Source organism: Sinohyriopsis cumingii, chromosome 12 (assembly GCF_028554795.1).
Source record: "Sinohyriopsis cumingii isolate HCF-2022 chromosome 12, ASM2855479v2, whole genome shotgun sequence".
NCBI lineage: Eukaryota > Metazoa > Mollusca > Bivalvia > Unionida > Unionidae > Sinohyriopsis > Sinohyriopsis cumingii.
In genome coordinates this window covers 91,368,552-91,440,640 of record NC_142972.1, presented here as the reverse complement: position 1 = coordinate 91,440,640, position 72,089 = coordinate 91,368,552, and the positions used below count along the sequence as shown (strand labels likewise).

At 36.8% G+C, this 72,089-nt stretch overlaps 1 protein-coding gene across 9 annotated transcripts; it reads left to right on the top strand.

Moving 5' to 3' along the window:
• Positions 1-14,674: 14,674 nt before the first annotated feature.
• Positions 14,675-66,375, top strand: LOC149786973 (uncharacterized). Of its 9 annotated transcripts, none has more exons than XR_016425054.1 (9): positions 14,675-14,786; positions 16,851-17,117; positions 41,954-42,041; positions 45,120-45,241; positions 50,179-50,741; positions 53,347-53,500; positions 60,471-60,501; positions 62,410-62,562; positions 63,870-66,375. XR_016425054.1 is itself a non-coding variant. In XM_089977522.1 (7 exons), the coding sequence occupies exons 5-6, from the start codon at positions 50,479-50,481 to the stop codon at positions 60,493-60,495; spliced, it is 288 nt and encodes a 95-aa protein (XP_089833648.1). In that variant the 5' UTR covers positions 14,675-14,786; positions 16,851-17,117; positions 41,954-42,041; positions 45,120-45,241; positions 50,179-50,478; the 3' UTR covers positions 60,496-60,501; positions 62,410-66,375. The 9 variants fall into 9 exon arrangements, 1 of the variants encoding a protein (XP_089833648.1); XR_016425052.1 differs by having other exon boundaries at positions 62,410-62,653; XR_016425057.1 differs by having other exon boundaries at positions 41,954-42,026; positions 62,410-66,375.
• Positions 66,376-72,089: the final 5,714 nt, after the last annotated feature.

Sequence of the window (72,089 nt, the reverse complement as noted above, 5' to 3'; positions counted from 1 at the left end):
GGAATGCCAAAGTTGGCAAAGATGCTCTAAAAGACTGGGAAGCACATTGTGGACCTTCTTGCAATGAGCTTACCAATGAAAGAGGAATACGGCTGCTCGAGTTCGCAAGCTACAACAACTTGGTACTAGCCAACACCCTGAGACAACATAAAGCTTCACGCTGCTGGACATGGCACTCACCAAATGGAACCCATCACAACCAGATCGACTACATACTGGTTCAAAACCGTTACCGATCTGGCATCAATAGAGCAAAAACAAGGACATTCCCAGGTGTTGATGTTGGGAGTGATCACGACCTCGTGATTATGAACTTCCGAGTAAGGCTGAAGAAAATTAACAAGCCAAAGAACATCAGGCTCAAATTCAACCTTGAACAACTGAAGGACCCTAACATCTGCAAGTCATTCCAAGCCACAATTGGAGGAAAATTTGCTCCACTCCTTGTGATGGATGATGATGTCAATGAGATGACAGACACCTTCAACACAGTCATGACAGCAGCTGCCAAGGACATCATTGGCCTTCATCGTCCGAAGAAAAACCCTGGGTTACAGAAGAGATTCTGAAGTTGTGTGATGCCCGAAGAGAACTAATAAAGCACCAGACACACAACAGGGGCATTGAAGTACCGAGAAATAAACAAGAATATCAGAAAAATCTTGAGCAAAGCAAAAGAAAATTGGATTGGACAAAAGTGCACAGAAATGGAGAACAGTCTGATAAAGAATAGCAGCAAAAAGGAATTCCAAATTGTGAAAGACCTCAACAGACAGAAACAACCAAGAGTCAGTACCATTCAAGACTAAAATGGAAAATGCCTCACAGAAGCGAGTGACATTGCAGAAAGATGGACTGAGTATTGCAAAGAACTCTACAACCATCAGTCTACAGGAGACCCAGAGGTGCTTGAAGTTCCAAACTCCTCAAATGATGATGACTTCCCCATTCTCAAAGAAGAGGTGGAGTCAGCAATAAGAGCACTGAAGAATGGGCAGCTGGAGTAGACAACATCCCAGCTGAACTTATCAAGAATGGGGGAGAATCAGTGAAAGAGCTACTAACAAAAATCTGCAACAAGATCTGGCAGACAGGTGAATGGCCAACACAATGGACCCAGTCACTGATTATAACACTTCCCAAAAAAGGCAATCTCCAGCTGTGCCAAAAGTACAGAACTATCAGTTTGATCACCCATGCTAGTAAAGTAATGCTGAAGATCATCTTGAACAGACTGAAACCACAGACAGAATAAATAATCGCTGAAGAACAGGCCGGGTTCCGGAGTGGAAGAAGCACAACAGAACAAATATTCAATCTCAGGGTTCTGTGCGAAAAGTACTCGCAACACCAACAAGACATCTATCATGTGTTCATAGATTTCAAAAAGGCCTTTGACAGAGTGTGGCATGAGGCATTGTGGGCCACAATGAAGAAGTATAACATGGGTCAAAAGTTAACCAATACCATCAAGCCGCTGTACGCCAAAGCTACCAGTGCAGTAATTGCCCAAGGTGCTGTGGGGGACTGGTTCCAGACAACAGTGGGAGTGCTTCAAGGCTGTCTCCTGTCACCCACGCTTTTCAACATCTACTTAGAGCGCATCATGAGCGAAGCCCTGGAAAACCACTGTGGGACAGTCAGCATTGGAGGGCGTAACATCACCAACTTCCGCTTTGCAGACGACTTTGATGGGCTGGCAGGCAGTGAAGACGTGCTAGCCACCTTAGTGAAGAACCTGGATGAAACATCTTCCAGATTTGACATGGAGATTAGCGCTGAGAAGACAAAACTGATGACAAATAGTGGCAAACAAATTTCAGCCAAGATTAAAGTCAGAGGACATGAACTGGAAACAGTGAGCCAGTTCAAATATCTTGGTTCCATAATCACTGAAGAGGGATCAAGAGCAAACATTTTGTCAAGAGCAGCACAAACAATGGCAGCTATGTCAAAGATAAGACCCATCTGGAGAGACAAGAATATCTATCTGAAAACTAAAATCAGACTATTGCGAGCTCTAGTCATCTCAGTCTTTTTGTACTCATGTGAGGCATGGACCCTGACAGCAGAATTACAACGAAGAATCCAGTCACTTGAAATGAGATGCTACAGAACCATCCTTGGCATCTCTTACATGGACCACATCACAAATGAAGAAGTGCGTAACACCATCAGGCGCGAAGTAGGCCAATATGAGGACCTCCTCACCACCGTCAAAAAGAGAAAACTGAAATGGTATGGCCATGTTACTAGAGCCAACAGTCTATCCACAACAGTCCTGCAGGGCAACGTCCAGGGTGGCAGAAGGAGAGGTAGACAGAGAAAAAGTGGACTGACAACATCACAGAATGGACCAGGAAAAGTTTTGCGGAGACACAGGCATTGGCACATGATCGAGACAAGTGGAGGGAACTGGTCAGATGTTCAGCAGCACAGTGCCTCAACGACCACACTAAGTCATGAGACTGATGATGATGATGATGATGACCGATTTCAAAAACGAGAATGTTTAATGTGATAAAAAGTGCACAGAACTAAGTCAATTGAATCATTGATTTATAATTTCTAACCTGACTGTGACCAGAATGGCACTAATGCAGGCATCCTCTGCACCATTTCATGCTTAACGGACTTTCCATACTAACACGCCGCCATATTGCGTACACTATATCGCAGGGCTCGAATTTAACACAAATTTCTTTGTAGCCAGAAGGATATGCCTTACTAGTATATTGAGAAATTTACTAGTCCTGCCAAATTTTTACTAGTCCTGTTCACAAAACAATGTCACACAGCTTTCATTTACGTTTACCGATTCAATTTTAAATGGATGTTTTCTGTTTGTTTTTGCGAATTGCATCCTTTCCTCGTCATAATTCAGCCATTCCCTGTCTCTTGTCCATTTCTTCTGAAACTTTCCATTACGCTTTTCCCAATCATAAGAATTATTCCTCATCATTCTCATTCAACTTTTGATTTTTTTTCCTAGTGGCTGAACACTTTCTATCAAATGCCACATGTTGCCTGTCTTATAAGGAAGGAATTGTGCCTTGTTTTGAAATACAAGATGTTATTGTATAGCTGACGCGAATTACTTAAAGCAAGAAAAGGAATGGCACAGTGTCCTTTGTATAAGAAAGTCAGAGCAAGAAACACGTTTCAAAACACGTGTTTTTGCCCCCTCCCACAATTAAATGGATTCTCCCTAACAAAGACTTAACTTCAGCGGATGTTCTGCATGATCAAAGCAGCTGATATTGTAAATACTACTATAAAATATTAGCATCAGAAGTAAGTGTTAGTTTCAGTTTGGAAAAGGTGTGTTCCCATCAAGCGAAGCCATCTGACACTCTGGCGCGTTGTATTTAACAGCTCCAATTACGGTATCGTAAGTCGTAAGTTTGGTAATTGTTCCAAATTAATCGAATCTCAGTGTATTGTTGAAATTAATAATAAGGCGGAAAATTCTCAAATCTTAGATGCCCATGCTCAGAGATTTTAATTCCCAACAAATGTGCGGCATTCTGCTTGGATATATCCACGTGTATTCAATTATTTGTTCATTCTTGTAAGGGAAAAAATATAAAAACTATTCTTATCATTATAGAAAAAGTAGCTGTATGGAAAGGATGTGTCAATAACGTAATCGTAATAAACTGATCTAATTTTTATAATTATTTCGATGGAAATGTAAAATATGCAGTTTGCTGTTTGTGACTGTTGGAGCGTCTGGGTATCGAGCAAAAAAAAAAGAACCTTAAACAATAAAACGTGCAAACTAATTTCTTTGAATAGTTTTTGCCGTATTCTTTTGTGTGGTTTACCGCTTTGCAGTTTGTTACTGTGGTCGAGTGAATAAAGTGTGATACCACGTCATTTTTTCATTTAATTCGTTATCAGATTAATTAGGATCAATTACCAAACTTCCGTTTATGACGGGACATAATTTGAGCTGTTAAGTGAAATGCACAAAAATCAGATGGATTCTTGTTATAGAAACGCACCTTTCCGAGGCAGAAATTGACTTCATCTTCTCGTGCTAATATGTTAGGACTGTGTTTACAATGGCCACTGCTTTGATTCTAGAAAACATCTGCTAAGTCAAGTCTTTATTAGGGAATGACGTAAACAAATGCTGACTATTGATAACCGAAAGTTACTAGTCTGACGGGAAATCTGCTAGCCTCGGGCTAGCGGACTACCGCTAATTTCGAGCCCTGCAATAGGCTAATTTATTTCCATCAGACAACATAATGACGTAGTTCATCCTGTTCGGCAAACGCTGAATAATTGCGTAAATTACATAACGTTGATAGTTTGCAATTATATACCTCTGCATACATGAACATAGAAATTAAACCGCTTGCTAAATCCACACGGAAAGCATATTTGTCATTTTCCTTTGCTTGATTCGACATTGTAAATATCGGAAGCAGGCGACTTATGTGTGTACATCTGTAGTTGTGATACACCCCTTTGGTGAAAACTGACATGTCCAGAAACTGGAAATGGATCCGAGCATGTCCGTCTATTGCACTGAAAACTTCCGTTAAGCATGAAACGCTCATAAGACGACGGTGTTAGGGCCACTATACTCTGAGTCAGGTTAGAAACTATAAATCAATGAATGAATTGACTAAGTTCCTTGCACTTTTTATAATATTAAAGGTTTCCATTATTCAAATCGGTAGGGGGCGGGTACAAACAAACGGGTTTGTATTATCAGACTATAGAAAGTTATCTCCAGACTAAAACATGGCGCACTAAGAATCATTAGCCAAGAAGGTGAAAGACGCAGAAGACAAAAGAGTGACTGTGGATCTAACTTTAATGAAAATGGAGAAAATAATTCCCTTGACTGGAATACAGCACATCCATCCATTAGGATTACCGGCGTGACTTCTTATCGCATAATTGCGAAGACTGAAAAAGTTAATAATACTTTTGAGACAATATATAAGAATTTTACAGAATCTGCTCTCGTTCGCCACAAGATGTCTGGAGAACATGTTATAACCCAAGGCATTCTTTCACAACAAAGAAATCCGTAAACATGCTGAGACAAATGCGTTATTTGCATTACAAAGTCAGGGGGTCATTGTAGATTTTATTGGTTTTTAACTTTACTGCAATAAAAGAAAGATCTTAAAGTTCAAGTGTAACTTGTTAGGAAGAAGATGAATCATTAACCTTCTTGATTTTTGGATAAATGTGTTCTAGGACGAAGTACAATGGAACTGATGATAGTACACATTTTATGACAGGCAGTAATAATAATAATAATGAGGACTTTGTATAGCGCCTAATCTTTAGAAGCTCTAAGCGCTTTACAACATTAGACAACACCTATAAGATAAGAAACATAATAATATTATTACAAAAACAAACAACATGAAATTAGAAAAACATTAAAAAATAAAAAACATGCTAGAATCTTTCAGGTAGGAAACATTATTAGGTCTTTAAGTTTGTTCTTGCAGTCGAAATAAGTGAGTTTTGAGAGCTTTCTTGAATGTGATCACTGTGTCTTTGTGTCTAAGTTCAGTGGGCAATTCATTCCACGTTGCTGGGCCCTGGTATGCAAAAGAACGCTGTCCATAGGACTTTGTTTTCATAGTGGGAATAATGAGTATACGATTGTCAGAAGAGGAGCGTAAGTATCTTTCTGGTGTGTACACATGGGTGAGGTCAAATAGGTATGTTGGGCTAGAGTCCAACAGTGAAATGTAGCACAGAGAACAAATTTAAATTAACTGTAAATTAACTGCCATTTGGTTAAAAAGATTTATCTGTTTTTTTTGGTTTTTTTTGTATTGGCTTGTATGTAATGTGTTAGTCTATAGTATTGCTTCAAAAAGATTATAAGGAGACTGTTAAAAGTATGACTTTAAAAGGAAATTGAACTAATAAAATTATTCTTTGAACGGACAATGCATTTGTTTATTAATTATGCATGCTGGTTTATTTGTATGTTTAGAGAGAGAGGGAATGTTGTGCAAGTTGCAATATCCTATTTCAAGCTGAAAAAGTACGAGTCAGATGAAAATTTGTCAGTACATTTTTGACCCCCACATTGTTTATTTGACCCCCAGTTCTGACACCAAGGGGTTTTCTATACCCTCAATGTTACACCCCTGGGGGATACACTGTCATGACAGGAGGGAAATTCAAATATTTTTCTTGCGACAGATGTGAAAATCTATTTAGCACCAGTAAAACATAAGAAAAAAGTGTTATGCTGTCGAATATGGCAGAAAATAAAATTACTACGTGGTATGTTCTGTCTAGACATTTATATTTAGGTTCATACCCACCCCCATCCCTGCCAATGCCCAGGTACATGTACTTTATTCAGGAGGAAACTAATGATAACACACTTACCACTTAATTGGCTTATCATTATCTACCACCCACCCCAATCAAATGCCAGTATACAAATGATATTAGTTTTGTGTTTTAAAAACAATGGGGTGAGGATCAGGTCCACAATTATTTTGAACAAAATTTCAAGTTTTCTAACAGATTTAAAAAATATTTCTTGCCCTGATATTTAAACAATTATATCTTCATTTACTTACTTTTGGACTGGGACCTTTTGTTTTTACAAAGTATAATTATCATGATTGAAATAAAATCACATTTGATATGGCTATTTCTATGCATGTGAATATGACTTAAATATATTTTCAAGCCAAATCACCCATATTTAAATACTGCACAGGTGTACATATTTGGACTTTATTATTCTTGAATAAATATATTGTTTCCTTAATTTGGTCAAATATACAGGAGTAGACAAATGATCATTAGCATGCATATTTCTAGGGATACTGTGCCATTATATTTTTATGCCATAACAACCTTTATATTTTTTCAATGATTAATTAATTCACCAAATCACAATGTAGACAAATACAACCTACCCGATATATTTTCGTCAAATAAAGAGAGAGAGGATGTGAGCCTATGAAATCATGTAAAATAATTATAACCATACGTCACCACTCCTCCAGAAAGAAAACCTAAATTGATAGTTTTGACTAAAATATATAATTTTAAACTGAAAACTGGAAGTAACATATGTGTGTGTCTATATATTTAGATAACCAGACATTCAGTTCTGTCATAGTATATTCCCATAAATACACATATCTTTCATTTTAAGACATTATCTCCTCCTTCTGAGTAACAGACCACACTTTTCAAAGGATTTTTCCATTTTCTTCTTTCCTTTACCCTTTCCTTTCCATTTTCCTTTTCCAACTATAGTTCTTTTTCTAGTACATGGCTGGCTTTTGCTACAGCTGGAAGTGCCTTGATTATTACTGGATTTCGGAAAATGGGCAACAGGATTATTCTGTACTAAAAAATATGGCATTTTCATTTCATTCAAAGCAGGTATTACATTATATAGTTTATTAAGTAGACCACTCTTCTGTACATTTTCTGTTTCTATGCCATAGGCTTTACATAGCAAAGTCAGATCCGATTTCAAGAAGCTAGTAAATACTACAACCTTCAGATCATAAATCTGTGATTTCAATTTTAAGTGAGATTACAGGGGGGTTTTTTCTGACTGATCTTCCAAGATATATTTCATGTCCAAAGCTAATGCATCACTACTGTGTTTGTGCTTTGATCTCATGACCACTCTCTTTCTCAAACTGATTTAAATTTTCCAAGACTGGAAATGGTATCTTTACTGAATTGACTGTCAGATATTCTACTGTAACGACCTATCAAATCTTCATATAGATCTCTGATACATGAAGCAATCATGGTGTCGTCCACTTGTGTGACCCTTATACTGGGATCAAACTTTATGTGCATCAACTCATAAAGTGTCTCATCCTTAAGGAATACAGCCTTACAATACTGTAAACTCCCTGCATCATGCCAATGTAATGTACCTACATGTTGATACTTCCTCCTTTTACCGTCAACTTGCAAGAAAAATTAAAATAGAGAGTCCTTGATGTTAGTTAGACCATGGTTGATATTCTGTCTTCTTTATGTCTCGTGCAAGGTCTGTTTATACTTGCTATTGTTTTCAAAAGCAACAGCTGAAGTTGTAAGGTGGTCTAACATTTTTACTTGTAAGAAACATTGACTGACCAAGTTAATGTTGTCCTTTCTGTGCAAGCTGTTCTTTCCTTTCTTCATATTACGGTATCTACTCTTTGCAATACATCTGCCTGCAACATACCTTAATTTTCCTTGTCCTGGTTCTGATACAAGTATGGATGGAAGGTGCACGTGTAACTTGTGTGGTACTGAAAATGTCAGCAGTATTTTTGTCCAAAACAATTTCACAATTCTGTCAAAAATCTTTCCAAATGCAAAAAACGTATCATCATTTGGCATGAAATTCAAGAAAGTTTCAAGAATTTGGATGCATTCTTGAGACACTAAAAACTGGTAAACTTCAGAATAATATTCAGTCCATGTCTTTGAATCTGGTTTCCTGACCTGTGTATTACCACATACTTTATTAAAATACTTTGAATTTTTTGGTACAATATCTCAAAAAGTGTTTTCAACTCTTCCAGTGTCTTTTCGAAGATTCCTGTTAGTGTTACTTTTAATCTCATTTGTTCTGGTGTTATTGCATTATCTGGGATAAGATGTTTCATTTTTGTATGGTCAACATGATGCTCTAAAATGTCAGAGTCAACTGTAGTTAACCTACATTCTTGGTCACTACATGAAGCAGGCATGTCTTCCCCAAAGGACAACATTTCATCAACTTCTAAAAGTTCTCCATCAGAAAAGTCAGAGATATCAGAATCAGAACCTGTTTCATAATCAAAGTCAACACTGAGGTTCTCTATTAAAGAAACATAATGTCTACGGCATTCTAAACTTGAACCAATCTGTACAAAACTTGTATTGTAGAATTCATACATGCAAGATCTATGTGGAATCCGTAGTCTCCAATGGCGCCGCTAGGGGGGTGCGGGGGTGCGGACCTCACCGGGTGACACCATCTCAGAGGGGTGACACCAAAATGAAAAATTGCAAATTTTACAGAGCACACACTGCTCGGTCTAGTCGGATTTCATAAGCGGATAACCGATCATAGTTAAATACATGACTAGCAGGCACAGCAGTGGCGTCGCTAGGGGGATGGGGGGGGGGGTGCGGACTGCACCGGGTGACACCATCAGAGGGGGTGACACCAAAATGACATTACTAAGGATTCTGTATGGTCTGTTACGGAAGGAGGACCATGGGGGTGACACCATGAACTACCGCACTGGGTGACACCAACCCGAGCGACGCCACTGGCAGTCTCTCTTTATTTCTGGTTCTCTCCATTGCCACACCTAAGTGACCTGGTGCAAAATTATTTGATGCATCAACTTCAACTCTATGTAAAGTCATTCCTTGTGCCTTGTGAATGGTAATGCTGAAAGACAGAATGAGTGGAATTTGATGGCTTGTGGCTATAGTCTTTTTATCAGTGGTACTGTAAACAGTAAAAGGTTCTCTTCCCAACTGAACTAAATTATTTTCAAAATCAACTGTCACATATCTTCCTTCATTGCCACAACCTTTCCCTATAAACCATATACTAGTGCTGAGCTTAAGTGGTTGACCATCATAACTGGACAGCCAATTTTCAAGTGTAACACTTTTGGAACACACATCTTATTGCACCGATTATTGTCACCCTCGTCTATTGACTGATAACACTTTGATACACCATCTATTTCCATACGTTTGCATGCATTGTATATTTCACAATCAAAGTTCCGTCCACAAAGTCTGATTGGGTCATATCCAGGGGGGATATGTCTCTGCAGCCTCAAGATCAAGTGTTTGGTATCTTCATGGATTTCTCCCTTTGAAACATCATTTATAGCTTTTACGAAATCTAATTCATCTTGTCTTATGACCTCATCAAGGACAATTTTATGCCCAAATACCATTGCACAAATGGTGGATTTGAAATGGTGGATTTAAAACAATATTCACCTAAAAAAGAAGCTGAGAAAGGTCTCCACTTGCAATAACTTGTATATCTCCAAAATATAAATCTGAATGTTTAATCATTCTACATACATATTCAATTTGTTCAAAACGTTTCAGTGAAAGCATAGAAATTTCATCAATTATCAGACAGTCTGCTTTCAAAATATTTTATTTATATGAATCAGAATGTTCATCAGTGAGACGTTTTCTACATAGTTCATTACTCTCATATCTACCATCACCAATCCCAGACCAGGAATGCACTGTTCATCATTTCACATTCAGTGATGCAATGCCTGTTGTGCCAGTTACACTGACATTTTTACCTGCTGATGACAATTTCTTTTGTATTTCCTTAACCACAAAACTTTTGCCTGTCCCACTTTGTCCTAATAAAATGATCTTGTGGCCCTCTATAGCCTTTTTAACAGCAAATAACTGTGCTTTATTCATTTTACATTTAAAACACACAAACAGTGCTTAAACAAGCGAAGTTTACCAAAATAAAATAGCTTTCATTTACAAAGAGTAAATTGTTACATAACAAAATCCAATCACCGACCTCACATGGTTGGTAAAGTGTCGTTAGCTCTACACGTCATAATATGTATACATTTTGAATAAAATTTTGTGTATAGATATGTAAACTAGTCACATAATTACACAATAATTAATAAAGTTAGTCATTTTGTTTTCTTGACAGTGTACATCCTATATGAGATTCAATTTTGTGATTGGGTATGCAAATTAGTAACAAATAACTACACAAGAATTAACCAAGTTAATCCTTGGGTTTTCTTGACAGGGGAAATCATATATAAGATTGACAGCATTTAACATACAGAGAAATGTTTACAAAGCAATCTATAACATTATGTAGATAACATGTCAGTTGAAATTTGGGTAATTATTTAACTATTAATTAAATAAATCTACAATTTTAAAAATATCTTTCTTCACACACACAACCAGAGATCACCTATATAGCTTTCACTATAAAATAAATAAAGGGAGTCGTCTAGATAAATTCTATTGCAATAATTATAATGTAAATATGCATAAAGAAACAAATATAACCGATTTTAAAATATCTGATCATAAACTTATAAACATGACCATAAATATTAAAACCAGGACAAAATGGGGGAAGGGAAGATGGATGCTGAACAACTCGATTTTAAAAGATGTAGACTTTATGCAAGATATCAAACAGGAGATAGGAAATTTTAAAAATAAAGGGAATTTAGATATAATGGAGGAATGGGAAAACTTAAAAGTAAATTTAAAGAAATAGCCATAAAACACTGTACTCTAAAAAGTAAGAAACTAATAATGGAAAGGGAAGCAATTAGAAATCAATTCAAAAACCAATACTAATGATCTAGAAACCAGTTTAAAAAACAGATTGGAAGAGATACATAAAATAGAAAGTAGGGGTAGGGAAATAAAGGCAGGAAAATTCACGGGGATATATAAAAAAAGCAGAGGGGTTGTATAAAAGAGAGGAAAGAAGGATGGGGGGGGAGATAAAACTTTAGATAAAATTAAAATAAACACAACAACAACAACAGCAATAACATTAACAGAAAAAGGGGAAATTATGGAACATATTCAAGATTACTATGCTAAACTTCATAAATCGCAAAATATAACAGGGAATAAAATAGATGAGTATCTAGAAAAGATTCCCTGTGACAAAATAAACAATGGTTTTAAAAAAATTTGTGATGATTTTATTACACAGGATGGAAATTTTAGAAAGTATAAAGAGCATGAATAAGGGAAAATCACCGGGAGGAGATGGACTCTCTGCAGAATTCTTTATGAATTTTTGTGGAGAGTTGTTGCCCATTCTCGAATGGTTGTACAATAATATTCTTTTAAAAAATAATGAAATGTCAGAAACAATGAAAGAAGGAATTATAACTTTGATATATAAAGGAAAAGGGGACAGAGAGGACTTAAAAAACTGGAGGCCCATCTCCCTCCTTAATATAGATTATAAAATATTGAGTAGAATTTTAAGTAACAGATTAAAAAAGGGAATAGGGGATATAATTAACATAAACCAAACTTGTGGACCAAAAAATAGGGATATACAAAGTAACATACTAAACAGTACAATAATAGATCACTTACAAAATATGGGACAAAAAGCTGCCATGGTACTTTTTGATCAGGAAAAAGCCTTTGATAGAATTGAACACAACTATATACAGAAAGTCCTAGAAAAGCTTGGATTTGGAGAAACTTTCCAAAAATGGACTAAAATACTATACACTAATATAACATCCAGAGTACAAAATAACGGAGCAATGACAGAAAAATTTGACATAAAAAGATCAGTGCGGCAAGGATGCCCACTATCCATGCTATTATACGCAATAGCAATCGAAATGCTAAGTATTAGCATAAAACTAAACAAAGAAATTAAAGGTATAAAAGTTCCAAATATTAAAGACGAAGTGAAAATGCTACAACATGCAGATGATTGCACCAACTTTTTAGATGATCCGAAATCCTTTGAGCACTTAATAAAGGAATATGAACAATTCGGACAGGCATCAGGATTGAAAATAAATCCGGATAAAACAGAGATATTAGAGATAGGTAACTAGCGTGGTAGGCACTCAACCATACCCGCCCATGTATTTAAAGATACCGTTAAAGCACTAGGGGTATGCTTTGGGAAAAACGAAGAGAAAGATAACTGTAAAAAAAATGGAAAGCGAGATAAAACGGAATGTCGATATCTGGGCACTTACGCCGTTATGTCTAATGGAACGAGCCCAAGTGGCTAAAACATATACGTATGTAAACCTTAATTATATCATGAAATCCACAAACATAAGTAATATAATACTTAATAATATAGATAAACTAATAATTAAATATATATGGGACTTTAAACTACATTATGTTATAAAAGAAACCCTATATAAATCAAAACAACTGGGGGTGGGGATAGGGGTACCGAGTCCCATAATTTTAAAAATTACGAATATTTTAAATAGGTTTAAACGACTGAATGACGACCCTAAATTACCGTGGGAAGGGATATATATATTGGTTTGGTTTCTTTTTACGTAACAGGGTGGGGATTTATAAAAATAATAAACTCATGAAACTATTAGAAACACCAAAGAAATTTAAAGGCATTAAGGACTTACTTTTGAAATATAGGGATAAAAAAGAATTTTGGGACCTGGACGAAAAACTTTCATATAAATGGATTCGGAACGACATAACCAAATATATACAATGTAAGGTAGAAAAAGAAAATTTATATGTCGATTGGAAACGAGCATGGGGGCACTGGTCCCAATTAGGTTCTCTTAAAATACAAAGCCTCGTCTTCTAATACATGCATGATGCGTGGTTGACAGGAGAGGCTGCAGCGAGACGGCAAATGGTCAGAGTACCGCCAAAATGTCCGCTGTGCAAAATAGCCCCATATACAAAAAGACATGTTATTTTAAATTGTTGGGAAACTTTTAATATTAGAAAAACCTTAATAGATGAAATAAATTTAACTGATAATTATAAACCACAATGCCTCTTATATTTAGATGGAAAATTTAATAAACAAATGTTATATAAAATATCAGCTTACATAGTTAATACAATTAAAATATGTGGAACCATTAATTATGATAAATAGTAGACCTCAAGAGGGAGGTACGGATAATGATGTCATGGGGCTATGTCACATGGCGCTACGCGAAGTGAACAGGCCCATGGAAGAGTCTGGAAAAACCTCTTGATTGAGTAAAAATGTTTTAAATATAAATTAAATGTCTATCCTACTATACTAACATACTTTTTAATTTATTTTTAAAAAAATCTTTACATTTTGAATTTTAAATATTTCAAATTTTCGTAAAAAAAAAAAATTTTCATCTCCAACTTACACTATCTGGATTTTTGAACCATTATAATTTAAAGATAGACCTGCTCCATGGGGGAGACACACAAAAAATAAAAAAAGTGTGAACCCCTCCTGGAGCTCAGTCTCATCTAATAAAAAGAAAGGTGATTTAATACATTACATAAGAATCACTAAGATTCAAAACATTAAGGGGAATATCACCAATCTTCCAAATTCAAAATTAATAAAAATTTCCGTTGTATTATAAACACGGAATATAATAGGAAAACTGAAACACGACAAGAATTTGATGTAATTGCTATCCCAACAAAAACACATTATAGCATACATAACATATAGCACAAACATATAACAAACACGGGATCTAGGAGACCCTAGCAAGGTCACCAGAATAATAGGGGAAGTAACCCGAGAGGATAATTGAAATCACTCTCGGAGATACACCTCTATAGATACACTAGGGATGAGAAAAATACCCAAAATCCTAATTCACGTTACAAAAAAAAAAAAAAAACGATGAAATAATACAACACAACGAATCGAGGGGGAAACAAAAACACATAAAACATTTTATTAAAATTAGGAGTGGGGGGGGTCATCTGTCTGGTGTCCCCCCCCAAAAAAAAAAATCAGAAGCGCTAAGAAAAAATTAACTGTAATTAACATGTTAAGAAATGTTAAATATTTTCCCGGAAAATGTCACATAGTCTTGAGCGCATGTAACGATCGAAACGACTTGACAGAAAATACTATGGATATTCCGATTGCATATTTGCTGAGTTAAGCCATAGGGGCTCGTTACAAAGAAAATCGCATTCACTCCGAAGTAGACCGGTAGTAGATGTTTGGAATCGTCGCTTCTGCATGGAGTACATGAAGCAACGGATACACTTTTTGTAAAATTGGCCCTTCAAAATCAGTAAGGTTGCTTAAATGGTAATGAATCAAAGGTGTGGAGTATCTTCCTTACAGTGATGTAGTTATGAGTGACTGAATGAGTAAATAGTATCGGAAAATTAGATCGGAGTCATTTACTTTTTTTTCCTATTTATAACACTATTCATGTAATGATGTCACTTGGTCGTACTTGATTCGACAGACCTGTCCATCCTGGAGATTAAATTCGTTCCGGAACGATCAATCGTTATCATACCACCTCCGTATGAAAATCACATAAATCATATTTTATTTTGCTTTATATTATTATTCAAACAAAAATAAATAATAATTTGTGTGTGGAAACCTATATATACAGAGAGAACATGTAAATGCATGTGTATTTCGGTTTTTTAGTGTATTTCGGTGTTTCTAGTTTCTAGTAACCGGTTATATTGTTAGTATCACGTTAGTTTACCCCAGAATCAAGTGCCTGTGATTGAGTACATGAATGCTCATTGCAGAATTTAAAATTAAATCCAACCACTGAATGATCCAGTTCTGTAATTAAGATGCCTCGCCCAATATTTTTGTTTTGCAGGGCATTACATATTGCTGACTAAAAAACGGCCTTATGTAGCGTGTTCCCAAATCGACTGATGGGATGTAAATTTTAATACATGAATAGTTGAAGAATTACAAATAAGTATGACTGACAAGGTTTTGTGTCTCTTTATTCCTGGCATTATAATGTACATATATCCACTTCATGAATGCCCAACATGCTTCTGAGACCTCTCTCTCTCTCTCTCTTTCACACACACACAGACACAACTAACTAGAAACTATAAAGTGGGACCCTTTAACATCTTGTATGAACCCTATAAAATTCAAATGTGGGGGTCATTGGGACTCCATAAAATAAAAATTTAACGGAATCATGATTTATTCAGTTTAAAAATAATAAAGTTTTCTTAAAAATAGCCCAATAAAAAATTTGGAGCTACACTAGCTCATGGTAAAGTGCTGAGCTAATAGTCTAAGGGTCATAAGTTTGATACCTGTTAAGGCAAGTCGGGGGAAAGCTTGTGGATAGCACTTTGTTTTCATTTCCTTGGTATGGTACAGTATGCTGTTATGTTGATATTTGTGAATTAAATGGGCTAAGTCGTTAAGTGTCGATCTTGTTCAGCATGACAAGGAATCTATTTCAAGAGCATCCCCTCCATCCAATGATGGGACCAGAAATAATGCTGGCTGTGTAAGAGTGTGTGTTTATATACATGCACAAACAGGTAAAGAACTGTGTGATGGAACCGCTCAGCAGGTGAAACCACCACAACTTCCTGCATTTTCAATGTTTCCAGTGCATGAGAGAAAGAGCTGCTTCATACATGTACATGCATATGGAGGGTTGATTGACATAGGAATTATTTGTTATCTGTTAAGAGTACTAATTCAAGAAATGGAGAAAAGTGGGATCCTATGGCCCTTACCAAATTGAAATGTAGGGTCATTTAGTACACTTTGCAAATAGTCGTGTCTCTTGCTTGTTTACTCAAGATCTTGTCAGACATTATCACAGGATTTCACATCATGGAAATTTATTTTTATTTATTCAAGGAACAGTCAGTTTTTCAGCATCATGTGATTATTATCAACTGCTATAGTTCCCCATGTAACCATTTTGTCAAAAAAAGTTGTTTTGTTGTTGTTGTTGACATTATGTGTACAGTGTTAATGGTCATGAATTTTATATAAAAACTGCAGGGAATCGGGATTACTTTGATCCTGATAGAAAGTAATGATACTGCATACTGCATTGTGCACAGGTAGATATTACGAATTTCAATGAGCTCTTCTTTCAGTTTAAATTGGTTGTATACAGCCTAATCCTATATAAATAAACACGTTTAAATTCTTTGCATTATGTTGTTTTTATTCCGTTTTACTTGCAAAAGGCTAGGTCAATGAAAATCCCCATGATTCCAAACCGAAATCTTGTGATCAGATTTAGTAAATTTCCTGATTTGACATATCTGGACTGTTACATGTATGAATTTTGTATAATATCTTTATTTACAATTTTATTCTCACTTCACATCAGATATACTCATCCTATCAGAAGTCCTAGAAATGGATACAAGATCCCTTCATAAGTAAAAAGATGATCTCAGAGATGGAAAGGAAAAGGTTTACAGCATCAGGGTCATGGGGGTAGGACAATATGGGGTTGGAAAAACAATGCTGACCATGTGCCTTTTGGGAAAAGAAGTAAAGATATCTGACAGCAATAGCACTGAAGGGATAGATGTTCATACAGAGTGCTGCAAAGTTACCATGGCAACTGGAGAGAGGATATCACAAGAGAAAAGTAGGTATATTTTCTCAGAAACAAATATGCATGGACATGAACCAAGTCAGAATTTTACATACCCTTCATCTAAGAATACATATTCATTTTCTCCCTATGTGCACCATTCTTCATATAGTTAGTGGAAAGGCATATTATATATATGTTAGGTATGAACCATTTAATCATTTTGGGGCAGGCAGATTTATTTGAAAAAAGTTTCTGTCCCCTAAATAGATCAAAAAAGACATACCCTTGCATATGTTTCCAGATACAAAAAGGAACCAATTTTATATATCTGTTAGGGATGAACCATTTAATTATTTTGGGGCAAGCAGATTTATTTGAAAAAAAGTTTCTGTCCCCTAAATAGCTCAAAAAAAGACATACCCTTGCATATGTTTCATTATACAAAAAGGAACTAATTCTGGTCTTCACACTAAATGCCAAAATAATAATTGTGGTATAAAATAAATATACTGGTTGCAAAGCTGGAAAGAAAATCATCCCCCACCTCCATTTAAATTGTCAGTCCCTTATAAAATTAAGTGTATATCTCAGTTCCTGCTGATACAGAATTAATGTTTGAAGAGTCAGATGAGGACTGTATGGTAAAGCAATTGTTTGACCCCTGGCCAGTCATCTATCAACAGCTGCTATTTCCAATTTCATTTTAAAAGCAATCTCAGGCCAAACATGCTGACATGAAGGCCTTTCAAGTTTGTCCCAATACCTGTAATGCTGATAGCCATCAGTATAAATACTTTGCATGCAGATCTCATAAATATTAACCATGGGACAATTATGAAAAATGCCAAGGATTTTGGTAGGTTGAAAGATAGCAAGATGCCAGCAAGATCGTTAGAGTTTGGAAATGCAATTTGTGAAACTGTTGTCATTGTTGGTCAACATATTATAGTCTGTATATGGCAGCCATTACAACTGTTGTCATTGTTGGTCAGCATATTATAATTTATACATGGCAGCCATTACAACTGTTGTCATTGTTGGTCAGCATATTATAATTTATACATGGCAGCCATTACAACTGTTGTTGTTGTTGGTCAGCATATTATAGTCTATACATGGCAGCCATTACAACTGTTGTCATTGTTGGTCAGCATATTATAGTCTTATACATAGCAGCCATTACAACTGTTTTCCTTGTTGGTCAGCATATTATAGTCTTATACATGGCAGCCATTACAGCTGTTGTCGAGGTTGGTCAGCATATTATAGTCTATACATGGCAGCCATTACAACTGTTGTCATTGTTGGTCAGCATATTATAGTCTATACATGGCAGCCATTACAACTGTTGTCATTGTTGGTCAGCATATTATAGTCTATACATGGCAGCCATTACAACTGTTGTCATTGTTGGTCAGCATATTATAGTCTATACATGGCAGCCATTACAACTGTTGTCATTGTTGGTCAGCATATTATAGTCTATACATGGCAGCCATTACAACTGTTGTCGATGTTGGTCAGCATATTATAGTCTTATACATAGCAGCCATTACAACTGTTTTCCTTGTTGGTCAACATATTATAGTCTTATACATGGCAGCCATTACAACTGTTGTTGTTGTTGGTCAGCATATTATAGTCTATACATGGTAGCCATTACAACTGTTGTCATTGTTGGTCAGCATATTATAGTCTATACATGGCAGCCATTACAACTGTTGTCCTTGTTGGTCAGCATATTATAGTCTATACATGGCAGCCATTACAACTGTTGTCGATGTTGGTCAGCATAGTATAGTCTTATACATAGCAGCCATTACAACTGTTTTCCTTGTTGGTCAACATATTATAGTCTTATACATGGCAGCCATTACAACTGTTGTTGTTGTTGGTCAGCATATTATAGTCTATACATGGTAGCCATTACAACTGTTGTCATTGTTGGTCAGCATATTATAGTCTATACATGGCAGCCATTACAACTGTTGTCATTGTTGGTCAGCATATTATAATTTATACATGGCAGCCATTGCAACTGTTGTCATTGTTGGTCAACATATTATAGTCTATACATGGCAGCCATTACAACTGTTGTCATTGTTGGTCAGCATGAGCAGCAGAGAGACTGAGCCCACCAACTATTTCGTCCAACAGGACCATCTATCGAAAACTTTTCTGATAGAAGGTCTTATTTCACAAAAATAACCCTTCTAGCCAGAAACTATGATGACTAAATCCACTTTTCTGGATAGAAGGGTTATTTTGACAGCGATAACTCACTATAAAAAATGTTTCTTCATGTGGTGACGTCGACGAAACACTTTGTGGTCCAGTCTCTCTGCTGCTATCATGTAAAATATTTTAGGATTTCTGTTGTGAATTAAAAATTTAAGTTAACTATAATGGCCAACATTGGAGAATCACATTCTGCTAGACTAGCTCGAGAGCGACTAGAAGGAATAAAAAAATTTCTTCCTGTGCGAGATTCTGTTAGAGAAAAATTACAAGCACGGCAGCAAGCACAAGTTGAATTTGCAACAGGTGTAGAAGAATTATTTAAACCCGTTACAACAGCTACTGAAAAGGCTGTGGTGGTCACAGAGCGAGCTTTACTAGGAGAACCTAAGGATGATATCAAAGAGGAGGAGGAACGAAGAAAGGGTATTCTTCCAGTGTTACAAAAATCCACTAAACGAGCCAAACAAACAAAAAAGATTTTACGAGATCTTCCAGCTGGTATAGCTGCAGCTCAGCCTCCATCCGTCGGCGAGGAAATACTTAAAGGTATTGGGCAAATTCGTGCTGAACTCGCGTCCAAACCAATAAAGGAAAATATTGGACTGATTGCAAAATTTAGAGAAGGGTTTGTCAAAGATATTAAAAATACTCCTGGAGAAGAATTGCCCAGAAAAATATTAATTGGTATGTTTAATAAATCTAGTATCTTAAACCCCGGTTTTGAAAACGTGAATGATGATAATTTTATTAAATGGATATATCGTATATATAAAAACAAAAAACAAGCCAGAGCCGATGATTTAGAATACAGAGGTCTCCTTGAAGGAGTAAAAAGAGTTTATAACGAACATGTAAAACAACTAGAATCCTCCCAGCAGAAACCTTCTTCATCTTTACAACAACAACGGCAGAGGATAGCAGATACTGACCTGGTCCCGTTAAGTGAATATGAGGTTGCATCTGAACAAAAGTCCACGTCGTCAAAAATCCGAGCCAACTAGGTCGCCGATAATTGGTTTAACAACATCTCCTGAAAGTTTACCGCAAGATGTTTTAGCCCCAAGAATTGTAGAACAACAATCAAAAACCGGATCTGGTCTAGCTGTTTGTCCTGATAATGTTCTCAATGATGTATCACGGCTAGAAGTTCTCATTGGAGGAAAACGTGCTGGAAATAACTCTCCGGAAATAATTAATGAAGCGGCTGATATCTGTCAGCGACTATTTCGCGGCGGCATCATGGATACTCACATCTATCGAGAACTTATTGATGAACTCGTGGACAGCGATTGAAAGTCGATTAGAGAAATAACTAATTAAATAAAATGATCATACATGACTCTCATCATATGACCCGACGAGAGAGAGTGGTAAATTCGCGATATCCTGTTTACAGTGCATATTATGGAGATGGACTTGGAGATGTTGTTCAAGGATTGTTTACAAGAATAGCTCCAAAGGCGGGACCAATTGCAAAACAATTATCGTCAAAAGCTATTGATGTTATTAGAGATAAAGCTTCTGGTTTAATCGGTGATGCTGCCGGCAAAGTGTTCACGGCGATCAAGGACAGACTAGCACGATTAATACGCAGAAAGCCTCCGCCGGTAAAATTACCAAGCACTGCGATATGCCTGCAAATGTTAGCAAAATAATAAATGAAACTGCAAATCAAAAACTAGCATCACTGATACCTTCCAAAGAAATAGAAAAAAATATAGCTTCAAGTTTAGTAGCGGGAAGTGGTCATCGTTTTAGATAAAAATGTATTACAATAAGATGTTTCAACGCATATCCAACGTAGCACTTGATATGGTTAAACCAGTCAGAAAGGATGAATCCTTGCGCGATTATCAATTTTATTCTTATGATGCAAAAACACCTAACATGAAGGGGAGAATTGAGTTTCAAATTCATGACACAAGTAGATATTTTCTGCCCTGTGAGGCTTTTATTGAAGTCACAGGTAGAATCTTAAAAGAGGATGGTACTGGATACGGAATAGGCGATCGTGATGGTTTTGTTAATAATGGTGTGATGGCGTTATTTAGCAAAGCCACATACTCGATTGATGGAAAAGATATTGAGTCATGTTTGGACAATGTTGATGTTGCCACGACAATACTTGGTCTTGCAAGATATTCTGATGATTACACAAGATCAGCTGGTCCAACAATGATGTTTGTAAAGGACACATCTGATCATCCCGAAAATAGAAATGTAACGATGAACGCGGCCGGGAATGCAGTTGCAGCCATGAACGAAAATTTCAACTTGGGTTTTGCCGCGCGTCGAGCAATGCTGAACGGCGACGAAGAGTTTTCCTGTGCTATTCCACTATCTCATATTTTTGGATTTTGCAGAAGTGTCCGAAAGGTTATATTTGGTGCCAAACACACAGTAACGCTTGTCAGAAAAAACTCTGATAATGATGCAATATGGCGAGATGATGGAGTTGATTCTGGTCAAGTAGAGTTAAGAAAACTATCTCTGTGGATGCCAGCAATGACTCCATCAATCGCTGAAGAACAAAAATTACTTTCTTTTATGGATCAAGGTGGAAAATCGTTGTTATCATGGTTAGCAATGACAACAGATAGTCATTCTATCAACGCTCCTGGACCGTTTACGTGGCAATTGGGATCACAACAGGGAATATCAGCAGCGCGACATATATTTATCGCGTTTCAGGTAAATTCTAGAATAAATAACCAGAGAGCAAGTCTAATGATATTTGACACACTTGGAGTTACTGAAGTTTCATTAAGAATAAACGGACATCAAGAACCCGCTGAGGATATCGAACTAAATTTTGAACAAAATGATGTTGCACGGGCATATTATCAATTGATGTCTTATGATGGGCGTGATCAAAACGTTGACACTGGGCTGCAGATCTCCCAGCGTGATTTTACAACGTTGTATCCGATCTATTACTTTTCGTTGGAACATTTGGATTTATTCAGAAAATCTGTCGTTGATATAGTTATTCGGGCTCGCCTGGCTCGAGTACCAGCTGCAGTAGTTGGTCCACCAGCAGTTCCTGGAGGTGTTAGAGCAATCGCGGTCATACTTTCCGATAAAGCAGTGTTACTTGAAGGTGCTGGCGGTCGAATGAGAGTCATTGATGCACCAGTGGAAAACTTGTAACATTGTTTTAACAATGCAATTAGATCAACATCGTATTAAATAAAATGTCATACAGTCATGTTAATGTCACACTGACTCCTGGTCAGGTGAAGAAATTACAATCGAAGAACGCGAGCACATGTGGGACATCAATAACACTAAAACACGATCAGCTAGCGGGCAGTCCAAACAAACTGTCATTGACTAAAACCCAACAAAAACATTTCAATAAAGTGAAACAAGCAACGACTGGAGTTCGACTTGATCTCTCTCCGGCCGCGGTCAAAGATATGGTCAAAAAAACCGGTGGAATACTTCCATTTCTTCCAATAATTGCCGCAGCACTAGCACCAGCAGCAGCCGCAGCAGCAAAGGCAGCCGCGTTAGGAGCTGTTGGAACCGCAGCTGGAATGGCACTAAAGAAAGCCACCGGGAAAGGATACAAAAAAAAGGGATCCGGTCTAAGACTACCGGGAACTCCGGCGTCATGGTACCCAAAAAGGTTTTAAGTGTTTTCAACGCTAGTGTTTTCACACCGATGTTGAAGCTTCCAGCTTCTAATTTTGATTTACTTGATGCTGTTAAACAATTACGTACAAAGAATTTCAGAGGTGTATTTATGCGAGATCAATTACCAGCACGACCGAATAATCTAGAAACAGGAATTATTAATCTCGACAACAAGGAAGGTCCTGGAACTCACTGGGTTGCTTACGCGATCGATCCACGTGGAATTATCTATTTTGACTCGTACGGGCTAGCACCGCCAGTTGAGTTTTTCAGGTACGTCCAAAGATTTTCCAACATTCCAGTTTGGCAGTCAACGTTACCAACACAAACACTGATTGATCCTCCGATATGCGGTCGTGAAGTATTAAATGTTCTTGATGCGATCTCGAAATCAGCGAGTCCTCCTCACAAAGTCGTGCATGAATACACCACAAATTTAAACAACCCCATAACTAATAATGGTTGATATTTACGGAAGATCAAGAAGAACAAAGGAAGAAAAAAAAAAGATATTGATTTATCAGCGTATGCGACCAAAGATGAAATTGATAATCTTTTAACGTTAACCGGGATAGACCCAGATGAGGTTGTTATTTTTCAGGACAGGCACGGCAAACTAAAAACCAGTAACATTAAGTGGAATGACATAATTCGCAGGGTTATTGGAGCTACCACGGACAACATCGTTGTATTCACTGACGGCGGCAGAATCAGAGATTCGTTGATATCAATCGCGGCGCTTCGAGATGATGCACAGAAGGCTGCAGAAAGACGTCTAGCAAAGACCGGTGATACAATGACAGGTGAACTCAGCATGAACGGTAACAAAATAACTGTGTTAGCGGATCCGGAAGGCCCCGAAGATGCCAACAACAAAAAATACGTAGACACCATTGACGGTAAACTAGCCACGTTGCGGGCAGAGTATGATGTTCACGTGGGCTCGTTTACAAGACTTCGAAGAAACTTCGCAAAAGCTGATGAGTCCATTGATAAGTTCTTTGGGGCTCCTCCAGTCATCGACGTAAAACTTTCTGAAATCAAGACCGACATTGACACGATCAAACAAACACAGCAAAACATCGTATCGGGAATTCCTGAGATCGTTAACAAAACCAGTCTGATTAAAGCCCCCACTGGAGTTACTCCCGGGCATATCACCAACATCGTATTCACGGTATCATCGGGATTCGCAACATGGTCCCGACAAAATAATACTATCAAATACACAGCAACAGCCACTGGTGTGTACAGGTTGTCTGTGTTTTCCGCCGCTAAATTTGAAATCTTCACAACATATCCCTGGAGACATTCCACCGACAGGTTTTCCGGGGTTGTAACTGTAATATTAAACAGCGGAACCGAAGAAATATTTATACTTGAAGCCGCAGACAAGAAATTAACCGCAACATCCTATTGGTGGTGTTTGGAATTCGTCGCAGAAACACCTCAATTGGTTACGTTGTGATTTAGTCACAACGTAAATAATAATAAAAATGAAATCAGCATCAACGACAACATTAGACGCTCAGCAATACCGGTATGATCAGGTACGCGAATGGCAGTCAACGTTGAAAAGCGCCATTGACAGATGCGCAACAAAAATAAAAAAATACAAACGGCGTGTGACCGCGCTAGACACAATAGTGTATTCGGTATCCGCGGTAGTTGCATCCACGGGTGTGCTATTGTCAGCACTGACACCAGTAACTGCTGCAATCGCGATCACAATCACAATTTTAGCATCAACGACGATCGCAGGAGTTGCTAATATAATTGCAAAAAAAATATCCTCGTGCGCGATAACAAAATTACACGAATATGACCGGGTAAACAACGCGGCCATCAGCGCCTACTCGAAATTGTCCTCGTTGATATCATCCAGCCTTGACGATACAACAATATCAGATTCTGAATTCACGTTGATGTCTGGCATATACAACGATTACGAGCGTGCAAAGAATTTTAATTTGAAAACGATGAAGATAAATAATGACGGAGATACTTCAAGAGATAGCCGCAAATACAGCTCCGGTAAGGACCACAATGATATCAATATCTTCGACGCAACCTGAATTCGATATTAATTTTCCAACTGCAATTCCAGTCACCGAAATAGCACTGACACAATTACGAGTATATCACAGTTGGCCCAATATCAGGTCGACATCATTTCACGGACAATCGCCGAATAATTCATTTGTATTTTCATATCAGAATAGCGCTGATGGCACACCAGATTGGAATACTATTACACTTCCCACTGGGAGTTATCAGATAGAAGAAATCAACAAAGAAATACAGCGTCAAATAAAACGTGTCACCGGAAAAGAAGTAAAAATATCAATCACTGCACACGAGCCAACGTTGTCCACGATCATCGAAATCTCAACACCGGGTTACGCCGTTGATATCTATAACAGTTCAATCAAAACCGTGTTAGGATGGCCAGGGGAAGCCCCTGATGCAAAACCGCGTATACCAGACCCTGTAAGATCCGATTATTACACGGATACCATATCATATCATAACCTTCGATCACGATACATGTTTGTTATTGGAAAAATGAGGAGCCCAGATGTTAAAGAAACTTATGTCGATCATAGCGTTGCAACAGAAGCCGGTCAGGGGTATGAAGGGCCAGGTTGGAATTTTATCCCCTCCTTCCCCTCCATCATTGACAGGATATTTTACCGTGATCTTGCCATCACTCCTCTGGATGTTGGAAATCATCTTGAAGAAATGAGCAAGGCATTTAAAAAACAATTTAAACTTCTGCAGCAATCCTTTCAGGAATATATTTCTGATCTATACAGTCCACGTGACAAAATCATTAAACATATCGAGATAATAATCAAATAATCGACGATATGAAATATTATAACCGGCGACTGGTTCAGATGGTAATTGATGCTCCCGTGAAGCAAAAATTTCTGGAGTTTTATAAAATAACGGAAGCTGAATTACGAAATTTTAAATTCCCCGGATATAACGTACCTGAGATGTTAACGTCGTTATCCAATCTCCTGGATCAATCCTTCAAGGATATTCTTGCAGCACACATGCAATCATTCCCGGAACCCGCTATCTTGAAACACGATAATTCCACCAGCGGTGATGGCAGACATATTTCTCCGGGAATCGTAAATATCACTGATGTTGTCGCGGTCAATCTTGTGTGTGACGTAATCGATGGCAGTTACAGCGTAACCACGACGGAATCAAATCAAGCCCAGCAAGGGTTTATACTGTATTCATTTACTCCTAGAGAACCACCTGGGTTTTTGATTGTGCAAGAGCCAATCAATCCTGTATTTCTGCGGTGTCATAACCCTACGCTGACAAGGATAAATTTTAAAGTCACTGACCAACAGGGTAGACTTTTGGACCTACGTGGGGAGACTGTTAGTATTAATTTGCTGGTAAAGTCCTAAGGACTTTCATCTTAAGACTTTCAATGGAAATTCAGGGAATTTCAGAAACGATGTTAACACTTTCAATTAGCGATATCGCTATCATAATAATGTCCAAAAAATCTTCGATTTACCAACAGTATGATTCCGATGATGATGATGAAAATCTCTCTGACAGTTCTGACGCTAGCGTGGAAACACAATATGTTTGTGAATCACAAAGTGATTCTGACAGTGATTTTGTTGTCAATGATGAAGATCTCTCTGACAGTGATTTCGCTGACAGTGACAGTGAAACACAAAGTGTTTCCGACGATGATAGCGCTGTGGGAAACGCTAACGACATCACCATCAGCGACAGCACTGTCGTAATAAATTATATTAAATGAACGCGAAAATAATAGTATGTATCAACACGTGAAATGTTCCATCGTTGACAAGCGCGCGCTTAAAGAATTCATCCGAAAAATATTTGCCGGAAACCATTTCCCGGGCGTTGTTAAAATAATCATCGATAAGTACGGCAATGATGATTTTTTACTGACAGAATTTCAGCTGAAGCAACTCCGCGAAAACAATATCACGATGATTACTTGTGACGCAGACCAAATCCTCAATGTTGCTCACTCGTGCATTTCACGGGATCATCTCGATAAAATACTGCAGTGAAAATCCTTTAGGATTTTTAAAAATATCGAAGACATTTCCATCCTTTAAAAATATTTTACTTTATATATATTTTTTTACCACTGGCCATTTTCCCGATTTCATAGGGGTATTTGCTAGTAAAAATCAACGAAATCGTCCATTGCACTGGTTTCATAGGGGTATTTGCTAGTAAAAATCAACGAAATCGTCCACTTCACTGGTTTCATAGGGGTATTTGCTAGTAAAAATTAACAAAACAGACCAAAGTCACGGATTTGATAGGGTATTTCCACGAAAAATCAACGAAATCGGACAGTTGCAGAATTTTACTATAATATAATTTTTTTCACTGACAGTTTTCGCTGGTATTTTGCTATGAAAACCAAAGAAATCGGACAGTTGCATAATTTACACAGTAAAAAAAAATTATTACTTTTTTTTTACTTTCGATTTCACTTCTAGGTACCCGATTTCACTTCCTTGATGAAATCAAGGACGACGTCAAGGAAGTAATGCAATCAAGGTGAGGTATTTACTTCGTCATCCGTGACGAAGCTATCATTGCTTTCTAAATTCTCTGGATTTTCACCCTTGACTTCGTCCTTGACGCTGTCAAGGGACATACAATGCTTTAATTTTCTGACCCGATTATTAATTATCTTCTTTGTTTCATACTCGGCTGCCAGTGCCAGCCTGATCTTTTCGATTGCACGAGACAGTGGAACAAATTCATTTATTTGTGTCTCCGCTACGCTGGCCAGTGATTTATACAAATTATTTTGAATCATCTTTATGAATCGATATTGAGCAGGAAGAATATAACGCCCTGCGCGCTTAGCTTCGTATAATGATTCAAAATCTGACAGAATAGTTTCAACATTTAGTAATATATTAAATCCTTGTTTTTCTAATTTTTTAATAGCATCAATCACATTATTGATATTTTCTTGATTCATATTTATATATATTTTTATATCTTTAAAATAAAAAAATAAACAGCAGTCATTGATGAGCGGTTAGTCTTATACTGGCTTATGGGTCTCCACGAGGTCCTTTCAGACTAGATTTTTCACTTCCTTGACGCTGTCAAGGTGATTTTTTTTTATTTTTCAGATTTTTTTTATCTCAGTCTTACAGAGCTTTTCCATAGCTTCTCGGCATCCTCGTGATCGGTTCTTTTAGCCATTTTGTTTTTGACCGTAGAGCTTATACATCCAATGACTGCTGTTTATTTTTGGGAGCTGCATTGTGCATATATCCCCCCCCCAAATCGAATCCCAGGGGTAAAACGTACCTCCACGATTCGACGTGGAGGAGGATAATGCACACAAGGCCCCTGCTTGGAGCCCCCAACTATTATAAAAACCCTATAAATTGGGCCCGTCGACAGTATGTCCGTAACGAGGATTCGAACATGACATTTGATAGCACCGGTACGAAAGTCAAACGCGTTACCATTGTGCCACTTTCCAATCTGATAATACAGGGTTTGAAAAATATCATATACTGATCTACCTGTCGTGAAATTTATACAGGTGGGTTATTTACTTCCTTGTGCAGAAAATCGTCTGCTCGCACCTGTAAAGTGTTATAGCGCGCTGTTGACAAAGTCACCTTGACAGCGTCAACGGGGAAATAATTGTATCATTGACTTTCACACAGTCGTTGCAGAGTTATCTACATAATAAAATATAATCCAGCTATCAAACTTACTTGAAAAAGATGATTTGATAACATTTTCTGCGACACGTTGAACCGAACACGATCCAATACCAAAATACTTCGCAGCTAAGCTCATTGAGCGAAATATGTTTTCTTTATTAGTATTTTTGTTGAGAGATCTTACAGCTCTGGGGGTTTTTGCAAATTTACCAGTGCCACCTCGTGCAGAATTCTCGCTCTGGGTAATGGCTTGCAAATTCTGAAGAGAGTTATTAAGTTTATTATTATCTTTGTGATCAATTACAAGACCTTTTTTGATCTCACCATTAAATACCTCAAACACAAACTTGTGAATATGATAGTTTTTACCCCCAGAAACCTTAAATTTTAGATAACCAGCATTATCAACAACACCAACTGGCTTTTTCAATCTGTGATGTCTCACTATTCCCTGTCGTGGTGCTTCGTAATTCTTAATGGTTGGATGTGAGACAAATTCTTGATTCATATATACTTCATGTATTTGTCTAATTTATAATTTGTCTGAAAACCTAGTTATATAATCACTCTCGGATTTTAGCGCGTCTCCGTTATTTTTTTTATTGTAATATCGCTTGAGTTCACGGTATCGTTTCCCCCCCCCCCCGCACCCCGCACATAATTGTGTTTTACCCCTGACACCAATGCCACATCGCAGGCAACGAATAGGTCCTGTGCTTCCTCGTTTGATGCTCTGTATATGTTCACTGCAGAATTCCTTCCTGCAGGGCTTACCACAGACTGTTACGGATCCAACTTTTAACCATTTACAGTTGTTCATTGTATATACAATATTTTCTTATTTAAATATTTGTCTTAAATATAATATGACAGTGTTTTCGAAATTATCCACAGTTGGCGCCGGGAGATTCGATCTTGACAGGCTAAACCCGGATCCACGACGACGGCATCTAACTGATCTGTTTAATATTATCAACGAGGGTAAAAAAGAATTTCGCGACGACGGCGCATCTCATGCATGGTCGACATTTAAAATTATCCACGACGTTGACGATGTCATCGATGAGAACATCATCGATGCTACAATGACTGATGCCCGAGCAAAAACAATTATTGATTATATTGATTTTCATCAACGTGAAAAGAAATACTTTTTCAGAATAAAATTTATCGTCAACGCTGAAGACGATACGTGGATTATCCGTGACAAACTCGACCCTGTTCTTGCTAACGGAAAGACCTCTCTGTTAAGTAGCAATTGTATACCAGGAATGCTGACCGGGATTGATATACCATATTACGCTCGAGCGTATCCTGTAACCGCAGTCATTTATGGAATATATCCTGTAAAAAAAACAAAAATTGATAAACTCACCCCGATGCGAATGACTGCGTCATTTACTTCGTCGACGACTACGTCGTTGGTGTTGAATTGTGTAGCCGAGCGAGCAATGGAACATTTTAAAAACGCAAAACGAGGAAATGGTTTAACCGATCTGCGACGTGAAAAAATAGCATCATGGGGTGAATCGGTTAAGAATACCGGGGCAACAATAAATGATGTTGCTGCGCTATCAAGTAAATTAAAATGCTCAATAACAGTAAAAACACTAACCGGAGAGATATTATATAATTCGAAGCATTATAAAAAGTCAGGATCACCGATTGAAATTATTGATCATAATTCGCACGCGTGGACTGATGCGGTTACAATATTTCCACGAGACCATGTTGTCAAGTTTTATCGCAGAAACATATACGAGGTTATTTACGCGCTGAGTAAAACCGACCCTGTGTCGGTGTGGTTATTTAGGAGCTCTGAAGATGGCGACTATGATCAATTTGTGAGACCCAACGGAGAATTATACAGAACAGAATCGTTGCAACAACAAATGAAAAAACTCGCAAAAACGTATATGAGAAATGCTAGCGATGAGCAGTTATTGGTTAATTGTTTTACAGTTCCAAGTGTTGCCGCTCATGCCACCAGAGAAAGAAATTCGTGGAGACCAACCCGAAGTCAGTTTCTTTCAGATATACAGTTAAGTTGTGTCGAGTATGGTCATGGCAGGTTGTGGAATACCCGGTATGACTACCGGGATATGATTTCCATGGATATGATTGCCTGCTACCCAGGAAGCTTTCTCGGGAACGGCGAGTGCCGCGAATACTTTGCGCGGTTTGGACACCCCACGAACTCGATGACACGAGTCGCCGTAAACGGCAGTTTACCCGACGCTGACCTGACAGGATTTGCTCGTGTGACTTCGTTTGAATTTGCTGCGGGGCTTCATCCGATTTGTTATATTTGGTTTGGCAGACACTTCGTCGAAAAGCGCTGGGTACCAATAGTGTTATTGCGATATATGCTTGACAGCGGCATACTGGTATCGTTGACTGTCAGTGAAGCAATCATATGTTATCGACCGCAGACCTCAGTTTGGTTACCAACACCGAAGCGTGTCAGTGTAGATGAAGTTATCGGCGAGTATGCACGAGAGTGTCCAAATACCCCCATGGATGTCATTGTCAGTGAGGCTCCTAAAATTCTCAAGATTAAACTCAAAAACAGTGAAAGCACAGCGAAAGATCTTGGACGAAGAATAATCGGTAAATTTACTCAGGGTGCAGCATTTGATCATAAAATGCATCACTCGCGGTTGATTATCGATGAAGCTGAATTGGATTTTATAATCGCCGACGCGGTTGCCAGAGACATATTTTGTAACAGGGAGGATGTGTTCTTGTCCGACGGGAAAAAGTTGGGCACAATTGTAAGTTATATCGACGGAGAATCGCCTCAATACACACATTTGAGATCTTCAATGCTGGCTTATGTTTCTATAAATTTGTTATCGATGGTAAATCGATTTCCTGGTAACGCAGTCAGAGTTGCCACGGATTCATTTTACATCAACAAGAAATATTCAGAATCACTGACCGATATAATTAAATTCTGCGGCGGAGATGAATGGGGTTCGTGGAGAATAAAAGCCGAGATGTTGCACGAGTATTGTGAATCCGCTGATGTTGCAATCGAGGATGATTATTATAAATCAACAATGCCAGAAATATCTTCCGCACCGTCTGTGGATGATCCAATCACCAGACATAAAACTGTTTATTTGAACGGGCCGGGCGGGTCTGGTAAAACAACTCGAGCGATTGAATTATTTCGAAAATCAGATATGATTGTGCTAACACCCACACACAGGCTTGCCAGAAAGATGAAACAGCAAGGCGTCAATTCTTGTACTTATCACAGCTTTTTCAAATACAGCGGCGGTGTGTGGACGCCAGATCGAATGGGAACAAAATATATCAATGATATAATAATTTGGGATGAGATATGTACGGTACCGCTGGAAACGTTAAAAACATTTCTTGATTGGCTGTTAACGAAAAATACTGCAGTGATTATGTGCGGCGATCACGGTCAACCACCTCCGTTTGTCGGCACATCTCCTCATGATTGGCTGAGGAATTTTGTTGATTATCACGAAGAAGTGTCTGATGATTACCGAGCACATGATGCAATGCTGAAAGAATTTAAAACATTAATCAGGCTACAACCGAATAAAATTCAATGTGAAATCATGCGCGAGATGTTTCCTGAAACTTCGATGAGTGACTTTTTACGAGTGTGGAAACCAGACGATTTGATAGTGGCAAGTAGAAAGATAGTCAGAGACACACTTCAACAACAGCTATTTCGGTTGCAACAAGAAAAGTTTCCAATGCTGCCAACACCGTTATGTTATAGACCAACTGATACGCGGTTACAAAATATAGATGTTGATATTCCAGGAAAGACAGAGAAACAGAATTTAGTATTGAATGATATTGTGTTAGTTGACATCGATGCTGTCAAGGATGCACTAGCGATGAATAAATCTCCGTGGACGCTAGGATACGCAATGACCATTCATTGTTCTCAAGGACTGACTATTTCAGATACAACTGTCAGGATCATTGATGATCGAATCGAATGGTCAAACTTAGTCTACTTGGCGGTGTCCAGAGTCAGAAGAATATCTCAACTGCGAAGAATTGTCTTGAAAAATCCTTCGGATTTTCATTCAAACGCTGATAGCGATGAAAACAACAGCAACATAATAAGAAAAAAACTCGCCGGTTACAAACAGAGTGACAAAAAAAATAATCGCGATTTTGATCTTGACGATGACTTCGTTGTTGCGCTGAAACAACAACAGAATAATCACTGTGCGAGCTGTAATTGTATAATGCTATGGCGGTATCGGAATAAAAATTCAAGACAATTTACCGTAGACAGAAAAGATAACAGTCGCGGTCATACACGTGATAATGTCATGTTGACCTGTCTTGAGTGTAATCGACATCGGGGTGCCAGCTCTAGTTAAGTCACTTCAGTGATTTTGGCGGCAATTGTGTGTCCTCGGGAATTACCTGAAGTTGCTCATGGGTGAATCCACGTTGAGGAGCAGTTGAATCCAGCCTGTAGATTGCTGGTCTGCCAGTGGATCTTGTCACGGTGGATATCTTATGTGTGGTAACACTCCAAATGGGATCAGTTGCTCTTCGTTTACCACCTTCAAGTTCACCTGGTTCATATAAATATCTTACAGTAACATTACCCAGTATTTGCTGTGCTGAAGAATCACGTCGTACGGGTATATTTTTTTGAAAAACACCTTGTGTTTTTGTGATCGCGATGGAAGGTTTCATGTTGGTTGTTCGAGTTATTTCATTATTTAGCGCAGTTATCACGCTTGGTAATCTTGCAACCCATTCACGCGATCTCGTATCCTGAATGAATTCCCTCGCGTATTGATATCCAAATAACCGCTCAGCAAGTGTTCTATTCAATCGCTCAACAATTGCCTGATCACGGTGAATTTCAGTGTGTCCTCGTCGTATGGTGACGTTATGTTGTTTCATCAACGATGATACTGCACCTTGAAATTCTTTGCCAGGATCAACTTGTAATAAATTTGGCCATCGCAGAGGTCCTCGCCGATAAATTCTTTCAAACGCAGAAGCAACCTCAGATGCTGTTTTAGTTGTTAACGGTTCCGCATCTTTGTATCTACTGGCAACATCAACTATGGTTAACGCGTACTTGTATGTGCGTCTTCGGATAGTATCATGTGGCAGAAATAATATATCAGCCTGATGAACCTCATTTGGTACACTAACATCGAAATGCGCGAAGTGAATTTGTTTAGGGCGCGGTAGATAAATTTGCCATATTGCCTGTCGGGATAACCAATTTTTGGCAACCGCGCGTGTTACTGATGCCGCGCTGGCAAGTTTATCAATTGCTGCGTTACCTCTCCAGTATCCGCTTGGGGAATAATAAATCGACTCCATTATATACCAGTACCTAACGCTAATTTACCTTTCATTGCGGATTTTATCAACCAGGATGTTAACTTTTCTTTGAAAGATTTATCAGGGATGGCATTTAACGCGTGAATTAATTTCATGTCCGCGAGATGGCGCTGTTGCAAATCCTTGCTTCGGTAAGCTACATCATGAGCATGACACGCGCTATCAATAGCGTTTATCGGATACTCACCGGGTTTTGGTTGATCCTGAGCATCAAGTCTGATATCAAGTCGGGTTCCTGGACCACAGTAATTATATCCTGGAAGATGTTTTTCTCCTGGATATTTAGCCCATGGAGCTCCTGGTAATTTTCCTAACTTGGCTGCGATATCACCTCCGCTTTTTTTTTAATAAATCTAAATTTTTTTGTGCCACATCGTTCACACTTGCCTGTAAGCGCTTGTCGATTATTTTTTGTTGTAATTGTTGTTGTATCCGTAGTTGGGGTACGTGCTCGGCATTTCACACAATATAAATCCATATTTATTTTATGATATATTAAATGGAAATCACTGACTTTTCCGCGACAAAGCGACGAGAGCCAATCAAGCATAACTCAGTGCTACCAAATTCTATCCGAATGATTATCATAGGTCCATCTGGGTCGGGTAAGACGCAGTTGTTACTTAATTTGATAATGAAGTGGATGAAGTGGGATAAATTATATTTGATAGCCCCGTCTGTGGACGATCAGCGGTGTTATCAAGTGCTAAAAGATTTTAACGAAAGTGCAAAATCGATAAACGACGAAGATGTTATTGATTTTATAACTGACATCGAAGAAGCTCCATCCGTCGACGACATTGATGGATCAATTAACAACTTAGTTGTGTACGATGATGTAATGTTGGATAAACAAAAAAATCCAGCCAGAATATTCTCCCGTGGTCGACACAAAAACACTGATGTCATTTATGTGACTCAGCGGTATACACAAATTCCAAAAGTGATCAGAGATAATTGTAACGTTCTTGCAGTGTTTAACGGAGTTGACGCACACACGTTACGAAATATTCATCAGACTTGGTGCAGTGGTGACATGGACCTCAATAGATTCAGAAATTTCTTTAGTCATGCTCAACGAAAACCACACGGGTTTGTGACGATAAATTTACATGCTCCTCGGACACGATACCGAGTTGGGTTCGATACATTTTTTAACTAAAAATCCTAAAATATTTTACATGATAGCAGCAGAGAGACTGGACCACAAAGTGTTTCGTCGACGTCACCAAGTGAAGAAACATTTTTTATAGTGAGTTATCGCTGTCGAAATAACCCTTCTATCCAGAAAAGAGGATTTAGTCATCATAGTTTCTGGCTAGAAGGGTTATTTTTGTGAAATAAGACCTTCTATCAGAAAAGTTTTCGATAGATGGTCCTGTTGGACGAAATAGTTGGTGGGCTCAGTCTCTCTGCTGCTCATGCTGACCAACAATGACAACAGTTGTAATGGCTGCCATGTATAGACTGTAATATGTTGACCAACAATGACAACAGTTGTAATGGCTGCCATGTATAAATTATAATATGCTGACCAACAATGACAACAGTTGTAATGGCTGCCATGTATAGACTATAATATGCTGACCAACAATGACAACAGTTGTAATGGCTGCCATGTATAGACTATAATATGCTGACCAACAATGACAACAGTTGTAATGGCTACCATGTATAGACTATAATATGCTGACCAACAACAACAACAGTTATAATGGCTGCCATGTATAAGACTATAATATGTTGACCAACAAGGAAAACAGTTGTAATGGCTGCTATGTATAAGACTATAATATGCTGACCAACATCGACAACAGTTGTAATGGCTGCCATGTATAGACTATAATATGCTGACCAACAATAACAACAGTTGTAATGGCTGCCATGTATAAGACTATAATATGCTGACCAACAATGACAACAGTTGTAATGGCTGCTATGTATAAGACTATAATATGCTGACCAACAACAACAACAGTTGTAATGGCTGCCATGTATAAGACTATAATATGCTGACCAACAATGACAACAGTTGTAATGGCTGCTATGTATAAGACTATAATATGCTGACCAACAATGACAACAGTTGTAATGGCTGCTATGTATAAGACTATAATATGTTGACCAACAATGACAACAGTTGTAATGGCTGCCATGTATAGACTATAATATGCTGACCAACCTCGACAACAGCTGTAATGGCTGCCATGTATAAGACTATAATATGCTGACCAACAAGGAAAACAGTTGTAATGGCTGCTATGTATAAGACTATAATATGCTGACCAACAATGACAACAGTTGTAATGGCTGCCATGTATAAATTATAATATGCTGACCAACAATGACAACAGTTGTAATGGCTGCCATGTATAGACTATAATATGCTGACCAACAATGACAACAGTTGTAATGGCTGCCATGTATAAATTATAATATGCTGGGCTCAGTCTCTCTGCTGCTGCATGTTATGGTCTAAACATGGCAGCCATTACAACTGATGTCATTGTTGGTCAGCATATTATAGTCCATACATGGCAGCCATTACAACTGTTGTCATTGTTGCTCAGCATATTATAGTCTTATACATAGCAGCCATTACAACTGTTGTCATTGTTGGTCAGCATATTATAGTCCATACATGGCAGCCATTACAACTGTTGTCATTGTTGGTCAGCATATTATAGTCTTATACATAGCAGCCATTACAACTGTTGTCATTGTTGGTCAGCATATTATAGTCTTATACATGGCAGCCATTACAGCTGTTGTCATTGTTGGTCAACATATTATAGTCTTATACATAGCAGCCATTACAACTGTTGTCATTGTTGGTCAGCATATTATAGTCTTATACATGGCAGCCATTACAACTGTTGTCATTGTTGGTCAGCATATTATAGTCTTATACATGGCAGCCATTACAGCTGTTGTCATTGTTGGTCAACATATTATAGTCTTATACATAGCAGCCATTACAACTGTTGTCATTGTTGGTCAACATATTATAGTCTTATACATAGCAGCCATTACAACTGTTGTCATTGTTGGTCAACATATTATAGTCTTATACATAGCAGCCATTACAACTGTTGTCATTGTTGGTCAACATATTATAGTCTTATACATAGCAGCCATTACAACTGTTGTCGTTGTTGGTCAGCATATTATAGTCTTATACATAGCAGCCATTACAACTGTTGTCGTTGTTGGTCAGCATATTATAGTCTTATACATAGCAGCCATTACAACTGTTGTCGTTGTTGGTCAGCATATTATAGTCTTATACATAGCAGCCATTGCAACTGTTGTTGATGTTGATCAGCATATTATAGTCTTATACATTGCAGCCATTACAACTGTTGTCATTGTTGGTCAGCATATTATAGTCTTATACATAGCAGCCATTACAACTGTTGTCATTGTTGCTCAGCATATTATAGTCTTATACATGGCAGCCATTACAACTGTTGTCATTGTTGGTCAGCATATTATAGTCTTATACATAGCAGCCATTACAACTGTTGTCATTGTTGGTCAACATATTATAGTCTTATACATAGCAGCCGTTACAACTGTTATCATTGTTGGTCAGCATATTATAGTCTTATACATAGCAGCCATTACAACTGTTGTCATTGTTGGTCAACATATTATAGTCTTATGCATAGCAGCCATTACAACTGTTGTCTTTGTTGGTCAGCATATTATAGTCTTATGCATGGCAGCCATTACAACTGTTGTCGTTGTTGGTCAGCATATTATAGTCTTATACATAGCAGCCATTACAACTGTTGTCATTGTTGGTCAGCACATTATAGTCTTATACATGGCAGCCATTACAACTGTTGTCATTGTTGGTCAACACATTATAGTCTTATACATAGCAGCCATTACAACTGTTGTCATTGTTGGTCAGCAGATTATAGTCTTATACATAGCAGCCATTACAACTGTTGTCATTGTTGGTCAGCATATTATAGTCTTATACATGGCAGCCATTACAACTGTTGTCATTGTTGGTCAGCATATTATAGTCTTATACATGGCAGCCATTACAACTGTTGTTGTTGTTGGTCAGCATATTATAGTCTATACATGGCAGCCATTACAACTGTTATCATTGTTGGTCAGCATATTATAGTCCATACATGGCAGCCATTACAACTGTTGTCGAGGTTGGTCAGCATATTATAGTCTATACATGGCAGCCATTACAACTGTTTTCATTGTTGGTCAACATATTATAGTCAATACATGGCAGCCATTACAACTGTTGTCATTGTTGGTCAGCATATTATAGTCCATACATGGCAGCCATTACAACTGTTGTTGATGTTGATCAGCATATTATAGTCTATACATGGCAGCCATTACAACTGTTGTCATTGTTGGTCAGCATATTATAGTCCATACATGGCAGCCATTACAACTGTTGTTGATGTTGATCAGCATATTATAGTCTATACATGGCAGCCATTACAACTGTTGTCGATGTTGGTCAGCATATTATAGTCTTATACATGGCAGCCATTACAACTGTTGTCATTGTTGGTCAGCATATTATAGTCCATACATGGCAGCCATTACAACCGTTGTCGAGGTTGGTCAGCATATTATAGTCAATACGTGGCAGCCATTACAAATGTTTTGATGTTGGTCAGCATATTATAGTCTATACATGGCAGCCATTACAACTGTTGTCATTGTTGGTCAGCATATTATAGTCCATACATGGCAGCCATTACAACTTTTGTCATTGTTGGTCAGCATATTATAATCCATACGTGGCAGCCATTACAACTGTTGTTGTTGTTGGTCAGCATATTATAGTCCATACATGGCAGCCATTACAGCTGTTGTTGATGTTGATCAGCATATTATAGTCTATACATGGCAGCCATTACAACTGTTGTCATTGTTGGTCAACATATTATAGTCTTATACATAGCAGCCATTACAACTGTTGTCATTGTTGGTCAGCATATTATAGTCTTATACATAGCAGCCATTACAACTGTTGTCATTGTTGGTCAGCATATTATAGTCTTATACATGGCAGCCATTACAACTGTTGTTGTTGTTGGTCAGCATATTATAGTCTATACATGGCAGCCATTACAACTGTTATCATTGTTGGTCAGCATATTATAGTCCATACATGGCAGCCATTACAACTGTTGTCGAGGTTGGTCAGCATATTATAGTCTATACATGGCAGCCATTACAACTGTTGTCATTGTTGGTCAACATATTATAGTCTATACATGGCAGCCATTACAACTGTTGTCATTGTTGGTCAGCATATTATAGTCCATACATGGCAGCCATTACAACTGTTGTTGATGTTGATCAGCATATTATAGTCTATACATGGCAGACATTACAACTGTTGTCATTGTTGGTCAACATATTATAGTCTATACATGGCAGCCATTACAACTGTTGTCATTGTTGGTCAGCATATTATAGTCCATACATGGCAGCCATTACAACTGTTGTTGATGTTGATCAGCATATTATAGTCTATACATGGCAGCCATTACAACTGTTGTCATTGTTGGTCAGCATATTATAGTCTATACATGGCAGCCATTACAACTGTTGTCATTGTTGGTCAGCATATTATAGTCTTATACATGGCAGCCATTACAGCTGTTGTTGATGTTGATCAGCATATTATAGTCTATACATGGCAGACATTACAACTGTTGTCATTGTTGGTCAACATATTATAGTCTATACATGGCAGCCATTACAACTGTTGTCATTGTTGGTCAGCATATTATAGTCCATACATGGCAGCCATTACAACCGTTGTCGAGGTTGGTCAGCATATTATAGTCAATACATGGCAGCCATTACAAATGTTTTGATGTTGGGCAGCATATTATAGTCTATACATGGCAGCCATTACAACTGTTGTCATTGTTGGTCAGCATATTATAGTCCATACATGGCAGCCATTACAACTGTTGTTGATGTTGATCAGCATATTATAGTCTATACATGGCAGCCATTACAAATGTTGTCATTGTTGGTCAACATATTATAGTCTATACATGGCAGCCATTACAACTGTTGTCATTGTTGGTCAGCATATTATAGTCCATACATGGCAGCCATTACAACTGTTGTTGATGTTGATCAGCATATTATAGTCTATACATGGCAGCCATTGCAACTGTTGTCGAGGTTGGTCAGCATATTATTGTCCATACATGGCAGCCATTACAACTAATTGTCCTGGAGTAAGAATATAGAGAAATTCAGATAATCATCACTGACACGAGGGAAACTACTGGCAAGCTTTCTCACATATTCACATTGAATAGCCCGAGACTTGAGCCCACATGGACAGAGGTGAGATGGCAGTGATCACTAAAAGTGAGTGTTTTAAAGCACTGCAATAAATATGGCCCCTTTGATAAGAATATTCTTATGATGTCCGGTTGGTCTTAAATGAAAACAGTTCCAATATGATATCCAGTATGGTCATGATACTGCGACCATCTTGACAATCTTATCTTTGTTCCTGAGTAGATGTTCATATCAGCATTGAGTTTTTAATAACAGACTTCATATGATGTCTAGTTGGTCTTAAATAAGAACTGTGCAATACGAAGTCCATACCGGCCATTTTAAAAACTTGTCATTCCTATTCCTGAATGGAAAGTCATATCTTGAAAATAGTGTTAACTCAACTCCTCCCAAATGGACATGGTGGCTGTCGTGAAATTTTTGTTATCGTTAGTCCTGTTGAATGGCATACTATATTAGCTTGAGTATTTCACCGATGGACATATTATGCCAGATTAGTCCTAAATCAAGATGATGCCAGTTGCACCTCCAATATGGCTGTCACAGTGACTGTCTTAAAAATTTTGATGTCACTATGTACTCCCCTGAATGGATGATTGTTATGACGTGGGGTTTTCACCAAAGGGCCTGAAATTATGTCTTCTTTGTCCTAAATGAGAATTGGAAATTAAATGTAAAAAGCATAAAATTGAAATTGTCAATAATTTTTTTAAAACTTAAATTCTAACTGCAGAGTTCTATTTTTAATGTCAGAATACATCAAATACCATAATTTCAAGTCTCTATCTTACATATGTCATTCCAATTTAAAGTTCGTGTCTTTGTATAATTTGGATAGACAACCAAACTGTGTTTAACTGTTTCTTGATCAAGCACCTGAAAGCTAGGTCAGTGATTTCCAGCTTTTTTACCTCGTCTTCAGATTAATCTCTCAGCTAGATAACCATGGTAGTACAATGTGGCTGTGTCATAAGGTATAACAGAGAGTAATACTCGTCTATTACTGCCTATTAAGGACTCCAATGATAATTAAGCATCCACCATTTCCAGTTGGTTTTCCTCAGAATCAAGGGAGTTTATCAGTCTCTCACTTAGAGTGACCTATCAGTTATGATTCCAAGTCCATAAAACTAGGGATATCCTACTTCCTGAGCCTATCTTAATGATTCTGCATGTGACCCATGGTTTGGCAGTCACACACTGCAATCTCTAAATGACATTCAATTGTTTTGATAGAGGAGTGAAGGAATGTTTCTGATGGCTAGATAGGATTGTCACAGAAAATGACGTAACCTTCTGCCAGTACAGAATAGTGAAAGCTCCTTCCATAAGGATGACTGTTTCATGTTTATATAAATTTTTTTAGGCCATAAGCTTCCATCTGAACTGGTAAAAATTTGCCAAGGCAACAGTAACTGATAAAGTATTACTGCTCTCAAAATGTATTGATAAGGGTGTAAAACTAATTTTTTTTATAGTAAATTACCTGTCACTATGGCACTATTCCCTCCTCTTTCCTGACCTGATGTCAGAAGAAGCTAGTCTGCTTTTATAACATGGGAGTTCGACTTTATGTTCTTTCTGTTTTAGATTTGTAGAACATGCAGTACTAATTGGAGAAAGAATTATGAGGTTTGGCACATAGACTAGCATCCTGGAAGAAGTAAGCAAGTGGCAGGCAAGTAATTAAGGGCAGGCATATAAAATACTGGTCACATTTCTCTTGGTGACTTCTTTGGAACAAAGTAATTACTGATTGAAGTCTCTACTAAGTAATGACTGTTCATAATTTTCAAGGTTGAAGGACTGAAGGAGAAAATTTTGCTGGACCCACAGTGGTTAATTAATGCCCTGAAGTCCCTGTAAAGTAGTCAGTTATTTGGAATAAATAATCCCATAGATTGACTTATTATTTTAATCAGCATGTTATATCTACTTTGCAAAATATTTGGAATGAAAACTCCACAAACAAGTGTTGGAACATCAAACCCATTACTGGACATGTTGGAGAGTAGCATCTGTGATGTAAAGTAAATCACAGAGATACGCTGATAATGTGTCGCTTGCTTATAGGACAAACACTTGAACCATGCATAGGAGAAGTTTTTACTAGAGTATGCTGCTTGCCAGTGTCCACTGACAGTTGAACACATTCTTGTTGAGCCTTCCTACTTCCACTAAATAAAGGATTTTGTTTGGGTCAATTTGATGAAGAATCATGTTGTACCATAAGTTTATAACAGCCTTTTTTGTATGCAGCACCATTTAGTCAGGGTAGTGTAAATGTACTTTAGACCATACATACATGCATACATACATGCATAAACACATGCATATTGTTTTGCCTATTTGTATGTTATAATGTTCAGTTTGCTGATTTGTTTATACATGTACATAAAAGCTGTTATGTGGATGCATCACAGAAAGAATAGGTAGGAAACAACAAATAACAATTTCTTTGTCCAGTACCATGCCTTGAATGTGAAGGTGATACAGATTACTGCTGAGTTCACAGCTCTAGGGAACAAGCTTGTAACACTCATAAAAAGGTGAATGGAAAATGCTTCTAATGAAAAATTGGATTCACCAAAAAAGGCTTTGCAAAAAGTTGCTTTAGGCCTGAAACTTAGCAATGACTGATATCCGTTATTTTAGAAGGGCATGCAGTTGAAATCTTTCACTCACCCTGCACAACATGAGTATGGTCAGAGGTATGAGTGAGGAGAATCTTCAAGTAAAGAGGTTAATGTACTGTGTGTTCCTTGGGAATAGTATAGACATTTCAATAAGATCTCATTTTGCGTGTGATGGTGGTCCGTCATGATTACAATATTGGATCATTATTTTCAGACGAAAGAGGTGAGTTGTCCCTTTTTCCAATGACCATGTTAAAATGCTGGTTGTGCAGTGTATATCAGCACACAATAGGCTACTCAACATCTTTGTAACAACATGGGTTACACTGCTTAATTTAAACTTCTTTCCCATTCTTTGACCTGTATTTATCCAAGGTCTATCTCTCACTTGAAACTGCTATTTATTGGCTAAGAGGCTGCATAATGGGTAAGGGAATGTTTGATATTACTTATGGGCACACTCTTCGAAGCTCTCCCTGCCATTAAATTATTGTTTGATAATACTTATGGGCACACTCTTCGAAGCTCTCCCTGCCATTACATGATTGTTTGATAACACATGTGGGCACATTCTTCGAAGCTCTCCCTGCCATTACATGATTGTTTGATAATACTCATGGGCACATTCTTCAAAGCTCTCCCTGCCATTACATGATTGTTTGATAATACTTATGGGCACATTCTTCGAAGCTCTCCCTGCTATTACATGATTGTTTGATAATACTTATGGGCACATTCTTCAAAGCTCTCCCTGCCATTACATGATTGTTTGATAATACTTATGGGCACAGTTTTCGAAGCTCTCCCTGCCATTACATGATTGTTGAAGGACTCTTGGTAGAGTGTAGATGTTAAAGGACTTTTGGTAGAGTGTAGATGTTGAAGGATTCTTGGTAGAGTGTAGATGTTGAAGGACTCTTTGTAGAGTGTAGATGTTGAAGGACTCTTGGTAGAGTGTAGATGTTGAAGGACTTTTTGTAGAGTGTAGATGTTGAAGGACTCTTGGTAGAATAGATGTTGAAGGACTCTCGGTAGATTTTAGATGTGAAAGGACTCATGGTAGAGTGTAGATGTTGAAGGACTCTTGGTAGAGCGTAGATGTTGAAGGACTCTTTGTAGAGTGTAGATGTTGAATGACTCTTTGTAGATTGTAGATGTTGAAGGACTCTTGGTAGAGTGTAGATGTTGAAGGACTCTTGGTAGAGTGTAGATGTTGAAGGACTCTTGATAGAGTGCAGATGTTGAAGGACTCTTGGTAGAGTGTAGATGTTGAAGGACTCTTTGTAGAGTGTAGATGTTGAAGGACTCTTGGTAGAGTGTAGATGTTGAAGGACTATTGGTAGAGTGTAGATGTTGAAGGACTTTTTGTAGATTGTAGATGTTGAAGGACTCTTTGTAGAGTGTAGATGTTGAAGGACTCTTGGTAGAGTGTAGATGTTGAAGGACTCTTTGTAGAGTGTAGATGTTGAAGGACTCTTCATAGAGTGCAGATGTTGAAGGACTCTTTGTAGAGTGTAGATGTTGAAGGACTCTTTGTAGATTGTAGATGTTGAAGGACTCTTTGTAGATTGTAGATGTTGAAGGACTCTTTGTAGAGTGTACATTGTTGCAGAACTCTTGGTAGAGCTGACATGACTCCATGATTGAAAAATAAGTCATTCTTGTCATTACCGAACTTTGGAATATAGAGTAACATGAATAACATGAGGTTGTTAAAGATATCTTGTGTTCAACATCTATTCATCATCATATTAACTGCAACAACTGCACTGTCATGTTCACATAATAAATTTACATCTGGCATGTTCGCAGAATAAATTTACATCTGTCATGTTCGCAGAATAAATTTACATTTGTCATGTTCGCAGAATAAATTTACATCTGTCATGTTCACATAATAAATTTACATCTGTCATGTTCGCAGAATAAATTTACATCTGTCCTGTTCGCAGAATAAATTTACATCTGTCATGTTCACAGAATAAATTTACATCTGTCATGTTCACAGAATAAATTTACATATGATGTTTTTATATATAAATGTTTTCAAAAGTATCTCAGAACTTTTTCATTATTATAACTTCCACACAGATATAAAATCAGTTTCTTTTCTTTCACAGATGCTATCTGGACAAAGGAAAAGCATCCAGAACTACATGCCAACAAAGATCACATCTTGCTGATCATGGGGCAGTTGAACATCATTGCTAAGCCAAGGTCATACAGTGAGATTGAGGAGAAGGTCAGTTGATATAAATGTTCGGGTTTTCTTCTTCGTTTGTTAAAGTAGTACATTTTGCCTGTTATGAGAACCTTAAATATAAAAGAACACATTTAACAAAGCACACTGAAGTTGGATGGATAAACATTCTAAATAGATGTTACTAAAATAGCTGAGAATTTATAAGCTTTATAACCAAATTTACAGTTGAATTACCTGCATATTTGCATAATCCTCTTAGGAACTGTATTTTCTCTTCTAAAACCACTGATGCATTTACTGGAACCTGTTCACAAATTAAGTATTTTAAAAATCCTTCAATAAATGTGGAAGAGAATGTAGGTGATTTCTAGTCCATCCAACAGAGCTGTACTTCAGTGTGAGCTCATGGGTTTCTCACAGTGTTTTGTACTATTTCCCTCAAACCTTGAAACTTATAACCCCCTCCGGCTCTTTTTATTTTTTGTTAGAAAAGAATGAAAACATCTACAACTTTTAGTGGATATCCATCAATGTCTTCTTTGTTGCTAGCTATGACCAGAGTCTGTGAAGGTGATAAAAGCTGTAAAAAGGCAGTGCATATCCTTTCCCACCATCATTTGGGGAAATAAAACGTCCATTTATCCTTTTCCTTAGTAAATGTCCATCTCTTTCTTCATTGGTACTTGCTCTGGCCAGAGTCTCAGAAGGTGATAACAGCTGTAAGCTTACAGGAAATATCCATTTAAAAGCATTGAATCGGGCAAGAAAAGCATTCAAGACTTGTGGTAGTCTGACCAGTTAGTGTAAAATCTCGGACAGATGCTTCATTGATATATTTTCAAGATTAAAGTCACATCTCGGGAGAGAAAGTTTTCTTTATTCTGAGGTTGAATTAAAAAGAGATGGAACTTATGCATATATGCATTTGGTCATTTAATAAATTATTGATTTTAAACGAAAAGTAATTCAGAAATCACAGGCATTTATATGTATGATACATTAGGTTAGACAGTGAGTGAACATTGAGTTAAAAGAGAGCAACATGCAAAATGTTGACCAGATATTCCAACACTATTTTTGAGTAATGAGTAAACACTATGTGTAAACAATAAGTTAAAAAAGAGCAAGATGCAAAACAGAAAATAGAACATTATAGCTCATTTAATGTTGACCTTCAATCTTTTAATGACTTATTTTAGCACATGATAAATCATCTATTGCAATAATTTAAGTGTCAAAGAAAAATATGATACTATACTGCAGACAATAAAGATAAAGGCAGCACATCAAAGCAAATAAGATTATCTCGTTTGTTTAGCTCCATTGGTCAGAGACCAGAAGAGCCAGTATGATGGTCTTTCATTTGTCATCCATCGTCTATCCTTCAATTAGCACAAGTTTGTTATTGATACTCCTAAAGTACTTGGAGGACATATCAACATGGATTTTTCAATAAAAGACTTCATATGATGTCTAGCTGGCTCAAAATAACAATAGTGCCTATCCCAAATCCAAAATGGCTCTCAAGGCAGACATCTTCAAAATCTTATTGTGAACATACACCTAAACAGAAAGCCATATTGACATTCGTCTTTCCCCCAAAGACTTTGTACAATGACTAGTTGGCCTGAAACGAAAATGGTGTCAATCTGCTTCCAATATGGCTACCATGAAGTGACCATATTAAAAATCATGTTATCCCTACTCCTTCCAGTCCGATGGTCATTATCAGCAGGGGTATTTACTAAAAGACGTCTTTTGATTTTAATTTTTACTTTTTCTGAATGAAAATGGTGTTGATGTGAGGTCCAATTTGGCAGCTACAGTGGCTGTCTTGAAAATCTTTGTTATCCCTACTAATGAATGGAAGTTCATCTTGATATGCTGCTTCCATAAGAAGACATCTTATGATGCTTAGTTGGTTCTAAGTAAAGACATTGCCAATTTGATTTCTTTTGTCACTGCCTCATTGGTCAGAAAGAAAATCTTCTTATCACCGCTTCATATGGATGAATGCTCATGTTAGCCCGGGACTAAGGGACTTCTTATAATGTTTTGCAGATCTTAAATTAAAATGGCGTTGATCCAATATTACCTATCGTAAAAACATTTTTTCACTTATCCTCTTAAATTAAAAGTAATTTTAACATGATACTTTGATTAGAAGAGTTATTACAGTATCAAGTTGGTCTCCAATGAAAATGACTAAACCTCAACCGTCATGGTCGCTATCTTTAAAACTTTGGTATCTATACTCCTATATAATGAATAGATACATAAACATTGGGTTTTCACCAACAGACCTCATATGATATCTACTTGGTCCCAAATGAAAGTGGTGCCAGTCGTACTTCCCAGGTTCCTCCTCCACCAGATAAACTTACCACCCTGTATATGTATTTATAATGTGCTGAAAAATGGTGTCATCCCACAACAACATTGACATGTACTTTCAGCTGCTCTCTTTCTCTCTACTTAAAATGTCATTTGTTTTACATTGCACTCACCGATGATTTTATTCTTCCAACTTACAAACGTTTTCACTGATGGAACAAAGTTTGGTTTGGAATTTATTAGGTTTGAAGGGATTAAATGATCTTAGTCATCTGCTAGACTATAACTGTACTAGGTAAATATTTATACTTGGTAAGACAGGAAGTGGAAACTGATTTATTATGGACTGGAGGCGGAATATAGTTCATAAAGCTGTTGTCAATGCTGAAACTTGATTTCTTTTATTGTTCTGTTAAATATTGATGCCATGATTTCGTTGCTAGTAATAATGAAATATCTTCTCAGCCTGGAGGAAATCTCTTTGTGCCAGTTCAGGAATTGTACGTTCACTTCAGACTCAGTAACTCAGTTCTCCATTATGCAAACCTGCCAAACCTTACGATTTTGCCGTAAGTCTTACAAAAAATACCTTTAAAATACGGACTTACGGCATAAAAGCAGAAACTACAGAAAAGTTATCATTGCCGAAAAATCCGGATAATTCGTTCATCCATGTTTGATTTGGATCCATGTTTCATATTAGAATTAGTGAAATTAGTCAGGGAAGCAGACTAACCTTACAGCAGCACCTCAGACACTTTGTGTGCATGATCGAACTGTTGATTATATATTTTTTTTTTAAATGGTGGCCAGCAAGCATTGCATGTTTAAGACAACGGAGAAAATAAGCTTCTTAAAAAGTGTTAATAATCAACACAGAATAATAAAAAGGAATATTCAGATTCTTTTGAATAAAAGCTGGAAGGGACACAATTATGTTTATTGGACATCACTTGCCGATTTGAGTAAGTCTCCTGGCGGGAGATATGATTCCTTCATCATGTGAAATGGAAAAAGAATTTCCAAGAATTACATCAAGTTGAGAGATAGTAACAAGCCATTGAGCTGCACAGGGTTTGGAACTAAAGTTTGTGCAACTGTACTAGTGGTAAATAAAGTCTACGTGTACTTTGGTTCTACATAATGTTTGTCATTCCTACATGTTTCTAATACCTTAATTTTAATTACGTTTTCCAGCTTTTCAATAGCAGTTTATGGTATTTTGTTACACTTTACCGAAAACTGGTCAGACTTAGGGAAAAAATCAACTGCCCTACTGAGACGGACTCGTCGGGGTTGGCAGGTCTGATTATGAACCATGTTTCAAACAAAGAGTTTGTTGACCAGATACTCATTTTGCCTTGCTATCTTGGATCATATTTGTAAGCAGATTCAAGGTAGCTTAATTATATTACTTACCAGAACAAATATTTGTAACAGTGAGTTGACCTGAAATCTGCCCATGACCACTAGCTACTATGCAGGTAGGATTTGCATGCACTATAAACTGCCACATTGCAGACATCGTAGCGATATGACTGAAAAGTTGTTAAAGCTACATTAAAAGTCCAAATCACATACACACACACAGATTTAATGGGTATTTATTTGTATTTTATTTTATTTTCGTTGATTGAAATTTAATTGAATGTTATTTACTGCATACTAGGATTGTTGTTTGGAAAGAAAATTTAACATATACGAGTACGTATTAAATGCTGAGAATTTCATGATGCTGATTCAAATTTCTGGGTACTAAACACCGTTTTCAGAGACTTAATGAGCAGTATGCATGGTTTCATTTGCCAATTTTGATTGCAACTTTCTTCACGTTTGACAAAATAAGGGCACATTTTGGAGGTTTTTTCTAGTTAATGCAGATCAGATCCATGCCTAATCCTGTGTTATTCGTATGTGCTCAAATTATCCAGGTATGAGTTATCAGGGGAGTGGTGAAGATATCAAAATAGTGCATGAGGATAAATATGTAGATCAAATGAGAAAGGGTTTCGTTTGATAGCTGAAGAATAGACCACATATAGATGGATGGATGGAAGGATAGCAGTTTTGGAGAAGGCGGATTTTCTAGTAAACACAAATCAGATCCTTGCCTGATCCTGTGCTATAAGCATGTGCTCAAATTTTCCGAGTGCTATTTGTCAAGGGATTGGCGACGTTATGAAAATATATAATCAGATAGTACATGCGGATAGATATGATGATAAAGAAGAAAGGGTTCAGTTAATAGCTGAGGAGTAGAGTACACATAGTCAGATGGATGGATGGATGTGGATTTTGGAGAAGGTAGATTTTAAGACATTTGATGGTTGTTAATTTTGCAAGCCATGTGAGATATACATATACAGTGTCATTTGTTGGTAGTGTATAAAGTTATGCATTCAGTGTTGCATGATGGTAAGTACAGAGTGGTGGAAACTCAGAAAGAGTGCCAAATTTATATGATCTATGTAACATCAGCAAGCTTAACTAGACTGCCTGATAGATTTTAGTTTGCATTATGATGTACATTAGATAAGTATACGTATTCCATATGTATTATTCTTGTAATGGTATTCCTGTACCTATCATAATTCTTGTAAGTTGTATTTTATGGTACATTTGCTACTCTTCTTACATTGCAGGAAGACCATTACTACCTTGCCCCTTGCATGTTTCGTCAGACAACACCTGAAACAATTATCTGTCCAGAATCAGACCCTGAATTGGAAGGTACATCAGTGCTTTGCTTCATGTGTACAGGGAAGTTTCTACCACCACCTTTTTTCCACAGGCTTATTGGTGCATGCTTGACACACTAAGCCATCACAAGACAGCAGTCTGAAAACCTGATCTGCTGTGGCTGCTGTGTCTTTGACCATGACCATTATAATGGACTGACCCTGTACGTCAGAGAATATGCCATATTTGCTAGAGTCACAACAATGGTAGTCACAGATACAAGTGAGTCTTCAAACCTATTCAGTCAAGCCAGAACATTCATCTTTGACAACCTGAGCAAGATAATTGGAATCCTGGGAAAGACTCTCGAGTTTGAGTTGTACATACAGTGTCCTGATTCAGATGCAGGTAGTCTTGAGGGCCTGATTCCATTAACAATTATCCAGGAGAAAGAAAAAGTAGTTTGTCATTCCCATGTCAAGAGTCATACACGGGTGTCTCTCATAAAGTTTGGTTTGGGGAAGAGGTGAGTACTGGCAGTTTAATTTGCTTAAGATGTATCAAAAGGTCTAGTCTGTTTGACATTGGCTGATATTCTGTCCCTTGCATCAGGCAATATATATATATATATATATATATATATATATAGTTCTAAGTCAGCATAAAGAACGAGCTTGATATGGCATGTGGATACAATGAAGCCATCAGGCTGAGATATATTTATAAATTATATCAAACAAGGTTTTTGCTCTGACTAAGAGCAAAATATAATTGCGAGCTTGTGTTTATTACAATTTATACATAGTTTTAGCATTACTGTATTAACAAAATGAATTTGGGTTTATGAAAGTTCAATTGACAGCATATATGTTCGGACATTAAGGAAGACACTTAAGGAGTTTGAATGTGTGAGGTATGGATATACAAACTGAACAGCTCAGTTAATGCCAAAGCAACCATGTAACATTAAATGGGTATGTAGTAAATACCAGTACCATATACCAGTACCATATACTAGTACCATGTACCAGTAACATGTACCAGTACCATATACTAGTACCATGTACCAGTAACATGTACCAGTACCATATACCAGTAACATGTACCAGTACCATGTACCAGTAACATGTACCAGAATAATGGTTATAATTGAGTGAGAGTTAAATAGCGTATTAGTCTTCGTGGTCACTTATAGTAAAGTGAATGTGTTAGGAGTTTTAATAAGTTAGCCTAATAATCCACATCGGCAATGCACATAAATGTGACAATCACAGTTAAAGTACACTGCTAATAACTGACAACCCTAGTTACTGTAGCACATACAACTAAGACAACAGAGCATTTTACACCTCTGATGATTGTAACAATCACAGTTAGCAAGGACAGTAGTCTTTTACTCTGCTAATGACCAATAATCCCAGTTAACACAAACAACATAATATTTTACACTGATAATGACTGACAATCCAAGTCAACATGGACATCAGTCACAGTTTACAAATCCTTTTACACTACTGATGAATTTGACAATCCCATTTAACAATTAGCATGGACAATGGTCACAAACAACATAGCCTTTTAGACTGATAATGACTGATAATCCCAGTTAACATTAACAACGTTTATAGACAACGGAGCCTGTTAGACTAATTGTGACTGTGACAATCCCAGTCAACACAGACAACAGTCACAGACAACATAACCTTTTAAACTGCTCATGATTGATAATCCCAGTTAACATATATAACAGTCACAGGCAACAGAGCTTATTACAGCACTAATGACTGACAATCCCAGTTATAGATAAATTGCCATCAAAAGGTCTTTTTACACTGCTAATGACTGACATTCCAAGTTAACATGGACAACAGTCACAGACAACAGAGCTTTTTACACTGGTACGGACATGGACAACTTTTATTTTGCGGCAAATAATTTAGATCTTAGCAGACAAAGAGATTAACATCAGTTAATTAAAAGACTAATTACTTGCGTGAGTGTGATTTGACACAGTTCATTGATAAGCCATCATAATCTTCATGCGGTCTTCAGAACAGCTGCGTTTTCAAATGCCGAATTTAGAAAGATTGTGCCAAGATTTTAAAACCTGCTGGGGATGGGGGGAGAGCTCTTATGATAATCATCTAAATTGTCATAGAATCAACATATTTATATGTCATGTATAGATATACTTTCAAGTGATTAGCATGTGTACTTCTCCAAAGGTAACTTTACATGATTACTTGTGTACCTGCACAAGGCTGCTAACGGGCATGATTCTCGTGTGACAAACTGATATAAATTAGTAATGACTGACAATCCCAGTTAACATAGGTAAGTCACCAACAACAGTCTTTGTACTACTGATTATGACTGACATTCCCATTCATGAGCAAGGGTGATAAAATTAGTAGACATATCTTGTTTTCATAAAGAAAATAGAACAATAAAGAGATTGAGAGAGGGAATGAAATCATGGAAGATTACATTCCCCTGGGTAGAAAAATGAGAAAACATTCCCATCGGATGAAAATTTGACACTAATGAAATATGATTAGATTTATGCATATGGTGTAAAGATTGTTGAAGAAAAAATGCATGGCAACTTAGGGAATATGAAGTCCAGAGCTTAATGCTTCCTGTCCCAGACCTGGTGTCGATACAGTTTTTTAAAAAAGTTTATGAAAATCGTGAATGTTGTATCTTCAAGATTATATGAAAACAGTCATCAGAATATAGTCATTTCATTCTTTCTTCAGCGTCATAAAAATTTATACAACTGAGTAATACAGAGGCATTCTCTTTAAGAATGGTTGGTTGGCATGGGAGAAGATTAGCGACACATTTTTAAATCTTTTTTATATGCTCTCAAAAGTTGGATCTTCTTATTATTTAATCTTGTGTATCAGTATGTCCATCCAGATATTGATCTTTTTCTGATACCGACGTACTTTTGCAAAAGAATGTACCTAAAACAATTTGATCCATTACTTTGTACCTGTGTTATATATGGAACTTCATTGTGCTTGGATACTTTATCATGAGTAACCAATGCTTAAGTGAGAATTTGTTATGCAAATAATGTGAAATAAGAAAAGCTCAATAAATCATTTAATTCTTTATTGTCACAGTTCAGCGCCAAAAGAGAAGCCTGGTGCTGCCATTTCTACCCTTCCCATAGAGAGTTTCACAAGTGGAGACAGTAAATAACCTGTTTCCTTAGTTACAGGGAACAACAAAAAGCAGCTATCAGAACACATTGCAGCCCCAAAGAGCAAGTTTGAGGTATTAGAATAAATTATAATATGCCCGCCGAAAGGCAGATCGTATATTTTAATATACATCGGTTAACGTTCTTGTTTCTGCACAATAAGTTTAGTTTTGCACTGTCTACCAGTACCTTTGCACAATTTTCTGGATGGCTTGCACTTGCGATAAGAAAGAATCAAATTGATTTTTTTTATCAAAAGGTAAAGGTCAAGGTCACTAAATAACTAACAAAGTAGACTAGTTTCCACATAATATTTCCACATCACATATTTAGGATCAAAAGCTAATATGTCATCATTACTGGTTACCATGATGCGAAGGGGAAAAGTAGTTTCTGCACACAAAAATTAGTTATTTTTTATTTAGACAACTATTAAACATAGGATGGTCATAAATATCGTTCACAATGCTTTTGCTGAAATCTGCTGCTGTAAATTTGGTGTTTTGTCATATCTGTTCACAAATCATTATGGCGGTGACTGTTGCTTGAATCAACCTCAGCATGGCAGATTTGCCAACAGTTGTCCTAATTACACCACAGAATTATGTTTTCCTACAAATATATGAAAATAATTACTACATACTACTTGTTATGAATTGGTATACTCACCTGATTGATCAACGGCCTATCCAGATCTATACTGTGTTTTAATTATTAGCCCATTAGTGATCCATATACACGTAGATAACAGACCTGCCAACCCTTACAATTTTGCCTTAAGTCATACAGAGGTGGCCTTTAAAATATGGACTTGTCAAATACAAGAAAAAAACTATGGAAATATTATTGTTGCAGTAAAATCCAGATAACTGGCTTGTCCATGTTTTATTTTGATCTAGGTTTCACATTAGTTTTATATATAGATTTTTTTAAAAATAAGTCTAGCTTCTGATACGTGTTAAAGACAAGTGAAAATAAATAAGCCTCATAAAATAGTTTTAATAATCAGTACAGAAGAATGAAAAGGAATATTTAGATTGTTCTGAATAAAAGCAGGGAGGGACATTTATTGGACATCACATGTCGATTTGAGTATGTCATGTGGTGGGAAATATGATAGCTATCATGTGAAATGAAGATAAACTATTCCAAGAATTATGTCACGTTGACATAGCAACAAGCCATTGAGCTGCACAGGGTTTGGAACTAAAGGTATATGTGTACATTACACACTTTTCAGATGAACATAATGTTTACAGTCGATGCATCAGTTTGGCATACATCGGCTTGTATCATTGCTTACAAATTTACTATCAGTCATACATGTGTATTTATGATATTAGTTCATGTATGACAGGTAAATTGTAAGCAACGATGCGAGTCCCATTGGTTTGGATACCGAACCTTTTAAATGTTTTCCAACTTGACAATAGCAGTACATGATATTTTGTTACACCTTATGGAAAACTGGTCAGACATATGGAAAAAAATCAGTTGCCTTATGATACGATCTTGTTAGGGTTTGCAGATCTGAGATAGTCATGACCATTGTATGGACGGACTATTCTACCAATTAATGGACCTCATCCTCTTAGGCAGTGTGATCAGAAGAGGTGAGAAACCTCTTAATCAATGGTCACTCATAACAAAATCATGCACAATCATTCACATAACTTAAAATGATCAAAACATACATGTACATTATTAATCTCTTTTGGAAATGATTACAGCATAAATTTCTAAAAAGGATTACTTGATCAGTTGTGTGTATGTGTTTTCTGCTCTCATTCAGATTACTATTTTTTTTTCTTTCAAAAAACATTTTCTCACCTGTATCATCAAACCTTTCAATAGCAGCCACCCATGGAAAAAGACAAAACTAGCTTTATACACAGGTGACTTCTTTACATAGGGTTACCTTTTAAACTTGGTTTTTTGAACAACTACCATGAAACGAATGTCATTATTTATGTAGATGTTGTTGTTGTCAAACTTGTTTTATATACTTCATTCATCACTGTCTTCAAATATGTGTATATTTTGTTCTCTGTCCCTAATTTATATTCCACAGATGAATGCTGTATCTTGTTAATTTTAATCCAGCCTGAAAATAAAAGCTTGGACTTAGGCCCTCTTCTACACCGGCACACAGGGACGAGGCCTCAGTCAGTCATTTTTGACACTGAAGAAGTCAGCAATATCTTTTCGTCTTCCACTCCCTTCCCTTACTTGGGGAAATATCTAGGAAAATGCTTCAAGTCTGATGCCAAGATCAATAACATTGGCAATTCAAAACCTTTATTCATGAGAGTCGACTACTTCTGTCCTTTGCCATCTTCCTGATATAAGACTCATTCTTGCATCTTCTTCACAGACCTTCCAGCATTGGACAAGAAATATGCTGTGGTCAATCTGTCTTTGCCTGCTTCTATATGGTGGATAAAGACTTTCAGTGCACTGCTTCAAAGCTAGTTCCTAATATAGTGGTTATGTCTTCATTATTGGAATTGGCATCTCTGCCAATTTTCAGGCTTGCAGACAAGGCCGGCAATGCATATCCCTTCCAGACCCTGCGAAACACTTCTTCCAGGTTGCCTCTGCTGTTCACTAGTAAGATGTAGGAAGTGTGGAGGTGGGTATGAACTGCCCCTCCGTCTCTCTGCACAACAGTCATTGCCTTATATATCATCTCCAACTCACTCATGAAATGCTATGCAGCCAGTTATAAAACCACTTATCCACATCATTGCAATGGCAGAGTTAATTTCGATCAAACTTAGTAGGATTTTTTCTTCAGACATGCTTTATCAAAAGTGTCTATGGGAGTGTTTCCTTGGAAACGATGTAGCTTCCATACGGAAAAACTATTTCAACCTCATCAGGGCAGCTGAACCACTTTTTAAAATGAAATTTTGTAGATTTGTTTGGTAGTATGGTTTATTGCTGGTGTTAGGTTAAATATTACTAAGGCAGTTTAAAAAAGTGACTTGCCAAAGGATACTCCATGGTAACCAACCCAGACTGATCTGACAGAATTTGACATTGCACCTTTTCAGTTGTGAGTTTGGTTTGGGGATGTTGTATCAAGTTGTTTCCTGGATGGTTGCCCCAGCAATAGTGTGGCTTCTTTAGCATATGTGTGAAAAATCTATGTCCAGATTCTTTTCTTAAATGACTGATCCAGCTTAATAGGAGAGATGCCTCAATTTGTTTTTGGCATGGTTTTTTCTCTATTGTATCCAAACCATACCAGTGATATGGTTCCCATAGCAACCGTGCAGAAAACTTATTTTCAACTTATATAGAACATATGAGTCAATTTTGATTTTAAAAAATTTACAAATATTCATCAGGTCTTGCTCAACAAAAATTGTGTTAAGAGTGTGGATTCCTTATCAGCGGTATTGAAAACCTATTTTTGAATTCTTCTTTACAACATTTGAGTCAGTTTAAATTAAATTTAATAAGACCATATTTTAGAACATTCTGTATCAAAATTTGATTTGGGTGGCTCATACAGATGAGGTGGAACACTTATTTCTAGTTCTTCTCTGATTTAGTTTTAATCAATCATGGTATGACTATTTCTTAACATTTGATCTGTCAAAATTTGTCTGATTGGCTTCGTAACAGTGGTGTGACTTCTTAATCTACCAGGTTGGAAAACTGGGAGATATTGGATATAAAATAATCTGGTTGCCATTTTGTTTTCTATAAGATCATGAAAAAAGGAAATTTCTTATCTGTGCACAGCTTAATTATTTGAAATAAAAATAACATGAAAGAAAATTGTCAAGTCAAAGATTAGCATATGAGGCCATTACAAATTTTAAAACCAAAACATTTTACAAATCTCATGGATCAAATGAAAAAAACAAAATAGTAAGAAATCATTAGAAACATGCAACAGATATCCATTGTTTAAAAAACATAGTAACAAACTTGGTGGTGGTGGGTCCTCAGGAAGCTGCAAAGCTTGAATTTTGCAACCACAGATATTAATCACATCTGCTGAATCTTTGTGAAACCAAATTGATATATTTCAACAACAAAACAGACAAAAATCCATTTTTCTGAAATATTGTTTATGCTGCATTTTGTATTACTGTCTCTGTGATTAACATTGAACTAATCAAGATTACACGTCAGAAGTTTTATTTTTTACCATGAGAAGTTCTCAATCAGCTTTACCATACTGAAGAGTATATTATCTGTACTACCAGTAATTAGGAAGAACCAGTTCTCATTATATGATAGTGAGTACAATATGTGACACAAACTATCATAACATTGTATCATCCAGAGGTGAAAAATTGAGGATTAAAAAAAACTTGGTGTCAAAACTGGGGGTAAAAAAAAAATGGGGGTGGGGTCAAACGTGTACTGACAATTTTTCATCTCACCCTTACTCTTTCAGCTTGAAATAGGATATTGCAACTTGCACAACATACTCTCTCTCTCTCTCTCTCTTTAAAAATACAAATAAGCCAATATGAACAATTAACAAACAAATGCATTGTCCAATCAAAGAATAATTTTATTAGTTCACTTTTCTTTTAGTTTAAGGTCATACTTTTAACAGTCTCCTTATAATCTTTTTGAAGCAATATTATAGATCAACACATTACATATAAACCAATACAAAAAGCCAGATAAATCTTTGTAACCAAATGGCAATTAATTTACTGCCTGTCATAAAATGTGTACTATTGTCAGTTTCATTGTACTTCGTCTAGAACACATTTATCCAAAAATCAAAAGGTCTAATGATTAATCTTCTTCCTAATAAGTTACACTTGAACTTTAAGATCTTTCTTTTATTGCAGCAAGTTAAAAGCCAACAAAATCTGCAATGACCTCCTGACTTTGTAATCCAAATAACACATTTGTCTCAGCAAGTTTACTGATTTCTTTGTTGTGAAAGAATGTCTTGGGTGATAATGTGTTCTCCAGATATCTTGTGGCAAACAAGGGCAGATTTTTTAAAATTCTTATACCCTGTCACGAAACAATTATTCACTTTTGCAGTCTTCGCAATCACATGATCAGAAGTCACACGGGTAATCCTAATGGATGTGCCACATTCCAAATGAATTATTTTCTCCGTTTTTCATTAAAGTTAGATCCACAGTTACTCGTTGTGTTCTGCTTCTTTCACTTTCTTCGCTAATGATTCTTAGTGCATGCCTTTTTAATCTGGTGATCACTTTCTAGTGCAACAAGCATTGAGGTTAAACATCAAGATGACATCTTGCTGAGCTCGATGGAAATCATGTGATGGCTCGCACGATTAGGGGAAGCTACTCTGTCATAACACTGCCTATGCTAGTCTGGTTCCCAGTTTCGTATGCTCCCTGCGTTGCACTCCACTATATGAATAGTGGAGTGCAATGCAGGGAGCATACGAAGCAGGGAACCAGACTATGCCTATGCTCAAAGTATACACGTTGCCATCCCTCATCCAAAGCACTGGATATTAAATAAATCATGATCGCATTATGTGAATCCTATGCATAAAAAAAATGCACGGCAACAAAATGTGTGCATCAATTTTCTCCAGCATGCGTCCCTGACGCACAAATGTGCGTATAGGGAAACACTGAATACTATCTATGATCAGCTTTCATACAATAGAATATTAGTGCTCATATCCAATCATCAGAGGCGGCTTAGTAATACATCTGACCTAAATGAAGATAATACTGGATAAACATGTCCATATTGTGAATTAAATGGATGGGCATGAAAGATACGTCTTGCTTCCCTTTGAAAATATAATGGTTGTGCTCGCTGTACTATTACAGTATTAGGCTACCTGCTAAACAGCTTATCTCACAGTAAAAGAATAGATGCCAAAGCAAGCCAAGTTATATGTTTCAGAATTATGCTGAATTTATCTACTTTAACAAGTTTTACTATGACTTGCTGTATATCGATATAAAATTTAACACTCACAAAAAGGCAAGAGATCGTAATCTCAGATCTGATTTGCCAAAGTTAACTCACATTTTGTCTGTATACAATCATTAAATATGAGCCTTCACCACGAATCCTCTTTCATATATATAAACTTAAATATGATCATCTGATACCCAAAATGGCATCATGGTGGTCAGATAAAAAAAAAATCTTGTCTTGGCCTCTCATCTGGTTTTCACGAATAGAAATTCTTACAGTCAGTCTGATTGCTATGGTGGCAATCATGAAAATCCTTTTACCATTACTGAATGGATGGCTATTTCAAAATGGGTTTTCTTCGTAAATAAGACTTCTGATATATGGCCTGCTTGATTATAAATGAAAATTATGCTGATTTTGCATCCAATATGGCCGTCACTGCAGCCAATTTGATAATCTTACCACTCAAGAATGTCAGGTATGGTTGCAATACTCAAAAGTAAAACAAATGGTCTTATCTTGAATTCCTGGAAATTCCTTTTTTTATCAAAAGAGTATCAACCCCTTCCTGGGACTCCTGCTTTTAATCTTGTATATTTAAAACAAACTGCTGTATATTGTCTTTTTTCCCAGCTTATTATGCATCATCAATAATGACATGAACATCTATTAATATCTTGCTAGAATTATCTTGCTTTGTAATCCGTATGACAGAATCATATATCTTCTGCAATAAATGCAACAGAGAAAGGTAAATTCTGTTACTGCTTTATGTAACATTTACTTGCAGCCTACTGAATCTGTACAAAGACTTTTGAGGGAGTACTGGAACTGTACACAGGCTACTGAATCTGTACAAAGACTTTTGGAGGAGTACTGGAACAGTACAAAGTCTACTAAGTCAGTAAAAATGCCTACTGCATCTGTACAAAAGCAATACTTGATATGTACAAACCTAACATACAAAGCCTATTGAAGGCATTCTGTACACAGTCTATTGAATTTATATGAAACCTACTGAATATGTACATAAACCCACTGAATCTTTAATGCATACAACTAATTCAGTAATATTTACCAAGGGCAGATTTAAAAGTTGATATATCCATTTGAGGTTTTTCTTAATATATTCTTTCTCTATTCCAGGAGAGACAATGAACAGATGAAGTAGATACTGGTAAGCAATAAGAATTGTTATGCATTTTTTTTTACCGTCTCATGATTGTATAAGTGTCAGTTTCTATGGTCGATGATGAAGGTTTACGAACAAAGGCAATCACATTATCCACTCATGTTATAGGTTCTCCATACTTGGTTTTGAAAGACATCTATGGAAAAGATAGCCATAAACTTTGATGTTAAGGGATAACACTTTACTGGCAATGAGAAAGTATTTAGAAAGCAGAGGAGCAAACTTATACAAGACACCAGGGATCCAGTAATCCGTTTAATTCCGAAAATGTTCCCCTCTTACTATTATATTTTTAGAGGTATTTCAATGTCTTCATTCATACTAGAAACAGATGACCAAAACAGTCAGCGGAAATGTAAGGAGATAAAAGTAATGACGTTCCAGATCATGAATGATGTTAAATAACCAGTAATGAATAAGAGTGTCATATATGACCATAGAAATAAATAGGAGTGTCTCATATGGCCTTATTAATAAATAGAAATGTCTCACATGGCCTCAGTAATGACTATTATTGTTAGATATGGACGCATTAATAAATATGTGTGTCAGAAGGAATTCTTAAAATTAAACAGTGATTGTTGGATCTCACTTTTATTTGGTATGTATGCATACATGATACAGAAGTAACATTAATTTCACCAATTCCATAACAGTTTAGAGGCTGTGACACCTGATGGATCTTACGCTTAACTTTTGATATTCAAAAAGATGTTACCAAGCATTGTCAACTTAGTAAAAGATTATGGCTACAGCTTTCTATGGATTAGTTATAATTATAACTTGCTTTTTAACATTCTCCAGTTATGTACAGGATCTAATTCCCCAGAGTGCACAATCTCTTGAAGGTTGGTATAGAATGATTTTAACAATGATTATTGGATGTCAGCCCTTCCTGACATGCCCATTAACTTCAAAGAGACCTTGCACAAGTACGAGTCAGTTTCCTGCTTTCCCAAATGTCATTTACAGGAGATAAGTTCCCAGATTGACCATCATCCTAAATTTTAGCATTCACGTATATGTGCTGATGAGAACTGAAACATTTTCATTTCCAGCATTTCACTACATCATTTACAGGAGATATGGCCACTGATTTCCTAATAGAAATAAAGGCTTACAAGTATTGCTGAATTTCAACCAAAAACTTATTTGAGTTAGATTTTCAGGTGTAAGCTTTGGTATTTTGCAATGCACCCAGAACTAATAGCTGTATTTGCAATCAGGGCTAATAATAATGCACTCATAACTAATAGTTCCATCTGTGAGATGGGCAATTCATGATGCATCCAGAGCTAATAGTTCCATCTGTGAACTGGGCAATTCATGATGCACACAGGGCTAAAAGTTCCATCTGTGAGCTGGGCAATTCATAATGCACCCAAGGATAATAGTGCCATCTTTGAGCTGGGCAGTTCATGATGCACCCAAAGATAATAGGTCCAGTTTTGAGCTGGGCAATTCATGATGCACCAAGAGATAATAGTTCCAATTGTGACCTGGGCAATTCATGATGCACCCAGGGCTAATAGTTCTGTCTTTGATCTGGGCAATTCATGATGCACCCAAGGCTAATAGTTCCATCTTTGAGCTGGGCAATTTATGGTGCACCCAGGGGCATAGATTTATAGCAGTAATCAGGAACATTGTGTTGTAACATTGCATGTGCAGCAAAAGTAATAATAAACTGGTTAATATTACAATACATGTACAAAGTAAATGTAACACACACACATTATATATATATATATATATATATATATATATATATATATATATATATAGCGAGAGAGAGTTTGTGTGTGTGTGTTTGGATATGGAGTGTAAAAACACTGGATCTTTGAAATATCTTCCTTTCTCAACTCAGATTTCATGTTTTATGACCTTTTACAGGAGATGGAGTATCTTGCGAACAACAAGAAGACACGATTTAGTGTTGGGTGTTCTGTGTCCACAGTAGGGCAAATTCATATGAAACACCCAGTTGATATGCTACATTAATGCTGGAAAACCATGAGACAGTATAGACTAAAGCAACCTAAGCAGGTACAGAACCCTGGGAATCATGCGATAGTGGAGTCAAAATTTACCTAAGCTGGTTATTACAGGACCATGGAAAAGGCATTCAGATACAGTGGTATTGACATAAACTGTTTGAAATGATTCTTTCATATGAGAAATTCAGTACTGTGTATGCTAAAATTATTGACAGCTTAAAATAATCAGTGTAATATGACAAAATATGACTGTCTTAGGGTTGTTCCAGTAAAACATACATGAGACCCAGGGAAGGCACTTTTAAGGTGGGGTACCCACCCATGGATGCAATTTAAAATTTTCTGATCATTTTAATATGAACTCTGTGAAATCAAGGTACCTTGGCATATATTTTTTAAAAACTGTCTTCCCTGGGTACAATGTATGTTTAAAAATTGTAGTTTACATGTATGTAACTGTCATAACAGAAAAACTGGAGATGCCACCATATAGATATATCAAGCCTGTAAAGACAAATTTATACATGCAACTGACATTCGCCCAAGAGTTCATCTTGACCTTCAGGGACAGGACTTGAAGGACAATAGCTCTTACAAAAATTCTGTGACTAAAGTAGTTTGTAATGATGACAAAGGGCAGTAACTCTTAAAAAAATAGGTGTGTGCTCAGTAGATACTATGTATGAGGGAGTGATAGGTGTAGGGTGAAGCTGTTTGAATTTTGCAACATACACTGTGGAGAGAATATGTTGGCATACCTCTATGCTTTTTTTTTTACAATTTACCTCTGAAATCTAGGAAGTGGAATTAACCATGTTCAGCTATCATTTTTTTTTCAGTAGAACATCTGAAGTAAGCCCAGACTGTGTACTCAAGAACCAAAAATTACACACATTTTAAAGCAAAATAAAGGGAATTAAAAGTTCACAATACCTAACAAATACAAGTTTTTTTCTATTAGCTAATATAAAAAGTGAGGAAATCCTGGTAAATTCTTTGTCTTTACAAATATAACCTTATTCAAAGTACAAAACTGTTGAGCGCCACCTTAAAGAATCACTCAAGATGCATTGTCAACTTGTGGGAAAAGGTGTTTTATCCAATTGTCAGTTGCACTCATTTTGAGATATTATACAGGGTATTTAATTCCAGAATTGACTTATAGTCAATTTACCCTACCCCTCTGAACTAGTTTGAAAGATAACTTCATGACATCAAGAATGTAGTTTAATGTGAAACAATGACATGCAAGACTAAACGACTATGAAGTACAATGTTTATTTTTCAATTCAAACATCAAATAATATATTCTGAGCATTTCCTGAGTTGTTTACTATTCGTTGTTCATGTTTACAGTCAAGTCATGGGCCCCGAGTGGCCAAGTGGTCTAAAGCGCTCACCGTTATGGATCACTGCCATCTCCCCTCTGTCTGCATGGGTTTGAGTCTTGGATTCGGCCAATGTGGGTATGTGAGAAAGCTTGCCAGTAGCTTCTCATGGGTTAATGCTTCTTACTGGGGGTTTTCCAGGTTCTTCCTCCGCCATTTATACTTGCTGCAATGTATAGGCTATCTTGTGCTGACAAATGACGTAAACCCTACAACAACAACAGTTAAATCAAGAGAGAAGGAATAAATCTTTACAATTTGAAATAATAGTGCAAAAATTATATAGCATTGCATTTATAAAAGTGAGTTCTTGATGTAACTTTATTACAGCATATTGTATGTGTGTGTGTGTGTGTGGTCAAATTAATAAAAACCTCATCGCTTTTTCTAAAACATAATTAAAAAGTGGTGGAAGGGGAGCAGAGGCTGCTTCTTAACAATTTCAAGCTTCTTCCTATGATTTCACATCCTGTTGAAGATCCATCACAACCAGGAACATTTGGTAGCCATGACATTTTCACTACTACATCAACCTACATCAGCCCACAAAAGAAAACATGGATGCAGGAAGACTTAAGAAAAGTGTACAGGTATCCAAGAGTGACCAACCAAGATCCAGATTGCAATCTGGCTCTACAGCTCCATTAATAAAGCGCACAAGATTTGATGTATATGAAGAATCACTATCTTCCTGTGGCCCAAATCAAGGCCATCCAAGCTTCGCCCTGAAAAGAAGAGGAAGAATGAAGAGATGTTCTTTGAGGCAAATGGTGTTAATGATACAAGAGGAAATGTGATTATAAACATATCAAAAGTAACTATTATATTGGAAGCATTACACAAAATGCATGAAAGAGTTGGAAATTGTAGAATATACCGTCCATAAAAAGATATAGGCAAAACACAAGGACTGTGTGCTTTTCTAAAAGTGAAATGTGCCAGATGCATTCTTCAGAAAGCAGAATTGGCAGCATTACCAGAAAAAGGTCAAGAGAAGAGAAATAGAGGTCAAATTACAGGAAACTAAAACAAGATATTGACCCTTTCTTGCTTCAGTTGAAGTGTTTGACCCGAGATGTATTTTATCCTGCCTCAACATTGAACCTCCTTCTTCAAGCCCTTTATATAAGAGAGTTAATGAACTATAATATATGTCAATAAATCTGTTTTACTAGAAACTCAAAAACAGTTTTATGAAGTTAATATGCTAAAACACATGGGCATTCCTGTACAGACACTGCATAAAACCACATACCACAGACTGGGGGTAAGCCTACCACACAGACTGGCTATTGCCATGGAACACACCATGAGCAGAAAACTCCCACTCTATGTGTCATTGCAAACAAACTATGCAACAAGAAAGCAAACACTTAAACTGCAAACTAATCATCACACAGAAGAATCGATGGCCTCAACTGAAGCAAAATTAGCAAAGAAAAATTAAAGCAAGATTGAAATTTTGAACGTATTGAAGATTGATTCTTTAACTTGCGATGCAAGTGTTCAGCTTGAAAACAACTGTTGGGGAACATCTGGCTAAGTTTCAGCGACCCATATTAGAATATACATAATTTGTGCATGTGATGCGTACACTTCAGAAACACCTGAAATATGTAGATTTAATTGATCCTCTCACAGGTAAGAATATACATCTCTTTCAGCAAATATTGGCAAGTGCTATTAGGAGATGAGTGCATTTTGAGCTTGTGCACATGATATATACTTTTGACAATGGCAAAGGCAGTGGTCAGAAATGTTAGTCAGTGTTTCAGAAATAGGCATGAAAACTGCAAAACAAATTCCGTTGTTTAACTTGTCCATTTCGCATCATATTCAGCAATATTTCTGTCACATTTAAATCTTTGTTGTGAAGACAGTGAATAGCTTGAATCAACCCACTACCATTTAAAGTGTACGAATGTTCATTGATTAAAAAATCATTTGCTGAATTGGTAAATACTAAAAGTGTTTTGTTGCATTGTTGTTTTTGTCTGATGTAGTGTGTATACTTGTATTGAAGACTGAATTTCCTCTCCCAGTCTTTCACTGTTCTTTGATCTCATTATCTCATGTGCATATATACTGTCATGGGGTGTCAGATTGATTACAAACAATTCCATCAAGCTGAGCCAATAGGCGCTTAGGCTCTCCAGTGCCAATTATAGAATTATGAAGGGCTGACTGACTAAAAAAAATTTCTATTCGATATGTGAAAATCCTTTTGTGAAAGCGCACACATTTCTTTGTGCCAAGAAGACGCAAGATTTTACCTAGCCTGACATCCGAGACAAAATTACTTTTTGTTTACCATAGTTTATACATAGAACATTTCATGGTGAGCCAAAACAATCTTCCTTTTCCAATGAAAGGTTACATAAAGTATTTGATAACGGTAACGGTCATGTGAGCCCATCCAAATGTCACTTTTATAACATGTGCATGTCAAGCTAAAGTTATTTTATAGGTCATTAATTCTTAATTTAGGTTTTTAAGTATGTCGACAAATCATGACCTTATCATACTTTAGAAATGTCACAGAAAATAAAAAATAATAAACATTATAATGAAATCTTTCGTTGGTTTTTTCCTGACCCATATATTTTTATTTGTCAATACAAAAGAGAAAATGCCCAAATTATCAGTTCAACGAAGAACTGACAGCATATTCTTTGAGAAATATGGCATCCATACAATCACACAGGTTTCTATATTCCACTAGCCATTGTTGTGTTGTGTACAGTGACAAGGGACATAACTCTTCAGCTTACCTGTAGCCTTTTAATTAAAGTAGAATTTGGAATGAATTAGGAGATGAATTAAATATCAATAAATAGGTACACATCCTAGTACTCTTTATGAATGTCCTGCTCTACAGATATTACCCACTTTTGAGAAAATGACGTGTAAGGTGAAGTGGTTTGGATGTACAACATGCACAGTGGAAAAAATTATGTCATACCTTGGTGCTACTTTCATGTACTGGTGCCAACATTTATTTTACATCTTGTAGTTGTGGAAATTTACATACTCTAAGAATACAGTTGACGAAAATGGTTGCTCCCTGTGCTTGAAAAATCAACCTGAATTAGTCGAGGTATGCTAACTATAGCAGTTAATAAAATAGAAAAATAAATTTTGCCCGAGTAGGCAATACCAGCTTGTAAAAGTGCAACAAATGAATGACAGTGTAATAAAAAGTATTTAAATAAAGTTGTCAGCTCAGATTTTATAATTTAACTCTGAAATCCAGAAGTGTGTGTGTGTGTGTGATTTGGATTTTTAATGTAGCTTTAACAATTTTTCAGTCATATTGCTACGATGTGTGCAGTGTGGCAGTTCATAGTTATGCCTAGCACTGGGGCATCATGCCACAGACGTGTCCCACCCAGACACATTGTCCTGACACCAGGCTGACTACTCCAAACACTAACCTCTTAATGCTGAATGCCAAGCGAGACTGCTGTTTTGTACCATTTTTATAACTCTTTGGCATGATTCTACCAGAGTTTGAACCCACAACCTACCGCATCAGAGACAGACACCCTAACCACTTTGGCCACAAGAGAGGTTCAAACTCCAGAAGTGAAAATGATCAAGCAGAGCTAGCAGTTTGTTTTTGACAGGAGCACATCGGACATTACCCAAAGTTGTATACTATTGAACCTAATTTACATACATCAATTATATATATCAAAACAAAGGGAACTGAAACAGAGTACCTGATCTTTCTCTACCAGCCCACTGTACAAAGGATGATAATTGCATGTGAAGGTCATCAACTTGATCTTTCTCTACCAGCCCACTGTACTCTTCCTGCATTAATACACAAGTCCAATACTTACAGCAAACTACCAGCCCACTGTACTCTTCCTGCATTAATACACAAGTCCAATGCTTACAGCAAACTACCAACCCACTGTACTCTTCCTGCATTAATACACAAACCCAATGCTTACAGCAAACTACCAGACAAAACTAGTTAAACACACTTAAAACGTTATTGGGTTCAAGTTTGTAAACTGTGTCAAAGCTTGTGACATAACAACAAGGGAAGGACACTGACTCTAGCAAGTTAACAAGTTGGTCCAATATTGTGAACATATACATGTATTTAATAGCAAGAACTATCATTATGAAATGCAAAATGGTGATGACTCAATATTTCAGTGTACTGACTTGGTGTCTCACTGCAGTCATCATTTCTTTGTACTGGCCTTGTGACTCACTGTAGTCAGCACCTCAGTTTATGAAGCAAAACAAACCCAGAGTGATGACACTTTAATGTTATTCAAGTAAATACATGAAAATTCATTGAGAAATTTTGATCACAAAAGTATAGCACCAGTGAAATAAACTGGTATAAGGAGTGCAATAAGGTTTCAAACTTTCAAAATCATAATGGATTATCATAAGGAAATAATTTGACTTTACTTAATTACTTTTTCAACTAATTTTATGTAGGTCACCCAAGTGATAAATTCTGGAGAGTTAGGATTCTGATAGTTGAGGGGTTTGCACATGAGCCCCTAATAACCTTGGTTGCTAAATGGTTAAACTGGTGTGAACTCCGCATGCCAATGCAACAGTACTTGTCTTACTTGCTCTTGCAGTCAGGATACAAGTGAACAATTTCCAATATGATAAAGATATATGAACATTATGACCGTGTATACAAAAATTCTACATAGCTTTACAACAGTTTGATGAAGAATATTGGAGATGATTTGTTGATTCCATTGAAAGTATACTGATGCGGAATGTAGAGCACAAAAACAGAAAACGAAAACAAAACAATGAACAAATATATTTATCAAAGAATCTGAGTTATTGCATTATCACATGTACATGTTCATTGTAATTTTAATCAAGTTTTATGATCTTCTGATATGAAGGGTACAGTACAGGTCGGAAGGAAAGATGGACAACAGTCGGGTACAATCCTGTACATCACCTTCCAAACTTTAAGTTATTACATGTAAAGTTGCTCATGGCAGTCTTTTGATTGCCACAAATGAGGCTTTGAGAATTCAAATGAATATGTGGCTCTGAGTAGTTTCCTTCACTATGATGACTAGCTTGTAGAAGACAAAAGATAAAAGAGTGACCTCCTTTAGGGAACCCGCCAAAATGGGGGGGGGGGGGGCAGGTGGGCAAACATGTAGTCAGCATATACAGGTGTAGGCCAACACATGTTTAGTGGTTAAATTTGGGGGTGGGGTGCATGTAACCCCCCTTCCCCCTATGTGTGGGCACCCATAGACCTGCTCATCCCGTCCTCTATTTGATTTTCAAACACTTTCCAAAAACATGAAAAGAAAACAAAATCATTCAATTTCATTCTTTTTACAAATTTTAAATTTCAAACTTTTACATGACATGATCTTGATATTCCTTTCTTTTCCTTTCATAAATTTAGAATAGTTTCACAACATGGCAATTTCGGGTGAGGCAGAAGTGACATCTGGCTAACATCATCTACATGTACATTTTGCATGCAACTGAAATGTTATGTTGTTACTAATTTATTTTAATATTGTGCATGAAATTGACAGCATAGTTCTTTAAGAGCCCTAACTGTGTGAAAGCGATTAATGAAATTGTCCAAGATATTACTGGTATATAGTAATATGACTCTAAGGTCTTAAAACAAGTAACAGAAAGAAAAAAAAAACAACCAAGTTTAGTAAAATTCAACAAATAATTTAATTTTCTAAGTTATAAAATAAGTTTTTTAGAGAAAGATACAGACTGTGGATTAAATCCCAACTAGTCCTTAAAGTTCTATCACAATCCCAAAAAAATGGAATGTTTTCCAAATGAATCCCAGGTCTTGAATGTGCTGATGTACCAACAGCCTTGGATATGCCTAAAGCCAATGGTCGTGCTGTATTACAGTTATGTAATCCAGAATGTCCTTGAATGAATTTACAGTAATCTCAAAGTAGTGTTTTAGTCCAAATATTAATATGAGCACCTTTTAATTCCAATAAATAATAAAAATAAATGATTCCTCTTAAATCAAATCTAAGCATAGCAGTAAATACTTCTGCAGACTGAAATAAAAATAGGAATAATTGTTCCCTTATTACTCCTTGTATACATACACCTGAATTCTACATTACATCCCTACTTGAGCTATGTCGCAATACATCCCACCTCAAAAGAGATCCCCATCTTACCTACATCCATAACTCGATCATCCCAACATAAAATTACTCCAAAACTGTAAACAGGTTCATTATCTGGAACCTTCTAAGTTCATAACCCAGGCTAGGTCTAGAGCTAAAATCCATGTACTCAACCTATTGTTAGCTTAAAAATGACCTGTACTAATTATCTTAACCCTTCACCTAATGGAAGCATTATTTTGATACCTGCTGTAAACATAGCCATTTTTAGCTGTATTTTTTGTAGCACCACTTCAGGGTAAAACCCCTACGAAATACTATATTCATTGAGGTAAATGACCTTTTTTATGATCATGTGGTTGCTATTTAAGATCTAGTCTGATATTTAAAGTTACTGGGTGGATTCTCCACGCTCCAAAATAGATGCCACAGATTTCATTCATTACTTTCAATAACTTGAGTAAGAGGCTCTGATACTGCTGTAGGCAACAACGAGTTTTTTTTAATTTATCAAATTGAGATGATTTAGTGATGTTGACGTAGAAAAAGAACTGGTATATTTCGAGGTTGAGAAATGGCAGATATGGGTAATCACACGACTTCACTGGCTTAACGGTGCACTAGTTCTCTCAAGATTTTAAAGCACATAAAAATTATCTACCTTCATTTATTCATGGCATTGTAAATAATTTTCCCTACCAATGTTATTTGTTAAAACTTATTACAAGTTTCAGTTAAATGCTGTTGGTGAGACAGAAATAATTGGCAGAAACATAGATGTAAACGTGTGCATCATCAGAGTATCGCAATGCGCTGACTTTCAGTGTCTGTAACTGTTGGAATCTTGCTATAAAAAAGACATAAATTCAAGCATGTTTGAAGTCTGATTACAGAGATATTTTTATATTGGTCTAGGTCGTTTACTTCAGAGACAGCCAACTCCAGATATGATTAATATGCAGCTGAGCAAGTTGCATCCTTACTATATATGTTGTTGTTGTTGCTGTGGGGTTTAACGCCATTTTTCAGCACACGATAGGCTATATATGGCAGCCAGTATTAATGGTGGAGGAAGAACCCAGGAAAACCACGGAAAGAACCACCGACCCACGAGAAGCTACTGGCATGCTTTCTCACATACGAACATTGGCTGATTCTGAGTCTCGAACCGGCGCAGACAAAGGTGAGATGGCAGTGATCCGTAACGGAGAACGCTTTAGACCACTCGGCCACTCGGGGCCCATACTATATATATATGTGTGTTTGTGTGTGTGTGTGCAAACGGTAAGGAAAAATGTACTGCATGACAGATTTACATCAGGAAAGCTTGACGTTTTCGACTTGAATTTCTAAATTCTTTAAGTTGTAAGTTATGCTAAATGCCTGAAAAATATTCCCAATTGTGCAAATTACAAGTCCCCCCTCCCCGTGCGATCGATTTTTCAGTATCAGAAAATCTGGATCTTTTCAGATGCAAAGCACAGAGTCATGATTTTGATTTGCAATGCTGACAATGCAAATTGATCTAGCAATCACAACTGCATTACTGCGAGGATGATATTTTTCTTATGCATCTATCAATTTTCAGATAGGTCAATATTTACAAAATGTAACTGAAAATAGCAATTGCTTAATAATTCAACCTTTCTGATACAAATTTCATCTCAAGTCATAAACTATTTTATTTTTACAGCCGATATGCAAATGAATATCAGTCTTATCAATGGATCATCAGTCATTTATACTGCTATCACCATTATTAATACGAGTTCATTGATTCGTAGGAGCTGCAGGTTCTCGTGTGATTTATAGCTTTTGTGCATTAGTAAAATTTTACATTACCGTGTATATCATCTGCTGAATAACTAGAAAGTTTATATTCGAGGTTTCTAATAGCTTTTTAACTATTTGTATCTGAACATGGTATGAGGCTTCAATAAGGGGTTGTGATGTCAGGTGTGGCTACCTCATAGTTATCCACGCATGTTCAGTTGTAACCAGGAAAGTTCAAGGAAAAGTAGTTTCTGCCTCGTTTTATAATATGAAATAATACCAAA

Coding starts and splice junctions, on each gene's coding strand:
- LOC149786973 (XM_089977522.1), top strand. CDS start 50,479: ATGGTAGTCACAGATACAAGTGAGTCTTCAAACCTATTCAGTCAAGCC. Junction 50,742..60,470: donor AAGTTTGGTTTGGGGAAGAG/GTGAGTACTGGC, acceptor TCTCTATTCCAG/GAGAGACAATGAACAGATGA.